At 50.0% G+C, this 71222-nt stretch overlaps 1 protein-coding gene across 4 annotated transcripts; it reads left to right on the top strand.

Annotated features, from left to right (window-relative positions):
- Positions 1–15057: 15057 nt before the first annotated feature.
- Positions 15058–43618, top strand: GDNF (glial cell derived neurotrophic factor). 4 transcript variants are annotated; one of them, XM_051853517.2, is made up of 3 exons: positions 15058–16158; positions 20674–20772; positions 40574–43618. In XM_051853517.2, exons 1-3 carry the CDS (start codon positions 16098–16100, stop codon positions 41056–41058), a joined length of 645 nt encoding a protein of 214 aa, XP_051709477.1. In that variant the 5' UTR covers positions 15058–16097; the 3' UTR covers positions 41059–43618. The 4 variants fall into 4 exon arrangements, with proteins under 4 accessions (XP_051709477.1, XP_051709475.1, XP_051709476.1 ...); XM_051853515.2 differs by having other exon boundaries at positions 15674–16158; positions 20674–20850; XM_051853516.2 differs by lacking the exon at positions 15058–16158 and having other exon boundaries at positions 20427–20772.
- Positions 43619–71222: the final 27604 nt, after the last annotated feature.

Below are 71222 nucleotides of genomic sequence, written 5' to 3'. Positions count from 1 at the left end.
GAGCCCAACATGGCAGAGGAAACTTGCCATGTCTACTGAAGTCTCACTCAGGATTGGCACAGTCACTTCTATCCTCTTTCTACTGGCCAAGGCAAAGACCTATGACAAAGCATTTACTGAGCATTTACCATAGGCCTCTTTTCATGCATTTAAATCTTCATGAAAATGCAGTGGGCTGAATACAATTTTTAGCCTCTCTTATGAAAGATAAAAATTAAAGTAATTCTCCAAGACAATGAGACTGGTAAATAGCAAGGATATGAGTGCACAGATTCCAGCGCCTCTCATATCAAACCAGAAGACAGAAGATCCGAGATCCAGCTTTGACTTTGCTTGTACAACCATCACAACAGTCGTCTGTGGAGTGGATTGGGGCATACTGGTTTTTTTTTTTTAAGATTTTTTTATTCATTTGAAAGGCAGAGTTACAGAGGCAGAGGCAGAGAGAGGTTTTCCACCTGCTGGTTCACTCCCCAAATGGATATGGCTGGAGCTATGCCGATCGGAAGCCAGGAGCCAGGAGCTTCCTCCAGGTCTCCCATGCAGGTGCAGGTGCCCAAGGACTTGGGCCATCTACTGCTTTCCCGGGTCACAGCAGAGAGCTGGAAGGGAAGTGGAGCAGCCGTGACTCCAACCAGCTCCATATGGGATGCCGGCACTACAGGCGGCGGCTTTACCCGCTACACCAGAGTGCCGACCCCTCATCATTGCATCTTAACAGTGATACATGGCCGGGGCATGGGGGGGGGGGGGCAGAGGGACCGCAGGCCCTGGGGGCCATTGCACGTGTCCTCCCAACTCTGCCCTCAGGGACACCACGGGGTCATGTGAACTTACCCTCAAGCGGAGGATCTGCCCCACAGATCTTGGCAAAGCCTACAATCCGGGGTTCTACCCTCGGTGCCTGATTGAGAGGTCCCTGTGCCCCTCTGCCCCGGCCCCCAGCATACATTTTTAAGTGACTTCAAAAACATCTTACCTTGCTTTCCATTTCTTCTTATGTAAAATGAGGGGAGGGGTATTCTACGTTTATCTCCAAGCTTATTTCCAGGTATAAATTTAAGGTCAAAATTCTGTGAACTCAGTGGAACACTGACCATTAACCTGACAGCAGCTGCAGAAGATCTGCTGATCACTAAAAGCGAGCCCCCAAACTACCACTGATTTCAGTCTGAGCAACCATTCTTGGAGGTCACAATGATATGATGAAATCTCTCTGTGTAGAATAGACACCAATTTAGGGCCAGCGTTGTGGACAGCAGTTAAGCCACTGCCTGCACTGCCAGCATCCGCTATGGGTACCAGTTCCAGTTCCAGCTCCCTGTTAATGCACCTTGGAAAACAGCAGAGGATAGCCCAAGTCCTAGGGCCCCTGCACCCGTGTAGGAAACCCAGAAGGAGTTCCAGGCTCCTGGCTATGGCCTGGCCCAGCCCCAGCCATTGCAGCCATGTAGGGAGAGAACCAGCAGATGAAAGCTTGCTCACTCTCGCTCTCCCCCTCTTTCTATAACTCTGCCTTTCAATTAAATAACAAATAAATCTTTAAAAAATGAATAGATACCAGTTTAATTCTTATTTTTTAAAAATACTGAATTTTGCTTTTTTGGGTTCATCTTTAAAGTACTAGGAAAAAAACAATTCATTATAAACTTAAATAATTTCCTCAGTTCAGGCAAGATTTTTCAGTTTTTAACTGCAAATTCAATTCCCAGGGGAGCACTGGCCTGCTGCTGGCACATGTGTCTTCTCTCTGTACACTGTGCCTCCCCTGCTGGGCCAAAGCCCCTCTGGGTGTTTGCACGGCCAGCTCCCATCTCCATGAGAGCAAGAGCAAGTGTCAAAACACCCTCTTGTCTATTAGGACCTAAAATAACCTCCTAACATTTTCTGAAGATTTTGTTTACAAACAGAATTTTCTAAGGCTATGGACTCATGGCCTTAGAAAAGGCCAACAATTTCCATTTATGTGCATCTCCGTGATCACCTGGTAGCATACTGCTTTGCAAAACTGGATAGAGGAAAGGAGAGACAGGTGGACGGATGGACGGACGGATGAGCAGGCTGCACACCCACTGCACCTCCGTCAGGAACACTCTCTTCATCCCACTCTGCACCTTTCCCCTGCTTAACTCCTGGTCACACTTCAGTTCTCACCTCAAATACTGCTACCTCAACATTTTCCCTGATCCCAGTCAAGGCCAGTCTCCTTCATTCTGGCTTTTCATAGTGTTCCTTTCTTCAGGGCACAAATCTGGGGGCAGTGATATATCACACAAATGTTTACTATTCACCTCCTCATCTAGGTAATACATTCCAAGAGAGCATGGGCCAAGTATGAGATTTTTCTAAATGAATGTACACAAAGTGAGCATTTAGTCTAGTGGTTAAAATGCTTCTGTCTCACATTGGAATACCCAGGTTCAATTCCCAGCTCTGGCTCCTGAGTCCCTGCCCCTGCTGACCCAGACAATGGGCGGCAACAGTAATGTCAAGTAATTGAGTTCCTGCCACTCACATCGGACACCTGGATGGCATTCCCAGGTCTGGCTTCAAGTTTGGCCCAGCCCCAGCTGTTGCAAGAAGTTGACAAGAAAAAAAGCAGGCTAGAGTGTTTTCTCTCTCTCTCTCTCTCTCTCTCTCTTTCTCTCTCTTTCCTGTGTCTTTCTGTCTCAAATTTTAAATAAACAAATTAATGGATAAATGAGTATATGAACAGTGGGCTGTGAACGTGGAACTTGGTTATAAAGATGATTCTACTATAATCACAGGATTGCAGTATTTAAGAAAAGAAAGGGAATGTCAAGTTCAAACAGAACTCAGTAGAATAAAAGAATCTTGAGAGACCTTTGATTCAACCTCCTACACAATGGAGGAATATCTGCACTGTATGATATTAACCTATATGAACAGGGTGTGGTTTTTTTTGGAGGGGGGAATAGAAGTTGCTTTTTGGAATAGGAATTTAATTCCTTGGGGAAAATCATTTGCTATGCAACCTTAAAACCCTAAAATGTTTAGTTTAGCTTACAATAGTGCACATTATATTCAAAATTATTACTTTACATGTGATTTTTCAATTAATCAATTTCTAGCTCTAACTGGCTCAATGCACTATAATAGATGCATTGCACAAAACACAATATAAACTAAAATAAGGTATATGGAAACATTTCATCAATGAAATTATTTAAAGTGTACTAACATATTTCACTTTTTAAAGGAATTTTAAGATAAATTTTCCTATAAAATGAATAATCTTTTAAAATTCACACTCTCCTCCAATTTGTGGTTTGTGAATTTAGATTTTGAATCCAACTGAGCTTTCTGAAAACAAGACACACCTATATGGGTGCCTTCAGTATTGGATTTCACAATGAAGAAACTAATCAGAAAAGGGAACATTTTACCGTTATACATAATATTTGAAGATCAAATTGGTCCTTTCTAGTTATGTTCAAAAGTGATATGGAGGGGCCAGTGCTGTGGCGCAGCAGGTTAACGCCCTGGCCTGAAATGCCGGCAACCCATATGGGCACTGGTTTGACACCCGGCTGCTCCACTTCCAATCCAGCGCTCTGCTATGACCTGGGATAGCAGTAGAAGATGGCCCAAGTCCTTGGGCCCCTGCACCCACGTGGGAGACCCAGAGGAGGCTCCTGGCTCCTGGCTTCAGATTGATCCAGCTCTGACTGTTGCATCCATCTGGGGAGTGAACCAGCAGATGGAAGACTTTCTCTCTCTCTCTCTCTCTCTCTCTCTCTCTCTCTCTGCCTCTCCTTCTCTTTCTGTGTAACTCTTTCAAATAAAATAAAATAAATCTTAAAAAAAAAGTCCTATGGAGACGACCCTCAGATTTCGCCCTTCTGCATCCTTCTCAGATTAGTGATGGTGGATGTGGAGATTCTGTCCTGGCGCAGTCTCGGTTCACAGCCTGGTGCTGTCAGCGAGCCACGGTGGCCTTCATCTGTATGTACCTGTGAGGACAGCATATATGGTGCCTGGAGCATTCCTAGGGGTTTAGCTTATCAGCTGTCTCCCAACCCGACACCAAACACAGCTTGTAACAGGGAAGAAAAAAGAACAGGACACAGCATTCATTGCTCCCCCATCCTCCTTGCTGGCAGAACCCTGACAATCCATGTGACTTTGTGCCCAATTCCAGAAGCTGAGTCATGGAGTGATCTATAAGCCAGACACACGCATCCTCTTCTCCGTTGCCGGTGAACGGTCTAGGATGAGCAGGTGAACCAGTGTTGACCAATGACATGTGAAGAGAAGTCTACTTGGGGTTGCTAGGAAAGACTTTTCTCCTGTATCAAAGCAAAGAAGGCTGTAAAGAGATCTCTGTTTCACTCCATTCCCCACTTTCTTCTTATTTAGTATATTGTCATGTAAGGACACAACTTGGAATTATGACATCCACCCCACACGCTGAAAAGAAGAGGCATCACCAACAACTGGAATATTAGCAGAATGTGAGGAGCAAACATCAGGTATCCGATGTCATCATCCAGCTAAATACTATAAATGTCTTTATAGTTTAAGTCACTATTAATCTAGTTCCTGGCTACCTGTAACCAAATGCATTCCTAATATAAATTTATATAGCCAATATCTTATATAATAGTACTACATGTTCTTCAAAATAGTTTTACATCCATAACTTCACTGAATCCTTTCAACAGTCCTGGATAGAAATGATACAACTACTATATCCTTCATTTTCACAAATACAGAAGTGAATATTTAGGAAAAATTAGTCTTGTCTGAAAAAGAAATCAAGAAGCTTGAGACTGCTTTAGTCCAGGAGTTGGCAAACTGTGTGGTCCACAAGCCAAAGCATAAAGCATGGCCAGTAAACCAAGAGTTTTTAAGTGGATGGAAAAAGTCAGTTAAAAAAAAAATACTCCTATTTCATGACATGTGAAAATTACGTGAAACTGAAGTTCTAGTGTCCATAAACAAGACTTATTGGAATACAGCCATGCTGGGTCATTTACATATTGTCTACAACCGGTTTAGAGCAGCGATTGCAAAGTCCAGTGGTCATGACCAGCTGTATGGCTCACAGCGTCTAAAATATATACTGCCCGGCCCTTTCCAGAAAAAGGTCCCTGACCCCACCTTTTGTTCTATCATGCTCACTTAAAAAGCAATCACGCTTCAATAAAAACTGTGTAGAGTGACTAGGACATCCTATTTTACACCCTAGCATGGTGAGCTGAGGTTTGGTTTGCTGTTTGTCATTTTTTCATCCTCTGACTACAACCTACTGACAGGTTCATAATCCCCAGACTACCCAGATGGGAGCAGAGAAAAGTCTGGACTAACTGTTAATTAATCAGTCTGGCTTGAGTTCTCCCCTCAGTAAACACCAGAGCACATCTGTTTGAAACAATGTTTTGATAAACAGTCCCTCAATCAAAAAGAAAAAAACACTAGCCCATGTATTCTATGCTGCAGTAGTGTTTCTTGTCTGAGATTTGCCATCATATGAACATAAATGAATTATGCCAAACCTGATATAAAATCTACAAGACTTTTCAAGCCATGTGGACAACCATATTATGCAAACCATACAAAGTGGATTTAAAAAACAAATCACTTTGTTTCTTAATTGCTTTTCTATTTTGATCTTTGCAACAAGATTTGATGAACAATGTATTTCACTGCAGGAGAAAATATATGCAAACATTTAATACAGTACCTAGTACATACTTTGTACTGGCTTAAAATTAATTGAACCTAAAATGTATGAACCATGAGGAATAATATTTATAAATGACTTAATTATTCAAATGGAAAGGGAAAATGTATGCATCTATAACACGTAAATACTAGGAGTCGACCGTCTACTCAAATTCATCAGAAAATAAATTTTTTTCATATTTTTGTGGCTTTGGTTTAAGCCTTCAGAGATACAATGCCAACTTTACTCCAGAGCAAGCCAACGTGGTTTTTGCCACAGTTTACAAATCTTTGCATTGTTGTAAAACAGAAACAACATGCTGGTCTGTAGAGATTCCTTTAAGTGTTTTAAATTAAAAAGAGTACTCATCCCACTATCACTATCAAACACAAGGGCATGGGTCTGCCGTGATAAAAGGTTCTTCTGAGGGCTTCAGAACTCCTGGCTCCCTGTCAGCCAGAGAACTCAATGTTTTGAGTTTATCTGCTCCCTCTGCTGCCTGGTTCCATGGTAATTACCAGGCTCCTAGAGCCGCCCTGACATCTCATGTGATGGAAGTACACAGGCAAAGAAATAAACACAAACAGCTGCGTTAATTCCAGCAGCTTTCAAACCTCAAACAAGCTGCGGAAAAACTGCTGAATCAAAAGGGAACTAAGTCAGGAGGAGCGACTCTCAAAACATTCAAGCAAAAAGCACAAGGGCCACAGCCAATGGACCGCACCATCCCAAAGAAAATGAACCAAAAAGGTGCAGGCTTTTAAAAATGGTTGAAAATATTCTTTCCTTCCTAGACAAAAACTTTCATAATTGCACATCTTCTGGAAGAATCGATAAGAAACTGCCAGTTGTGTTACTAGGCTTGTAAATGCCTCAGGAGAAGAAATTACTTATTACTGGCAATACCATGGCACCTTTGAAAGATGACGTGGTGTTGGTTGATTGCATTAATTTTTAATTAAGTTTTTCGAGGTAACATATTACACACCAACATTCAACTATGTTTAGATCAATGTTACTAAAAACACCCAACGTCAGGCACGACTTCTAATAAGACTTTATTCTTTCATTCTAACTCCAAAATATATGCTAGATACTAAGAAGGCAAAAATAAAAGATTTGGTTCCTGCCTTCAAAGAACGTTTGCTCTAACAGAGCCATTGCATACAACTAGTACAAAGTGCAAGAGGAAATGTATGTTACAGTTTCCCAGCAGTCACCCGGAGATACCATTCACCTGTTAAAGGAACGTTGCAGTTGTTCAGCATTGGGAGTTTCTCTTGTGGAATCAGTCAACAAGCCATTACCTTTTGCCATTACCATACTGCCCAAGATCCACGAAATCTCAGTGGCATACAACAAATACAGACAGTCCCCAATTTACAATGGCTTGATTTAATGATTTTTTCAACTGTATCATGGTGCAAAGGCGATACACACTTGGTGGAAATCATACTTCGAATTTTGATCTTTTCCTGGGCTGGTGATTTTCTATCGCTGTGCTGGGCAATGGCAGCAAGCCATGGCCTCCAGTCAGCCACACAATCACAGGGTTACCACACACAACATAAAACAGACTTTATGTTAGATGATTTTCTTTTTTTGCCCAACTATAGGCCAGTGTAAGTGTCCTGGGCATGCTTAAGGGAAGTGAGGCTAAGCTATGATGTTCAGTACATTAGGTGTACTGAATACATTTCTTGACTTAAGATATTTTAACTTACAATGATTTGATCGAGATGTAACCTCATCATAAATCGAGGAGCAGCTCTATTCATAGAACAAATCCAGAGTGGTCAGCAAGGCAGCACATCTGAACTTCACCAGGCTCACTTACATGTCGGTGGCAAGGGTACACGGGTCAGCTGGATCTCAGCTGATTTAAACTGACCTTGGCTGGGACAAACAGGACACTGCTGCTCTACTCTATACTTCTCTTGTCCTTCAGCAGGCTGGCTCGGGTACATTCTGGTGGTCATGACAGAGGTGTGTAAAAAAAGAGGAAAACTGTTAACCTCATGGGTCTTGACTCAAAACTGGCATACCCTTAGTCCCACTGCATTCTACTGGCCAAACAAGGCACAGTGCCAGTTCAGATTCATGAGATGGGGAAACAGACGCCATCACTTAGTAAGAGGAACTGTGAAGTCACCGAGCAGAGAGCATGAATGAAGAGGACTGGAAGAAAACAATCTCGGCTCTCACTGCAATTTACCACCAAGCCCTACCAGAAGAACCGTCTCTAAATTATGTTCTTCTGCTTCTAACCCACCTCTTTCACTAGGAATGATTTCAGATGGTTCAGGTTTTGCCTAAAATTAAACCCATCCTCAAAATTCCAGTAACTGCCACTCTAGAACATCGAGATCCCATCTCTTGCTTTTTTGTCCCTTAACAACGGCCAGTACAGGGCTGCATGGGGACGCCTAAATGTTACTTGTTGATGGATGAACAACTATGTCCACAGTTATAAAAGTGTTTTGAGTAATAGTTGCATAATGCAACATACAGTCTCCTCAGATGGTTGCCTTGAAAGATACCACATTCTAAAATGTGAGTGCTCCTGAGTTTGCATTTTAAAAAATAATCTGTTATATTTAGGTCCCATTCCTACCATTCAAGATGGTAAGGCAGGTACAGATTACATGGACCTTACTTTCAGGCTTTGTTTTTGACTCAGATTTCTAAAACGTACCTACTTACTTCCCAGTCTTTTACCCATTATTTCCGAACGATGAGGACATTCGACAAACATGTTATTACCGAACCTCAGACTGGACTGATTCTTCATTGGCTAGAGGACTCTGGAAAGGATACCATGACCTACCTCACAGGATCGTTCTGGAAAGTGACACGACTGATTCCTTGAAGAATGCCCGGCAAACGCTCCTTGTGTAATATTAATTCTTTACATTTCTAGAGCCCACTTCTTTGACTTCTTTCAAAGAACTCTGAGCAGTTCACATATGGCCGGCCAGATCCTCCCAGAGTGTGAATTATGCCCCAGGAGTGAGTTAATTGCTTGAAAGGAGGCATTAACTCTTTCAGGTCAGTAGGGTCCCACTTACAGCACTGCAGGAGGGCTGTAATTTACCAAATAGCACCCCAGAGGCTGGAAAGAACATGTGCAATATAAATTATTCCCAGGGAGTAACTTAAGAACTCAGAAAATCTGGTTTATCATCTCTTCTGTTCACACAGTACCCCAGCAAGGAAGAGAAGGAGCAAGAAGAGAAAAATTAGTAAAAAACTAGGTGAGACTGGGGAGGCTAAGCCTCCCAAACTCCCAGAGCATGTCAGGGGCAGAACGCCAGTGCAAGCTGCCTGATCACCCAGCATGAGTGCTGCAGGATTCAAGGCTCTCAAGTTGAAGTCTGCAAATCAGGCCTGCGACCAGGATGAGGTGAGTTGCCCAGGAGGCAAAATTAGGGCCTTGCTGATAATTCAGTGAGGGATGTATTAGCTTGAGACATTCAAGGGGCCACAACATCCACACTTAGGTCGATGACTTGCTTCTATTAAACCCGTAAATATTGAGGAAAAGGGGAGGAAGCAATGGGGGGGGTGGCTGGCAGCAGAGGAGAGAGGTTGTCATACTGCTCTGTTGCTGTGGTTAGAAATGGTCAAAGGCTTGCGCCGTGGCTCACTAGGCTAATCCTCCGCCTAGCGGCGCCGGCACACAGGGTTCTAGTCCCGGTCAGGGTGCGGGATTCTGTCCCGGTTGCCCCTCTTCCCAGGCCAGCTCTCTGCTGTGGCCAGGGAGTGCAGTGGAGGATGGCCCAAGTACTTGGGCCCTGCACCCGCATGGGAGACCAGGAGAAGCACCTGGCTCCTGCCATCGGATCAACTCGGTGCGCCGGCCACAGCGCGCCGGCCATGGAGGCCATTGGAGGGTGAACCAACGGCAAAAGGAAGACTTTTCTCTCTGTCTCTCTCTCTCTCTCACTGTCCACTCCGCCTGGAAAAAAAAAAAAAAGAAATGGTCAAATAGTTCACCTATTTTAGGTTACAGGAGAAGCGTCTAGATTGAAGTCTGTTTGTTATGTAATTAATACATATTTTGGCTTGAAGGTCCAAATACTGAGTCCTTGTCCCTGGCTCAATTAAGCACTATAGCAATCATCTTTAACTATGGCCTGTGAGTTCCTGTTCTTTAGGAAGCTTCCCAAAGCTCTACAAAGGGTACCAGGTGGTCTGCAAAACACCTTAGGAACATAGAGATTTTGATTCTTCACTCAGCACTCGCTCGCTCTCTCTCTCTCACACACACTCTTTCTCTCTCCCCTCTGTGCCTGTCCAAAATCCAAATGCAGAACTATAATGTTCTTTTAAGGAGGACAAAAAATCTAATGCTTGCAATGCCTGGGAGCTGTACTATGCCAGCTTCTTTTCAAAACCCTTCTTCCATTCACCTTATCAACCTCAGCCACCAATGAAGCCCCTAAATGGCTTCTCTGAATTTTCACTCATTTCTTGCCCCAATGAACTACACACTAAATCCCATGTGAAACAAAGTGGACATAACAGGCCCCTTGCATGCTCCCTCCCACACACACACAACGGCGAGTCAATTTGAGCTCACACTTACTTGGATGGCAGTGAGTGGTATTCACTTTGGATAAATCACTTAGCCACTCCCGGCTTCTGCTTTCTCAGAGATTAGAAGTCTCAGGTTCCTTCCAGTTCTGGAATTCCATAATTCTTTTTTTAGATATTTTTTAAAGATTTATTTATTTATTTGCAAGTCAGAATTACACAGAGAGAGGGGAGGCAGAGAGAGAGAGATCTTCCATCCAATGGTTCACTCCCCAATTGGCTGCAACGGCCGAAGCTGCGCCAATCCGAAGCCAGGAGCCAAGAGCTTCCTCCATGATACCCACGCAGGCGCAGGGGCCCAAGGACTTGGGCCATCCTCTACTGTTTTCCCAGGCCATAGCAGAGAGCTGGATTGGAAGTGGAGCAGCCGGGTCTCGAACCGGTGCCCATATGGGTTGCCGGCATTTCAGGCCAGGGCGTTAACCTGCTGCGCCACAGCGCCGGCCCCTGGAATTCCATAATTCTAGAGTTGATACATCTCCTGGAAGTCACAACCTTCAGCTAAACTGCAGTCAGCAAATGGCAACTCTGAGGCCAAATCCCACCCCCTCCCCCTGTAGCTTTTGTATAGTTACTGAGCGATAAAGATGGTTTTTAAACTTTAAATGGTTGGGAGAAAAAAAGATAAAAAGAATAGTATTCACAACATGCGAAACAACTACATAAAACTCAAATTTTGGTGTCCATAAATAAAGTTTTATTGGCGCACAGCCAGGCCCATGCATACACATATTACCATGGCTGCTTTCGCAACACGAGAGAACTGAGTGCTTGCAGCAGAGACTGCAAAGGCTGCAAACCCCAAATATTCACTAACTTCACAGACAATGCTCTCCCTTTACACAGTCTGCCCAGCCCACACTAAGCCATTAGACTTCGCACGGTAAAAAGTCTGCTGCAAAACCCCTACCCACTTGAAGATTTATTTCTGGAAAAGAGCAGCCTCAAGGTAATCTCAGGACCCAAAAACAACATGAATGGATAATCGGATGAGCTGATCCTTCTAGAAGAAACTGCAGGAAATCACTGATAAATCTACTTTGCTAATTTCAGGATTGACTTTTTATGACAAACTACTGCCTGCAAAACAAAATTGTCTCTTATCACTTTGCAATAAAAGGCCATTACAGTCCCTTTTCTCTTTTCCTTTGTTTTTTCTTTCTCTTTTGTAAAGTGGTCTGAAGGTAAATGTACCTTTTCTTCACGAGCGAAAGTTCTGTGGGCGACAGCAGCTGTTAAAGAGCAAGCCGGCATGGAAGAAATCCCTGCCCAATAAGGCAGTGACTTTGAAAAGGAAATTGCCCTGCTTAAGTGCTGGATTCTGTTTCAGCCCTCACAACCCAAGTTATGAGGGAGTCCAGGGACCCAGGTCCTGGCCCTTACAGGCAAAACAGCTGCAAAGCCCCTCGGGGAGCGAGCTGAGGACTCTCTGCAAATGGCCAAGGGCTGACCCACCTGCCCGGTCGGTTCCACAGGCTGCAGCCCCCCAGGGCCCCGGGCTGAGCAGGAACACAGAGTTAGCACTTGGCACTGAGTATCCCACTGAGGCCCCTTCTACCCCCCTCAAATCCCCTCCTCTCTGCCTCCTCAGCCCAATCAAAGCCTACTCTAAATTCCGCAGCCTCGGGCAACCCTGTATTACTTTTGACCATTTTCTGTTTGTGTTTTCTCTTGCCAAGGTCTGTAAGATCCTGCAGCAGCCAGAACACTGACCACTTAGGGCTCTCAGTGGGAGACCCACACGCCTTCTCCATGAAGACAGTGCCACTGGGGAGAGGGGACATTAGTAGGGCTTCTGACCTTTTTCCTCAAAGAGAAACGGGGACTCTCTGGCTGCCAGGCAGGTTTTCTAGATGAGGAGCCGAGATCAGAGGACGGTGTGCTGGTTCCTAGAGTTCCCTATTTCTGTTACTACTTCATCAGAGGAAGCTCTTCCTATTGCAAGCAAAAGCCATGTTGCAAACTGTTCTGTGCTGCACTTTGCCGACACAGCTGCAGATCTCGCATACGGCTCGGCTTCCCTGAGAGCAGAGAAGAGGGAGCATTGGAGCTGTGGGCTTCCTGCTCTCAGCTTTGTGGGGTGTTGAGATTGTGGCATCAGGCCATGCCTTTCTGCCCAAAACACCAAATTCTTGCTTTGCTTCCTGCGGTATTTCTATTGCACGCGGTCTCTTCACCTGGAACCTTTGTCTTCCTTCATATGCAGGTGGTAATCATGTAAATAAAGGTTCTTTCAAAATTAAAACCAGTCGCTTGGATTCTAAATGCAACTTTCCATTTTTGTCTTTATATTCTTGTTTTAAGATGATCAGCGGGAATTATCCAAAGGAACATAATGATCTGGAAGGGTCTTAGTTCTTGTGCCTATTAAAATACAGCACATGTCCTGGCTTTGCTGAACCACTGAAAAAATAAAGCTAGCTGATAAACTTGTGGTGCATTAAAAAAAAATACCAATTCCTGGGCTCCACCCCTCAAGAGACTCTGCTTTAATTGCCCTGGGTAGGGCCTGGATCTGGGTATTTTTTGCTTTGCTTTGTAATCTCTCCAGGGTTCCACAGTCACATGAGGCCCAGACTCCAGCACATGGCACCTCAGGTAGACTTCAGATGGGGAGTACTTCCCTCTTCACCCCATGATTCCATGGCACATGTCTGCCTGTCCTTATAGCCCATAAGCTTAGGAAGGGTCTGGGATTGTTCCTTATTTGTCTGGAAGACTTGCAGTAGCCAGTGAGATGCTGCAACCCCAGGCGCTCATGAGAACACGGCTCCTCCTAAGGAGACAGAGCCAGGAGGAACTCTGGGAAATCTCTTAATCAAAGGCGGCTAGCCTCTATACCTGTGACATCAATGACCTGAATTCCTGTGACTGTCCCAGACCCAGGCCCCTGAGCCAGGGTATGCAGCACCCTCCATCTCCAACACCTGGTGTATACCAAGCAGGGCCAACTTGATGCTTTTGCTAACGGAGTTCAAATGGGAGATCAACAGAAAGCTGGGCAGTCGGCAGCAGGAGCGGAAGCCAAAAGACTCCGGGAGACACCCAGCCAGTGGAGAGCTGAATCACCTTGGCTGCAGAGCCCTTGAGTAGGGATAGCAGATGCCGGCCGCAGAGGGGGCCACGGAGCCGTATCCTGAATGACCTTCCAGTTCCTGAACTCCAATCCAGTTTTCGTGAGGCCTGGCTGGGTGGCCCTTCCGGAAGGCTTTTCAGAGCCACGTGGCTGAATGGTGGAGATTCCGGTCAGCCTTCCTTCCCCAGTAAAATCCCCGCTACTTAGGGTCAACCAAGTGGTATCCGTCCCTGGTAACCCCAAAAGCCCAATCAGCACAATTCCCAGGGTCTAGCGTTTTGGGTGGCATGCGGCAAGTACCAAATAATTGCAGGTGCATGGATGGCCTGATCATCCCCTGCCTCCCCGCAAAAAGCCTGCAGAAAGTGAAGAAATCATTCCGGGTGAAACTACTGATTGGGGTCACCTATCAACTCTCACAGCAAGGCTAAACTGGGACACATATACAAAGCTTACTCCATCCTCGCACTTCCCAATCCACCTACCTTCTACCACAAACCTATCCCACAGGGAACTGTCACACAGCACAGAACTGCAAGGGAGCATCCTAACCTCAGCTAAGATGTGTTTGCCTGACTTGGTTTTCATTTCACTTCATCTTAAATCACGGTAACATTAGTAAGAACAATTTGCCGCCCACTCCAGCTTCACCGACAAACCTCCAAAGTAGCTGATCTGTGACTTTTAAGTTTAATAATACACGATTCTCCCTCCTCCTCCCCCTCCCCAACCCTCCCCCCCCCCCCGCCGCGTTGCCACACACATTCCCCCTGTCTATTGTCTGTCTGAGCTACTTGAAGAACACACACTCCCCACCAACCGGATGAGTCATAAAATGAGGTACATAGATGTAAACTGAGCCTGTTTACACTGTCCCTGGCCCCAGCTAATAAAATAAAAGAGATCCCACAGAATTCAGGTCCACTGGTTTCCAGAAAGCGAGTTTCTGCTTAGCAAAGAAAGACATAGCTTACGGAGTCCATGCTTTGAAAGGCAGCGCTAGTTCCACGCTCTACACACACACACACCACACCACCACCACCACCACCACCACCACCACCATGAATGCTGCGTGTTTCTGAGTACAGCCAGGTACCGGGTGTGCAAGGATTTGCCCTCCTCATCCGCCCTCTACAAAGGCAAGCTGGGGTGGGGGTTGGGGGGCTTCTGGGGGTGAGCTACCCAACACAAGGTCTCACCTTTCCCGTTCACAAAGCTCCGCACTGGGGGCCCCCCGCTGGGTCCCTTCAGCAGGTGCTTGCTAAGGTTTTGCATTTTCAAAAATCTGGGAAGGGAAAGAAAAAAAAAAAAAAAAACCACAGCAGGTTTAGCCCAACCTCCCCTGACCTGTTCCTGATAAAGTGACCTGGCGCCTCGGGAACTGGGATTTTGAATGTATGTGTGTGTGTGTGTCTAGCCTGTGGCTGCTATTGGATTACAACAGCATGAAAATGGAACCTAGGGCTGAGGAGCCCGCCAGCCTCAGAAGCCTTCTTCATTGCCTGCCGTGTAATAGATGATATGCAAAGCCTCTGACTTCAGCCAGTAGATATTTGGAGACCGTGTTGGCCCTAGCATGGGGACTAAACTAGCGTGTGTTTAGGTCAGAAAGCGAATCAGAAAAGCCACTGGAGGGCACGTCACGGAATGAGCGCCCTATAAATTCATTCCCACTCGCAGCCTCCCCTGGCAAACACTCGGCTTCCCTCCCTGGGCCGCTCCACGTCTCTCCCCGCCGTGGGGCTAGGAGGACTCGGGCCGCAGCTCCCCCTTCTCGCCGCCGCCTTCTGCCCTGCAGAAAAAAGCGAGAGGGCGAGACTCCGAGGACGCCGCCAGCCCTCGACAGGCGCGAGGGAAGCCCAGGGTAGCCCTGCACCCGGCAGAGCGCCCTCCCTCGGAGCGCGCGGCGCCCAGGCCAAGCCCCGCGCGGGCGCAGCGGTCAACTTCGGATTGCCCCCTTCGGTCGGTCTGAGCGGAGCTCCGCACTCTTCCTCCGGATCTACCCGGCCAGGGCCGGCGCTAGCCCGGCGGCATCTGCACGCGCTCAGCGCTCTCCCTGCACCCCGGGGAGGGGGCCGCCTCGCGTCACCCACTCGCACCCCGCGCCCCCGCCTCAGGAGCCCGGCGCCTCCTCGCCGCCCTCCCCCCCACCCCAGCCACAACCGCCGGCCTCGCCGCCGCCTCCCGACCCCTCCCCTCTCGGGGCCCCGCGCCTCCCCTCCCCCACCCGGCCCCCTGGCCCGGGCTCTCGACGACCAGCCTGCGCTCCTGGCGCCCTCATGTCTTCACGGGACTCCCCGCGCCGGTTGACGTGGTGTCTCGTTCGGATCTCCAGGCAAGACCTCGGCTCCCGCCGCAGCATCAGACAGGCCCGTCTCGCGCTCCCAGGCTCTGCGCCCCGAGGAGGCGCAGAGTGCGGCGGCCGCCGCTGAGCCGCCCGCGGCGCCCCGGGCCCGCGCAGCCCCGGCCAAGAGCGCGGTGCGCGCGGCCGCGTCACCCCCCTCCCAGGGCAGGGGCAGCGGCTGCTTGGACTTGGGCTCCTGGGGGTCCGGGGGTCCGGCGGGGGAGGTGTCGGCAGCCCTCTCCTTTTTTGCCGCGGCGGCGGCTGGAACCTTGGCCACCGCCTCCTGCGCGCCCTCGCCGCCTCGCGCGACCCCAAGATTGCGAACTCGAACCCCTGACCTATTGGGCGGAGCTCCGCCGCGCTCCTGCCCTCGGCCCGGATGGGTCTCCTGGATGGGACTCGGGGCACCTGGAGTTAATGTCCAACTGGAGGTCTGCGGAGACCGGATCCGAGGTGAGTAGGGGAGCAGGCCGGGGTGGAGGGGGCGAGGGGCCGCCAGCGTCGCCTGCGGGAGCGGCGGGTTGCGGGGTGCGTGAGACAAGGGCGCGGCTGGACCCCGGGACAGGCGGACGGTGAGAGCGGGAAGAACAGAGGGATCCCTGGTTGGGCAGGGAGGGAGAAGTTGGACCAGAGAGAGCGAGCGCGCGCGAGGCTAGCAGTACGGAGGGGCAGGTTGCCTTTTCCACGTGGGCAGAGATCTGTGGGGGCCCTGATGCCCCTGAACCCCTCCATGCCGGAGAGGGGCGAGTTCCCTCCCCGACTCGGCTGGGCGCCCTTCTTTCAAGTCCCTGGACGGCGCGGGGCTCGGCTCATCTCGGAAGCCACCCGGAGCGTCCTCTCCGGCTGCCTAGAGATCCCGTGCGGCGAGTGTAACTTAACTGTTGAGCTAGTTTGGGTCGGTTCTGGAGGAGAGCGCAAGCCCGGGGAGCGACTGCGGCTAAGGCGCTGAGATCCTAAAAATAGAGGGCTCGCAGCCTCGGGCGAGGTCCTGCAAAGCCACAGCCTCTTCTCTCTTTCGCTCAGCCCCTGTAACCGCTCCCGTCTAGGCACGGACATGGGCTCCCCGCGCTGTCCCACACTCAAGTCTCCGTTTCCAACAGACTTGGGAACTCCTCGGGGTCTCCCCTGGGCCGTCCAGGAGGTTCTTGGAGTGACCTCTTTTCCCCCTTACTCTGCGCCCCCTCCCTCCCAGCCACTGCCTCGCACCACCTGGGGGCTGGTTCCGCCGTGGCTGGGCTTCCAACCCCACCCGGTGTAAAGGAAACCCCCGTCCGCGCCGGGAGTGGACACTGTCTGTCCCCGCAAACCTCCCAAAGCCTCGCCGCTGTGCGATCCCTGGAGAGCGGGCGGGGGGCTGCCCCCGCTGTGAGCTCCCTGCGTTTTTGCTCGGTGCCAGGGCCACACACAACCCTTCCGCCCACCCCACCCCCCGGCCCCGCGGCCCCGCGGCCCCGGGTGTGCTGGAGCGCGCTCGACTCCAGCTCGGTGGTTTGAACTTGCACTTCGAGTGTTTCGAGGAAGAGATGCTGCTTCCCACCTCACGCACACACCCCGTCCCGCAAGGCCAGCAAAGTGGGAGCCACGGGGCTTCCGCCTGCGTCTCCCCACCCCGCCCTCCACCAAGCACTGGCTGTTTCGCCGCGCCTTCGCCAAGGCGTGGGAGGTGTCGCCTTTTCAACAAGTGACAAGTGTCGGGTGTCCGGGAAGCGCGCCGCGTCCCTAGCCCACCCCCGCCGCAGGAGGTGCGGTGGCCTCCGGCCCCCTCCGCAGCCTGCCCGCGAGCGGCGCCCCGCATTCTTTCTCCAGGCCTCATCGTGGGCACCGCCGTCGCGGGGAGTTAAGGGGAGAGTGAGCCCTGCATCAGGCAAGGGCACTGGGCGCAGTTCAGAAAGGCAACAGAGCTGTCCGTAATTTCTGTCCCTGCCGCAGGAGGAAACCCCCAAGTTTATAGCAAACCCCGCTCCCTGCCCCACGCTTGCTTTTTCTCTGCCTAAGACCTGGATCTAAGGCAAAGCCCAAACCAACCTCCCAGTCAGCCAGGTACGGGGTGAGGTGGAGGAGGGGAGGGGGAGGCAGGGCGGCGGGAGCGCCCACCCGCTGCGAAGCCTCCGGGGAGCGCTGGGGGGATGGGAGGGGAGGGGTCGCAGGGGAGATGGGGGGGAGGTGTCCAGAAGAAGCAGGTTGCCCAGGCAGCACCCAGCGCATCGGGAGAGGGAAAAGCGGGAGAGAAAGGCGAGGTGGGAGCCTGCGCCGCAGGCACGCGGGTAAGGACATCAAAGGGCCATGGGCGATTGTCAATTTAGGGAGGATTGTGGGGCGAGTGGTGGTTCTCCCGTTTTTTACTTAAAATGACAACGCAGCCTCCTGGCCGCGTGGGCACTGCCGGACTCGGGCGGTTTCTGGTGCCCCCTGGTGCCGGGAACTCAGAAGTGCCCCCACGGCCGGCGGGCGGGCGGGCGAGCTGCGGCTTCGGCAGACTCCGCGGGCTTTCCGGGGCGTGCTTTTCGCCCCCCACGCTGCCGGGGGACCCACCCGGTGCCCTGCTGGGGAGCGTTGGGCCCGACCTCACGGGAGGATCAGCCTTGCCAGGGCGCAAGAAAGGGTGCGGGGTTCAGTTGGCCGGGAGGACTTGAACTGGGTTTCCGCACGTGGCAGCGCGTGAAGCGATTTGCACGGGTAGCAAAGGCGGTGGTTGCGAGGGAAACGCAGCGAACGGCTGCAGACAAGTGCGGGGCAAGGATTCAGACACAAACTGGGACGCCGCGGGGGGAGGCCCAGAGGGGCCCAGAGAAAAATGTCCTAGGGAGACCGCTGTGTGCGCCGTCCCAGACCTCCCCGCCCCCCCGCGCGCGCCCTGCAAATACCGGGAACTGAAGAGCCGCTGGGACTGGAGAGGGCCCCGGCGGCGGCGCGCAGAGTGAGGAATGCGCCCTCCCCGGCTCGGCGGGGGAGCTGTTTGGGGGCGCTGGCGGCACCCGGCCCCGGGCGGGAGCGGGAGCTGGGAGCCTCCTCTGGCGAGGCGGGGAGTTTTCCACTGTTTCCTCCTTTGCCAGCTTCGCCACACTTCTAATTGAGGACCTCCACGTCCAATTTAAAAAGCCCTCGGTTGGCCAAGCGAGGAAAAAAAAAAAAAAAGGAAAAACTCTCTTAATGCGGAAGGGAAGTCTGGTGCCTCGGTCGCTTCCTGCCGCCGGGCACCGCGATTTGGGATGGCGCATTAGCCGTGCGCCTAGCTGTGGGTCCCCACCGCCAGCCATTTCGCACGCACCCGGGACTCGGCACCGAGGGGGCGGGAGGCGCAGCCTGGCACGGTGTTCCTGGGCCTGCCCGCCGCGACCCAGAGACGTCGCTTTTCCCAGGGTTTGCAAACCTGGCCGCACTGCATGTGGCGCGCCGGGCCGCGGGACCTGGGGGTTCCCAGTCCCTCCGCTCCGCGAACCCAACAGCTGCGGGGCGAAGAGTCCAAGGGATGGAAAATGCATTTGTCTCCGCAGTGGTGGGAGGTGGCGGCTGAATTTAACGCTTTCCCGGGTGGCCAGCACCCGGGCCTGGGACCTGGGGTTCCACGTGGAACTTAGAGGCGCGTGGGTGGGGAGTGGAGGGGTCTGGAAGGGAGGCGGAGGCGCCTGTTAACTAATGCAAGGGAAAGTTGTTGCATTTACCTGGAAATGATCTTCTCCCCACTTGCAGGTTTTCCTCTAAATCCACTTTACCTAGGGTGTGGGTTGTTGGTGGGGGTGGGGGGGTTAACTGCATGACTTTCAGTTTCCGCCTGAAAATTCTCACCATAGTCCCCTGGAGGGGGAAGAGACTGGTTCCTCGGCCCCTCCACACCCCCTCATTGCATGGGGCTTGGCGCAGCTTCAGGCGCGGCCCTGTTTCCTAGGGGTGTGCGGCCTGAGAATATAAACCGAGGCACGAGCTGCACCCCGACACCGTACCTTCTAGCCGCCCCCCCCCCCCAGGTGCTCACGCGCCTGGGGCTCTGGGAGCCAGCGACTCCTCTGGGAGGGGAAGAGATTAGCGTTAGAGTCTCTCAAACCTGAAGAAATAAAATGGAATCAAGAGGGGGGGGCGGGGGTTCGGGTCTACCGGGGACGATTAGAAATGTCAAGTCCTGCCTACCAGCAAAGGCAAAGGCTATGCAGAGCGCGGACCGTGTGCCCCGCTGGTCCCCTGCACGCGTCACTTAACGTCCATAACCTTAAGAGGTGGACCTAATACTTTAAGCCGACTCGATGCTTCGGGTAGTTGACTAACTCAACCCAGATATTCCTGCACAGCCTCAGAGTCCCCAAGTCTCACTAACTTCTTGTTCCTGTGGCAGTGTATTTAGGTGGGGGAATGAAGCGGGGGGGGGGGGGGCGGCCGGGGTGAGCGGTGCCCTCCAGCCTCCTCCAGCCTAGCTAGGAGTGGGGCCGGGGGCCCAGGGTCGCGCCTGATTTTTTTTTTTTTTTTAAGCCATAGAAAACGACTGGTCCCCAGGGACCTTCCGGAGCTACCCGGCTGGGAGGGTCTCTGGTTGGGCAGATGACGCAGGGTGATGTCTGCTGGGTTGACACCCCCCCCCCAGGAAATGGGGTACACGCCTGCGGAGAGGCCTGGCCAGGAATCTGGCCCAGGGGGAGAGGGCGTTTACCGGCCGAAGCGGTGCAGAGGGCAGCAGCCTTGCTTAAAAATCTGACCCTTGGGACCGGGTGGCAGAGGAGGCAGAGGTCAGCCGTGGCCTGGACGGGGAGTGAGCACTGCTCCTGGGGCTCCCCGGGAGACGCAGCGAGCAGGGCGCTCCGAAGGAGGGCGGGGGACGCCCGAGGAGCCGCAGGCCTGCAGCGGGCGCCGGAGAAGGGCGGGCGGGGATGAGTTCGGAGGGGGACGCGGGGACCCGCGGGGATGCCGCGCCGCGGGCACTTGAGCTTAACGCGCCTTCTGCGGTTCTCTCCTCCGCCGCCCGCCCGCTCGCCCGCGCAGGTGCCGCCGCCGGACGGGACTCTAAGATGAAGTTATGGGATGTCGTGGCTGTCTGCCTGGTGCTGCTCCACACCGCGTCCGCCTTCCCGCTGCCCGCCGGTAAGAGGCCTCCCGAGGCGCCCGCCGAAGACCGCTCCCTCGGCCGCCGCCGCGCACCCTTCGCGCTGAGCCGTGACTGTAAGAACCGTTCCCTCCCCGCGGTGGGGGGCGCGCTTGTGGCCCCCCTCGCCCCCCACGCGCCGCCTGCACGCACCCCGAACCGGCCCGGACGGCTGTGTGCCTCTTGGCCCCGCGGGCAAAGCCCGGCGGGTGCCGCAGCCTCCCTGGAGGTGCCCTGCTGCCGGCTGCCGCCCAAGGGCCCCGGACGCCTTGCCTGTGTATGCCAATGCTGGTTTGCCCAGCCCGGACAGTACGGAGCGTTCATGCTGTCCCTTTAGCTGCTCGGTGAACAGAGATTCTGAGCGCCACAGGAACACGCCCAGGTGGCCCCACTTCTCCCCATCCCGTAGACAGGCACCCATCTTTAAGTTTCTTTTTCCCAAAGCTCTGTATCAGTTGTGTTGTGCCCGGCCGTGCTGAATGCTGAAAACTATTGCACTTTTATCCTAAACTGCTTCTGCAAGCCGAGAGGCCAGGTTTTTCACAAAAGCCAGAGACAGAGAGAAGGCAGAAGGGCCTCTCTTTCCAGCAGGAACATCTGGGGAGTGTCAGGTCTGCTCGGAAAAGTTTGCTTCTAGGAAGAAGTCGCAGGGGTACGTAGTGCTGGCCGGGACTAGGGCAGAAAGCCGGGGCTCACAGATGACCACGCTGACTCTTGAGAAAAGCCCGGCTCCTTCTGAGTTTAGAAGCAAGCCAATCAGGACACGGCAGCTGCGGCCTGATACCGTTTGCTCTCTTCTGGTCAGCCCTTTGTTGCGTTAAAATGGGGTATTGCTGCATGACTTATAGTGGCTATCGGAGCCTTTTGGAGTGTGAAAAAGGTAGCAGTGGAAACGTTGGCAGAACCCCAGAGGAGGGCGAGAGGGAGCTGTAGATAACCAGGGTACCACACTGGCTACTCCTCCCCCAGCCCGGATTATCCCCCAAGGTGACTGCACCTGTACAAGCGCCGCAGTGGGCGCCTGGTCCAAGTCAGCTATCAGCCAAGAATCCCCGAAACTCAGGGGCAGCAAACAGTCCAAGAAATCTGATATTTTATGCTTAATCTTCTTCCAGAAGCCCCAGGACAAAAAGTGCTTTTTTTTTAATCGGTCAGATTAAGACTTCAAAAGTGATTTGGGGTTACAAAGAGGCCACGGTGGTCCCTTGAAATTAAAATCCCCGTTCCAAGGGCTTCTGTCAGTTCACCATACAGCCTTATCTGCAAAGGCTTTCCTCTCCAGCACAGGTTTAGTGTGCAGAAACACTTGGCCAATGGACATCTACATGGGAAGCCAGCGGCTTCAGAGCATAACGCATAAGCGTTCATAACTGTCCCTTCATTCATTGGAACGGGCGGGCCAGGGGAACAGAGGCAGTGGCAGGTGCTAGGTCTCCAGCCTGAAGGTTCAGGAGAGAAAACTGTGCCTGGTTGTGCAGCTGATCAATTCCTGGAGGTTTAAGTGCCATATTTGTAGCCCGCCTACCTAGGTTTATTTAGTGCTGGCTCCTGGTCCTGGCTCGGTGTTCAGCTAGTTCTGTGGCTATGAACAAGTTACTTACTTTAGAACTTGTTGAACCTTTATAGCTGTTCAATAAAAGGAGGCCTTTCTGATCTGAAACATCAGCAACTATGGGATTTGTCCCTTGGCCTATACATTCCTATCCCAGCCATTCTTTGGGGATCCCCTGGGGAACTATAAAGACTGGATCTCACCCCAGGCGATTCTGATTGACTTGGTGGGAGCCTCTGGAAATACATATATTCCCCCTAGTGAACCTAATGAACAGCCAGGGTTCTATCAGCATGGCTGGATAATATCCACAGAAGGAAAACCTGTGGCTCATCCCCAGTAACACTCGACAAAGCAAGTGAGTTAGCATTAATCCCCACACTAAAGGTGTGGGGAAGGCACGCTGTGTGGGGGAGGAGAGTAGCTTTCCTTTGCCAGAACTGACACAGAGTCATCAGTGGACAGGATTCTGATTACTCTGCCTACATTTGAACCAGCAGAACACGCCCAGTTCTGTTTTAGCTATGCAAAGACCCAATAGATCCTAGAGGAAACCTGAAAGAGAAACGTTCCCAAAGAGAAACAGCTGCATTCTAAGCCAAATTGACTTCTTTCCAGGTATGTTCAATTCGGTAGCAAGCTGTCAGCGCAGGGAAGGCAAAATAATGACAGTGTGCAGACTTTGGACACTCAACCAGTGTCAACACACCCCTGTCACAGCGCTGAAGTTTATATCCTGTGCTGGACACGGCATAACTGGTTAAGACTTATGGAGAAAAACATTAAGTCACTGAATTTCATTTGAAAATAGAAAGTACCATAAATTCTGATGCCTCCAGTTCCCTTCGAATACTTGGAGCTTAGTGATCACATAAAAGGGCTTGCATGCCACATTAATAATCCTGCACTTTTCAGAGGTGCTGGGACCCTACCTGTCTGCACACTCACCCTCGAGGTTATCTGTGTTCTGCTGGCTCCACTGTGAATGAAACATCCAGAATTTTATCCCTAGTGTGTTCACAGTATGAACAGGTGGCTCACTTGCCTGGAGGTTGGCTATGAAGTGGTCCATAGTCCAGGGCCACCTCCCCTACCACCTTCGAAGCTGTCTAGACTCACAGACTAGTGGGTTTTTTCCCCCTTTGGGACATCCAAGACTTTTCTCTTTTTAGCTGCCCTTGCTACATTTACTCTGCTTTTCACCAGTGTCTTCTTCAAAGGGTGTGAGGGATCTACAAGGTGAAACTCACAGATGTAGGAGCATTTGAGAGCTGAAAGGAGACGCTTTACCCCCTTTTACAAGGGGTAAAACCACTTGTCCTAAGTCCAGAGATTCATCCATGCTGAGAGTCTGCCAAAGCTGGCACCAAATTTCCCCAGCCCACTGAAATGTGCTTTATATGGGAGGGGAAGCACTTTAAATAGGGAGATTTTTAACTAATAACTAAAACCAGGTTGTATGGCATTGTCTGAGTTTATTAATTATACTCATAGTCACCATCGCAATTCTGAATGGATTTCACAAGTAAAAGCATAAAGGGCATGTGGTTAATGTTTGTGATCTAAATGAGTCATCTATTCATTCAGCAAATGGTTTGTGTACGCCGGCACTGTCTTAAGTGTTAGGAATACCTTGGTTCATCAAAGAGACGGAAGTCCATGCCCTTGAGGAAGCTACTTTCCAACACATGTGACAAACAAAGCATGAAGGGACCTTGGGCCACAAAGGTGCCCTTAATTTGCATGCAACTAAATGCCAACCAGAAGAGACGTTGAGCATTGTTCAGCTGAGATTGCAGCTAACTCCCAGTTTATTATATTACAGTGGGATTCTCTTCCACCAGTTTGGCCACAAGTCACAGTATTCCCTATAGTAACAATCTTTTAAACCAAGCTGTCAAGGTCTCAGGCTAGCCCACAAAAACCTATGTACAGCACGCTACAGCTGCAGTATAATTCCCAAGATGGCCACGTGAGCCTGTGCCCTGGGTGTAACATCCTGCCATGTGCAGGGGAGGGCACAGAGCGAGAAACCAGGGAGGTTCAACAAGCAGGGGCTTAAGTTAACCCATCCAGACCAGACCAGAGCTTGGGTCCCGGCCTTGCAGTTTGACCAGCTGTTATTCAGCGTTTCTTGACGATTCCCTCATCTATGAGATAAGGGTGCGTGGGGTTGGTATGAGAGTGAAATAAGACACTGCTCTGGAAAGCCTAGGCTCCCCAGATGCATACCCTAAGTGGTCCTCGGCCTCTCCTCCTTCCAGCCTCCCAGTGAACCCCCTTTCTGCCACATGTCTGTCAGGGCACTGCTCTAAAGGGGGGAATTTTGCATGACATGACCCAGTGCAGAGAGTGGAAGAAATGCAGGCCTGTGCGCAGGCTATTTTGGGCCTGCAGTGGGTTGGTCAGCACGTAGGCAGACCAGTGCTGCCGGGGATTCTGCCCCCGGGTCAGCTGCCCTGGCTCTTCCTCGGTTTCATAGCTCCATGCCTTCCCCAGTCTCTGAGCCCACATACTTCCCGTGGAATTGTTCCCACCAGAATCCCATGGTCGTATCAGGGAGGCCCTCTTCCTGGTGGGAAGAAGGCAGCCAGGGCAGGGTCAGATCCACCTGTGCTAGTGATAAGCAAGCTGTGGGTTGGAGTCTGCCCATATGAAGACGAAGCATTTCTGTTTTAGATAATCCAGCCGGACAGTTAATGTGAGATGTTTTATAATCCCAGTAGAAACTTTTTAGTACTTGTTCAGCCTGCCTTTATTCAGCTAAGAAATCATCTAGTGTAATCAGCTGATTAAATGTTAAGCTTTCAAACCTAATGTTATAAATACAGAATAAATACACTTGATCCACCATTGGTTCTTATTGCCTTTTTTTTTTTTTTTTTTTTTTTTTTTTTGGACAGGCAGAGTTAGACAGTGAGAGAGAGAGAGAGACAGAGAGAAAGGTATTCCTTTTTCCATTGGTTCACCCCCGAAGTGGCTGCTACGGCCGGCACGCCGCGCTGATCCGAAGCCAGGAGCCAGGTGCTTTCTCCTGGTCTCCCATGCGGGTACAGGGCTCAAGGATCTGGACCATCCTCCACTGCACTCCCAGGCCACAGCAGAGAGCTGGACTGGAAGAGGAGCAACCGGGACTAGAACCCGGGGTGCCGGCGCTGCAGGTGGAGGATTAGCCTAGTGAGCTGCGGCGCCGGCCGGTTCTTATTGCTTATGAACTGTATGAATGAACAGTACTGTAATAAAGTGTCTACCCAAGCTGGAAAATGGCTCCATCCCTTGGGAAGGGTCTCTTGGAATCAAGAAACTGCACGTCAGACTGCAGTTTACTTTTATGTTGGTTGAGAGGCAGAGAGAAAGAGCGTGCATGCCTATCTGCTGGTTCTCTCCCCAGATACCTGCTATGGCAAGGTTGGGTCAAAGCCAGGAGCTGGGAGTGCAGTGCAGGTCTCCCACGGGGGTGGCAGAAGCCTAGTTACTTGGGCCATGATTGCTGCCTGCGTCAGCAGGAAGCTGGAGTCAGGAGCCAGAGCCAGGCTGCAAACCATGGTCCTTCCGTGTGGGGCACAGGCATCGTCACTGCCAGGATGCAGGTGCACCCTAGCATCTCAGATGTTTCTAGAAGGCACGATGCCTTCCTTGACTTCCAGGACCAATATCTGACCCTGGCCCCACTCCAGAGACCTATTTCAAACTGTTGCTGTGGAGAGGAATCATTTTCTTTTTCTTTTCTGAAAGGCAGAAACAGAGGCAGACAGAGAGCTTGTGTCTGCTGGTTCACTCTCCCAATGGCTGCAACAGCTGGGGCTGAGCAAAACTGATACCAGTAGCCAGGCATTCAATCTGGCTCTCCCACGTGGCAGGGACCCAAGTATTTGACCCATCACCTGATGCTTCCCAGGGTGCCCATTAGCAGGAAGGTGGGATCAGACGCAGAGCTGGGAGTCAAAGCCAGAGAGTGTGGTAAGAGCTCCGGGGTCCGCAGGTGGCATCTTAACTGCTGTGTCCGATGCAGACCTGAGAAATCCATTTAAAGCTGACTTGGAACTGGCAGACTGACCCAACAGCCTGTGCAATATGCTCAAAAGATTCCACTTTAGCTAGCAAAAGGTATCCAGTATCTTCCTTCCCTAATTTTCCTTCGATTTTTGTGTATTTAGCACTCATGGTTCATGGCTTCTTCATTTGATTAAAATACTTATTCATTAATTAATTACTTGAACGCAGCCAATAAGGGATTCTTAGATGTCTTTCATGTGCTAGGTGCTGTACAGCCTTAAAAGGTCAACTATGACCTTAGATGGCCCATGATCTATTTGTAAACTGCAGATAGGCAGATGGGCAGATGGGCTGTGGACTGGGCGGATCCGTCAGACAGGTTGATGTGTCTGTCATGAGGGGTTTATGTTAGCTGCAGTCATGGTGAGAAGTACTAGCAATGAAGCCACTGGGCTTTGGAGTTCAGAGCAAGGAAGATTTCAGAGAAGCGGGAGGATTTGAGCTGGGACAAGCAGGATGATAGTGGGAAGGGATGGGCAAAGGAAAGGGAGTCATTGTAGTCCAGTGAGCAGCATCAGAAAATTGGTTTTCATGAACTAGAGGAGGGGTAGATGGTGGCTGCAAGGAGGACAGACGAGTCCCCCACCTCCTGGGAAGCGGTGCTGAGAAGTGATGGGCAGTTCAGAGGCCTGGGCAGGCAGCACCCGGGTTCTGAGATGCTATAAAATTGAGGAGAAGGTACTTGCTCTGTTGCCTATGGCAGTGGGTGGCTCTGGGGCAGACAGTGACAGCACGTGGGAATTGGCTTCAGAGCTGGTTTGTGGCAAATGTTCCCTAAGTCCTCAGACTGCGCCTGAGTAAGGTCCATAGCATACGTATTGCATTTTGAATATTGCTCTCCTGTTATAAAAAGCTTCTAGGCATAGGCCCAACCAATTAACCTGTTAGCTCTCAAGTAGGTGAAAAGCCACAAATGAATCTTACTATTAATGTTAGTGCCATGGCACCTCTTCCCTGCCCATAAAGGTACTTCCATTCTAAACAAACAGGTTAGACAGGTAGGTTCAAGCTCTCCTGAACCAGAGGAGATACCAGTATCCCCATTGGACAGGTGAAGGAATGAGTCGCAGAGAGCCCATCAAGGCCACAAATCTAATCGCTGGTGAAGCCAGAACCCAGCCAGTATATTCTGTGTAACACAGGCTTTGCTCCCAGTTTAGTAGATTAAGAAAACAAACATTTGGCTTGTTGGGAATACATTCGCCATCCCTAAAACACAGATTTCCAGGAAAACCAAAGAAGCAAACTAATAGAAAGAGACTCTTCTTCAACTCCCTGTGGGTCTCTGTCTTTGATTTCCATTTGGGCCACCGGGGCCTGGGCAGTATTAATAGCTACTTCAGAGCTCAGAGGAGGACTTCTTAAGGAGAGAAATGGGGGTTTCTCCAAGTGTCCTTATAAAACGAGTATGGATGCTTTACAAAAAGAGAGACAATTCCCCAAGGCTTTGCAACCACAAAGTCTCGTCTGGTGGCAAGGAGCATTTGGGAGGCCTTGTGGGAAATACTTGGTCTCAGAGCACTCCCATCTTGCCCAGGAAGAGGGGATGCTCACATGGAACTAAGCATGACTGCGCAAGTCCCAGGGCAATTGTCCTCTTGGGAACTGCAGTCTATTTGCAAAAGCAGGGAGCGGGTCATCACTGGGAAACTGCTCCCAGGGTGAGCTCAGGAGAGGCAGAACCCACTTTGGCGTGACTATAGTAAGAGAAGCCAGGTGGAAAGGCCTGGTTTGCAATGTCATGGTCTTCAAACATTTTCCCCTGCAAACTTGCCAACAACAAAGTTGGAAAAACTGTTGTGCTCTTTTAAGTGGACGTCTACAGTTTTCACCATGAGTTTAAATTGTTATATCAAACACCATTTCCTGCCCATTCAGAGACTGTTGCTATGCTTTAAATCTGTTGTTGGTAAAACCTTGGTCCTTCCAATTTAGCTTATTTAATTCACCAAAAACTATCCAATTAATCTGCCCAAATACATTGACTTTTGGTCAAAAAAGCCTGACTTCATTTTCAATTCAAATGTGCAGGCCGATATATACCCCATGGTATTCCATGGTGATTGTCACAGGTCTGGGACCCTAATTATAAGATGAATGAATACATGGATGGGCGGATGGACAGACAAGCAGATAAAGCACCCTATATCTGGGTTTGTTCACGTGGGATTCCCTCTCAGTCAGTGTTCAAGAACAATGAACACCCAAAACCTCCTTTTGGCATTTGCCTCATCTTTTTTTTCCTGAACCATTTGGGAGTTTGTTGTGAACCTCACAACATGAAGTGCATACCTTCTAAGAACAAAGATGAACCTTGCATAATCACAGTTCCGATCCCAGCCTCACGGTGTTTAGCATGAATACCCTACTCTTACCCGAGAGAGAATCCTGATTCAGATTTCTCCAGCTCTGACGGTAATGTTCCTTATGCTTCTTTGAATCCCGAATCATCAGTTGCATTTGATTGTCTGTTACCTTTAGTCTTCTTTCATCTGGACTGGTTCCCAAGCCTGGCTTTCCCCCAAGGCACTGAGATTTTTGTGAATTGGGGCTGTCTTGCCTACTGTACTCCAAACTGCCCTTCCTCTTGGATCCATCTGATTATTTCCAAACGATTCAATTTGGGTGAGCATCCCTGAACTACAGTGTTCGTGAGGCCCTCTGTTCACATCAGACAACAGCATCCAGTATCAGTTTGTCCCCAGGAGCCCTGATGCCTGAGTGTCTTTGGGTGGCACCTGAAGGTGTTCTCCCCGCACAGTGAAACGTGTGAGCCAGGTGAGAAGCAGCACACCTCTGTGAGAGAAGCACAGCGGGGAAGAGAAGAGGGGTGTGGGGAAGGAGGGCCCAGTGCAGGGCACGCGCAGGCACACGGACGTTAGGAATGCACCTGTGCAGTTGAGGAGGTAGACTCTGCGTCCCTCATGGCCACCCTGCAGAGGGACATGTGCCTCCATTCAAAGACACAGAGCCACTGAGCGTGGGCTGTGGACTCTTGACGTTGTGTGGTTAGTTGTCAGGTATTTCTAAGAACTTGGAAGAGGCAACACAGATTCCCCAGACAGACCTGAGCTTTCTGGCCCCCAGGCTTCCATGCCAGGGACCCCAAGCTATGCACAGAAGACACTGCTCCGTAGAATGTGCTAGACCGAAAAGCGGCCAATGCCTGGATCCCCTCAGAGGTGATCTTGCTTTGTCTAGAGACTACAGGGTTCGTCTTTGGGCTGGAACACGGCTGGAGAATTGTCAGATGTGATCACCACGTGGGCTTCTGAGGCACTGTGTGTTATGTGCTGTCTGTGGCCAGGCGCTGGGCTGATCTCTTCTACGTGACCATATCAATCTTGCCCTGGAGGTGGAAGTGTGGCTGTCCCCATTTTAAAGATGGGGAAGTTGGGGCTTACCAGGGTTGAGTGGCTCAACACGGTCTAGGCCCCAGAATGCCTGTTTCAGCGTGGGACACTCAGATGTAGCTCTCCTGACTGTGCCCACACATCAGCAAGGAGAGAAATCAGGCATTGGAGTTTTGCAAATGCAGTCGTTTTAGAATGATACCCATATCTGGTTACCTGGAAAGTCTTTGAGATTCCAGTACATTTGCTCACTGGGCAGCAGAAAGTCCCTCATATCCGACCACAGGAATCTATCAAACAAGTTCAATTGATAAATTTTTTCTTCACCCTTGTCATCTTGTCATCTTCCTGTCATCTCTTAGACCCTTCTTCTCCTCCCTAAGGAGCTCAGTGTTCCTTCTACCCACTATTCCACTGGTCCCCTGGGGAGGGTGGAGGGAAGCTGAGCACAGAATCCCAGTGGGAGCCGCGGGAAGGAGAAAGCATGACTTCCTACCGGATTTCTTTGGCATCCACCCCCCCCCCCCAACCACCTGCCCCTGATAACTCACTTCCCCTGGTGGGTTTCTGTGCCCTGCTGAGCAAAGGCAGTAGCAGAGTTCCTGATGTGTGCTTGTTAGCGCTGGGTGTTTATTGCCCATGGTGAAGTGCTTTTAGCACACACCAGGCATCCATGGATTAGCTAACAAATGGACACCCTGGTGGGTGTTTTCCTGCCTTAAGAGCAGAAGAAGGGCGGGGTGGGGGGAAGTGCTGTATTACTGTAAAATTATTAGCATAACTATAAAGAAGTATGGGCCACATAGGCAGAAATCAGAGCAGAACCACTGGAATCAGTAATGAAATGAATATGCCGTTCCCCAGTGGGATTTTCCTGGCTATTTGCATTCGTGGAGTAATTGCCAGTGCATTTGCTGTAAGTTTTCTCAGTTGAGTCCTAGGGTAACAGTTCCAGATATGGTACAACTAGGAAGTGCGTGTGATATTGGTCAGAGTGGGCAGGCATGGCAAGTAAAATAGCATTTTAGTGGGCGGAGTGGTTTTCACAAGTGCACCCAAGGCTCCTTTCTCTATATTCTGGAGTGGTTGGCATTCTTCTTGGTCTTTTTCTTTGGCCTTGAGAGAATCCAGAAATGCTTTTTTAAAACAACAAAACACTGGTGTTTTTACAATGCAAATACTTTTCAAATAAACTGATGTCATGCCTTCTTGTCAACAAACCACTGGCCATGGAGCAATCGCGCTGGAAGCTCTGGAAGTGCTCACAACGGCTTAGTAAAACGGCTCGGCCTCCGGTTGCTTCTAGAACAGGTGCCGTGGACCCCTCGTGAGGTTAGCCCACGAGGCAGTGACCGGGATGTTCTGTCTAACACTAGATGAATTCTGTGTCCAAAATAGGGAGGTAAGGATGCTCCTTCCATAATGTAAGATGCGTCGGGATTCAGTGCTTCATGCCCTATGGGCTTTAACAAAAAGTTCAAATAAGTGACAAAGTCATCACTTTGAACTCACAGCAGATGGCAGAACTTCGCAGAATTTCTCAGAGAACTAGAACATTCTCCTGGCTGACACTGCACATTTCAGAAGTCCCAGACCACACATAGGTCACCTTCCAGGACCAGCTAGGGAGAGGGAGGGTCTCACAGTCCATTTTGTACCAGTACGGGAAAGACCTTAACATACTTGAAACAGTAAAACAAACAGAATAATGAATGCACGTGAGATTTTAAGAAATTAAAAAAAAAAAAACTTAAAATGAAGATGTTAAGGGTAGAGTTGAAATTCCTCAAGACAATGGCAGGTTGAGTGTTTGACTTTTGGGTGTTAGAGATGCAGGAATTTCAAGCATGTTGGTGTGGGATGTCCTCTTAGTGCTCCTTGGTCCATTGCTACTTTTGCAGGGAGAAAGTGAGGTTTAAGAATGCCTCATGCTGGAATCTGGGTGTTTATAGACGCAAATACAGGGTCCTCTCTGCCCGTCTCTCCATCTCTCTTAAATAGGGCACAGGAAGATGACTGGGTGGTTTGAGAGAGGATTGGCAATGATTATTTCAAACATAGCAGAGATGTTGAGCCAAGAGGTAAACCAAAGAGACTGAGTCCTGCTAGATCCTAAAATATCTCCTGTCGGGTTTCACAGGGCCCGTGGTGGTGGCTGAGCCACATGCTGCAGGGCTGGCACCTGGAGGTGGTCTTCCTGGCGGAGGTAACCGACAATCAGTGTCCAGCAACACTGTCCCCCCACACACACACCCCAGGGCCCCAGAGTCTCCCGTTGACCTTGTATGTGTTAGGGACTAGTCCAAGGTCACACAGCAGGGCAGCAACTGAGCCGGGACTGGAATCTCGGGCTCTGTGCTCTCCAGCTTCGCAGCGAGACCTCCTCAGGCAGTGCCAGCGAGAGCTGGAGGAGCTTCCGGAGCCGGGGCCTCTCTGTCTGGATCTGCCACTGCCGCTGGCTGCTGGTTTTCCGGTTTTGCCTGGGGTGTTGCCAGACCTGCCTTAGAGCGCCGTGCTGGAGCCAGGGCACAGGAGAGATGCCACTGAGTGGCACAGCTCTTCCCTTCGCAGACAGCATTCGTTGTGTCCGGCAGCCCGCGGCAGCCCAGCTCAAGGTTCTACTAACGTCACCCAAGTTCGCACCAGATTTTTCCCCAGCACATGCACTGCTCACGTCCTGTGCTGCGTTTGGTAAATGTGTGCAGGTGAAAGCAACAAACCTCGCTCTGATTCCAGAGTGAATGACCCTGTGGTCCGGAACATGGAAAGTCGCACGGTAATGGAAGTTTTACTTAGAAACAAAAGGCAGCGAGCACATGTTCCAGCCATGGGGCCTAGAGCAAAGACCTGTGTTCTCTGAGCCCGAGCGTCCCAATCCAGGAAGGGCACCCAGCGTGCGTGGGCCCTGCTTTGGCCTCCCAGGGATGTGTCAGGTTCAAGTTCAACTCCTGTGAAAGCTGGCCCTCATGCCACCCCTCCCCCCATATTGATACTCTAAGTGCCTCAGGGAAGCTACTATTTAAGGGATAACCTGATGAAATGCTCTAAGGTAAGGAACTTTAAAGACTCAGTCATACAGTTCTTAGAATGAGATTTCAGTATTAGCGAAAGAAAACCATAGTTTTATCTTCTTGAAAGATAAAAGTAACTTGTTCTCCGACGTCGGCCTGCATGGGGATTCTCCTTGAGAAGCCGTGTCCATCCTCAGCTGATCTTGCCTTTTTATATACACATGCATGTGTGTGTGTGTGGACACAGGGATGTGTCTGTGTGGATCTGGACACAGAGAAAGAGAACCTGTGTTTCCCAGATGCTTGGCCTACAGAGCAGTTTGCACTTCACTTGCAACATAGGTAGGCATAGAATACTAGATTGGATGTCCCCCACCCCGAGGGGCTCCCCATCTTCCTCCTGTCTGTGAACAGCACTTCCTGGGAGGCTCTGCAAGTCAGGACAGGTTGCCCGGAGCCACGCAGCCCAACTACAGCATTCTGTGGCCTTGCGCCCAGCGTCAGCCCCAGAGTGAGGCATCTGGGCACTGGTTCCAGGTATACCACTCATCTGTGAGGCCCTGGTGTAGGTCACAGGATCTTAGCACCTGCTCTCCCAGGTCACCAAAACTGGCTGCTCTACAGTGGAGTAGAGAGGCGGATCCTCCCCAGAGCAAGAAACGCCCAGGGCCTGCTCCCTAGAGCCTGTGCATCCCTCAAGGCTGGCTCAGGCAGATTCAGGCCAGCCTGAAACACCTCTCTTCTTGGAAAGGAATCTGTGGATAGCAGGGCCACGCCCCCTCTTTCTTGGAACCCTCAGAGCCTTAGACACCTTCCCTCCCTGGGTAGTAAGTTAGGGCCCCAGCCCTTCACAGCCTCCGTCCTCGGGCCATAGGTTGCAGACTCAACACTGAAAGCCAGGACGAGAAGGGGGACAGCCCAGCTGCAAAGATCAGAGTGACCCTTTGACTAAAATGTAATTAACCTGGCCTGTTCATTGAGAGGAATCTGATATTGTAGGGGAATACAGTATCCACAGGTGCCGGCTTAGCCAAGGCAGTGTGTGCAGTTACGTAACTTTTGGTTTGGCTAATATAGGGAGTGCTCACAGCCCTCAGCACAGCACTGTCCCTGTAAAATCCCAGGCACCTTTACAAAACTGTCCCTGTGCCCATCCTTTGTTCCCGAGGCGATGTTACTATTTCTGCGCCCATAATCAAGGGAGGGAAAATCTTTGCTGTAAATGGTTTGTCCCCAGAGTCGTGCCCCAGTACAAGGTTTCATTTGTTTAAATAGCACTGTTTATACAAAGGACACATCAAGGTTAAAACAGTGTAAATAGAAGAATGCCAAAATATTTGGTCGCCATCTGAAGGATGACTTAAATGCATCTGAGCATCTTGCTTTTTCAAAAACTTCAGCTTTTAAATGGACATGTTTTCCAAGATACATCATTCCAAGTGGGCCTGGACAATGAGCAAGTGTTGACCTATTTTTCCTTCTGAAGGATGCTCCTCTTTTGAGGTGGACAAGTATTTTACTGTTTCAGTTAGGACCCATGAGGGCTGTTTATGTGTCCGACATCTGCCAGGCCTTTCCTAGGAGGAGGAAGGTGGTGATGTGCCATTAAGTCTCAGTTTTGGGAACCAACCCAAACCTGTCCCTCAGTTTAGTGCACTCCTGGAAGATGCAGGCTGCTCTGTGCTTCTCAGTTCATCTGGGGAGTTGGGGGCGGGGCTCCTGCCAGGGCTAAAATGAATGCTTCTGCAGATTTTTTTTTTTTTTACTTGAAAGGCAGAGTTACAGAGAGACAAAAGCAGAGGCAGAGAGAGGGAGAGGTCTTCCAGCCGCTGGTTCACTCCCTCGATGGCCACAACTCGAAGCCAGGAGTCAGGAGCTTCCTCCAGGTCTCCCAAGCAGGTACGGGGCCCAAGAATTTGGGCCATCTTCCACTGCTTTCCCAGGCCATAGCAGAGAGCTGGATCAGAAAAGGAGCAGCCAGGCCCATGTGGGACACCAGCACTACAGGCAGCGGCTTTACCCACCATGCCACAGCACCAACCCCACTTCTGCCGAATTTTTAAGGTCAGGCTCATTGAGGCCTGCCCTGTACCCCTCTCTGCAGAGGTATTTGACTCCTAATGACCCTCCAGATTGATAAATTGGGGCGCTCTTTATAACAAAACTCAATTGGCATCAAAAGGCTTGGGATTAGGAATTTGGTTGGGAGAGACAGAGCCTATTTGTTCTGTGGTTTAAACAATCCAGTGTTGTGGTGTAGTAGGCTAAGTCTCCACCTGTGACGCCAGCATCTCATACGGGCACTGGTTCTAGTCCCAGCTGCTCCCCTTCTAATCTGGCTCTCTGCTGTGGCCTGGGAAAGCAGTGGAAGATGGCCCAAGTGCTTGGGCACCTGCATTCATGTGGGAGGCCTGGAAGAAGCTCCTGGCTTTGGATTGGCCCAGCTCTGATGTGGCCATGGGGGGAGGGGTGAAGCAGCCAATGGAAGACCCTTCTCTGTCTCTCCCTCTCTCTGTAACTCTACCTCTCAAATAAATAAATAAAATCTTTAAAAAAGAAAAGAAGAAGAATGCAACATTGCCCTTTGCTGGTTTCCACAAGTAAAACATTGAATGTAAATATTTGTTTGTTCTATTTTTCAAAAAATGTGAAAGGAAAAATAAAACCTTCAGTTCAGTAAGCGTCGTATGTCTGCAGCCTGGGCATGGGCTTAAATCGTTTGTCCACCAGAGCAACAAGATACTAGAGAGATTTTCCCATCAAGCAGAGGAGTTCTCATTAGCTACAGCCTTCAGTTTAACATTAACTGTGTGTGCTTGCTGGATGCTTGCCAGGTGCCATGGTTGGAGCAGTTTTAGGTTCACAGCAAAATTAAGAGGAGGGTACAGAGATTTCCCGTGTTCCACCCACCCCCAGACATACAAAGCCCCCCCATCAATGAACTGCACTGACCAATCATCATCGTCCGAAGTCCATAGTTTATGTTGGGGTTCAGGCTTTCGTGTTGGACATGCTACGGGTTTAGACAAAGTCACTGACATATGTGTCTGCCCGTCCCCAAACACCTCTACACTCAGGGTTAGTACTGTTTACCGCATCATCCGACACCTGAAGTAGTCTGTGCATTCACGGAGCTGTTTGCTGTCACTCTGGAAAGCCCAAGTAGAATTCAAAATAAGGGGAAAGGACTGAGCCTTCTCATCGTGAGGCACTAAGTGTGTCCCAAATGTTGCAGTCTTTGTCCCTTGCAATATTCGGGACTACCTACATGTCAAAGGCGTTCGCTGTCTGAAATTCAAATATTACTGGACTTTTCTCTTGTATCTGAGAAACAAAGCCCATGGCAGCTATGGAATCAAAATGTCTGAGAAGGGGGGAAATGCTTTTTGAGAACTTGGAAAGTATTCTGGGGTACATAAGAACATCCAGTAGTGACTCAGTCATTATTACAACTGTAGCGATGTCAAATTTTGTAAGTCGCATGAACTGAGGAGTCTAAAGCAGTGCAAGGTGAACCCGTGTACCTCGAATGATCTCCCATTAGCTTGTGCTGATTTTACAGTGTCTCGTCCTTGTTTCTGATTGATCTTCAGTTGATTGTGAATTGTTCTGAACGTTCCTCTGTTCCTAGGTTAAGTCAGGAACTTTTGAATGGAGCAGGGAGGCCAGGTGTGTGAGTCCTGTTGTAACACAAAGAGTTGTTGTTGTGGTCGTTGGAACTCAAAGACTTTGTATCTTGATTGATCATCTCTACTATACCTCTTTTTGACATTCTCTTGTAGACATACTCTACAAGTACGGTTTTTTGAAACTAGGCACACCTGTATTTTTTTCCTCTTTCATCACTTGTTGAGAGAAATGGGTGATTTCTCATTTTTTTTTTTAGGAGAAATAGTTTTGTTTCTTTGGAACACATTATTTTAAAGGGTTTCTTTAGTTTTATTTTTTAAAAGAAAGCGTCCTAAAGCGAGTCACGTTAGAAAGCAGTGCACAGGCAATGACAGTTAACAGTGCCCTCCCGCTGGCCCAGCCCTGGCCCCCGCTGATGAAACCTCTTCCCCGGAGAACAAACAGGAGCCCTGGCCTCAATGCTGGGCGAGGCTGCACTGAGAGCTGAGGCTGCGAAGAAGGGGAGGAGGTTGGCTTTCAGCTCCCAGATGGGAGATAAGGGCGCCACTCAGGGCATCGCAAGCTTCCCCATGTGATGTGCGCAGTTCATTTGGTAGCCTTTCTCTGTCACGGTGCGATTCTCAGCTGATGTCCCCGTGTCACCTTGAAAACCTCAGAGCTCTTTCCCCCTCCTAAAATGACCTGATTCATTCAACAAACAGCTACCGGGGCTCCAGAGACCAGATCCTATTCTGAGCACTTGGAGTCCGTCAGTGAACCAGCTAGACCAAGTTCCTGCCTCTTGAACTTGGTATTCTGTCAGGACAGACAGACAACAAATAACCAACTCAGAAATCCGTTAGGCACTGTGTGAGGATATGGCAGGCCTTGTGGGGGTAGGCAGCAGGGCGGTGGATCTGGATTCAGAGTTGGAGGGTTGCGTTTTGAATGGGGAGGCCAGTGTGGGACTTGCCAGTGGCCACATTTGAGCAGAGACTGGAAGGAGACGTGGGAGTGGCACAGGCGCTCTGGGACTCAGAGGTGGAGGCATAGGGGGGAGGCGGCACAAAGCCCCACCCCCTGCCTGTGTTTGAGCTGTGGCTCTCAGTCCGGATGATTTCACCCCTACAGGACAGGCCGTGTGGCAATGCCTGGAGACACTTCGGCTTGTTGTGAGCGAGGTGGAGGTGCTCCTGGCGTGTTCTGGGCTGAGGCCAGCGATGCTACTAGGCATTCAGTAGTGCCGGGACAGCCGGAGGGGAGGAGGTGGGAAGTGAAGAGGGAGGTGAGGTCAGAGGTGACAAGGCTGAGGAGAAGGGGCTGGCCAGGTTAGGCAGGGCGGTATGGACTTCGGCTTTTACTCTAAGAGAAATAGGGAGCGTTGGAGGTTTTTGAGTGAGTGTGTTGGGGGCGGGGGTGGGCTATGGCCTGAGTTCAGAGTTTAAAGAGTGCTCCTCTGGCTGAAGGGAGGACAGTAGATCAAATCAGGGCAGGAGGTGAGGATGAAGGAGGGGGAAGGCATCAGGGACTATTGAGGTTACGCAGGCAAGAGATGCGGAGGCCCTGGCCAGGGCCGAAGTAGCTGTGTGACCTCCACGCCATGGAGACTTCAGTGCTAACTCTCCCATGCAAAGCGATGAGGCAGTCTAGGCATTGCAGCCCCAGCCTGTCCATGATATATCATCCACTCACATTATAGATAGGAGGGTACCTCAAGGGTGGTGGAAAAGTGGAATCAAACGAGAAATTCCCAGGAGCTGCTTGGGAGGCCGAGTGCCTGGGTTCAAGCCCCAGATCCCAGTTTCCTGCTAAGCGCACATCCTGGAGGCAGCAGGAACAGACCAAGAAGGTGGGCCCCTGCAGGGAGCCACGTGGGTCCACCCACAGGTAGCCCTGTATTGAGTTCCTGACTCCCAGCATTGGTCCCAGTCCAGCCTTGACCACTGCAGGCATTTGAGGAATGAACCCATGGATGGGAATTCTATGTCTGTCTCTCAAATAATTTTTTAAAAATCTTATTTAAAAGTATAAGCTTACTTTGGTACAAAAGTTTTTAAAATTCATGGTTTTTTCATAATATGCATTTCTATGAACTCTCTGAAGCACACTCTTATGTACATGTATGGGTCTGTGTACATGTATAAACCTGTATTACCTACACATCTATATGGTTAGGTTGCCTTAGCTAGCTTTTGTTTTACATAGTAGGATATCTGATACACTTTAGTAATTAGGTTAGGTTTGTGACAAATCAGCTTGACCTAGGGTAGACCTAATCTAATCTTTCTATGTTTTAACACACTCCTGGCCAAGCCATTCTGAGGTCTTGAGGTCTATATTTCTAAACCACACAGAACCTGAAACATAATAAATTACTTGGATGGGTAAGAGAACAATAGCAGGCTTAGTACCCAGCAGACAGAGGCGTCTGAATTATTATTTTTTGTTTTGTTTTGTTTTGAGAGGCAGAGTGGACAGTGAGAGAGAGAGAGACAGAGAGAAAGGTCTTCCTTTTGCCGTTGGTTCACCCTCCAATGGCCGCCACGGCCGGCGCACTGCGGCAGGTGCACCGTGCTGATCCAATGGCAGGAGCCAGGTACTTCTCCTGGTCTCCCATGGGGTGCAGGAGCCCAAGCACTTGGCCATCCTCCACTGCACTCCCTGGCCACAGCAGAGAACTGGCCTGGAAGAGGGGCAACCGGGACAGAATCCGGCGCCCCGACCGGGACTAGAACCCGGTGTGCCGGCGCCGCAGGCGGAGGATTAGCCTAGTGAGCCACAGTGCCAGCCCTGAATTGCTTTCTTCTTTTAGAAATGGAATAACTTGTTCCCAGGGTCAGTCTTCTCCCACTCCACCAAAGCAGATGGCTGAAACCCAGCAGGAAACAGCAAGAGATTGCTAATTTGTACTTGCACCCAGGGGTCTCAGACGTCCTCTGTGGTGCCTCCCTGGAGCGTACATCTCTTGTCTTGTTTGCAGCCAGAGAGTGGAAGCCATGCCACGCCCCCAGTGGGCCTGCCACTCCAGTCGAGGGCGTGTCCATCCACAAACAGCATCACCTGCTGCTGTGGTCCATTGAAATGCTGTGCGAGGGGCTGATGTTGTGGCGCTTAGAATACCCGTATCATATATCAAATGGAGCACCAGTTCCAGTCCCAGCTGCGCTACTTCCCATCCAGCCTCATGCTGATGCATCCTGGGAAGGCAGTGGATGACAGCTCAAGTGTTTGGGTCCCTCCCAGCCTCGTGAGAGACCCAGATGGAGTTCCTGGCTTCTAGCTTCTGCCTGGCCCAGCCCTGGCATGGCAGGCATTTGAGAAGTGAACCAGTAAGTGGAAGGTCTCTCTCACTGTCTCTTCCTTTCTGTGTGTCACTCTGTAAATCAATCAACCTTAAAAAAAATAATAAATGCTGTTGGAAGTTATCAGCATCCCTTTTTATTAATGTCATGCTGTTTAAATGAAATGGCACATTTGTCTCTTGGCGAGTACAATTATATCAGCTGTGTCCCCATTCCTTAAGTCTTTCGAGAAGTTAGGAAAGAGTGGGGTACGTGAGCTCTTTGTGTGTTCTGCAGGGTGGTTCTTGTCTCTCGTAATCATATAGTATCAGCGTCAGCTTCAGGCGACAACACTCGGGGTTCCAGATGAAAGTAGCAATGCTGGGAGACCTCAGCGTTTTCCATTTTTCTCAAAGCTTGGACCATGGACATCAGAATTGCTCAGGCGCTTGTTTAAAAACGCAGCCTCCCTGGTCCCTCCCCAGACCACTTGACTCGGGGTCTGTCCGGGCAGGGCCAGGGATCTGCACTGCAGGGTGCCTCCAGGGCGTTCTGCACACTCTAGTTTGAGGGCCGCCACTCTAGGCCACGAGACAAGGACCAAAACCCAGCCCTGGAGGATCGCTCTGCTCACAGCAGCCTCCCTCTTGACTTGTTGCCCATGGCGGCCTCATTGAAGTGCAAGTGTGCAGCTAGGGATTTGTTTTCCACAAGGCACTGTGTCACCCACCGCATCAGCCTGGAGGGTGCACTGTGGCCTCCATCGGGGCTGTGGGGCGCGAGGTTTACAGCAGGTGCTTAGCTTAACTGGCTGGTAGTTTTGCTGTGGGTCCCATGTTGGCTGACTTCCGGGGGGACGGGGGTGCACTTTGATCTAGATCCTGCCTGGCATGACCACTGCTGTCTCACGTAACATTTTCTGTTTTCTTGTTGCACAGCAAATATGCCAGAGCATTATCCTGATCAGTTTGACGATGTCATGGATTTTATTCAAGCCACCATTAAAAGACTGAAAAGGTCACCTGATAAACAGATGGCAGTGCTTCCTAGAAGAGAGCGGAATCGGCAGGCTGCAGCTGCCAACCCGGAAAATTCCAGAGGAAAAGGCCGGAGAGGCCAGAGGGGCAAAAATCGGGGGTGTGTCCTCACTGCGATACACTTAAATGTCACTGACTTGGGTTTGGGCTACGAAACCAAGGAGGAGCTGATATTTAGGTACTGCAGCGGCTCTTGCGACGCAGCTGAGACGATGTATGACAAAATATTGAAAAACTTGTCCAAGAGCAGAAGGCTGGTGAGTGACAAGGCGGGGCAGGCATGCTGCAGACCCATTGCCTTCGATGATGACCTGTCGTTCCTAGACGATAACCTGGTTTACCATATTCTAAGAAAGCATTCCGCTAAAAGGTGTGGCTGTATCTGACTCCGACTCCAGAGACTGCTGTGTATTGCATTCCTGCTACAGTGCAAAGAAAGGGACCAAGGTTCCCAGGAAATGTTTGCCCAGAATGGAAGATGAGGACCAAGAAGGAGGAGGAGGAGACGGAGGAAGAGGAAGAAGGCAGCCGTCGTGGGAGCCTGGTAGAGGGAGATCCAGCTACAGAAGACTGGACAGGAGAGAGAGCAAAGGGCCGTCTGGACCCTCCAGGATGGCCGCCGATGCCAGCAGAAGCTCGGGGCTGGGGTCCCTGGCTGGCTGTGACGTCATCCACCGCCAGCTATCGCAGGTACAGTTGCGGATGCACTCGAAGAACCACACCAGTGTATCTCCTGGGGTCTGTGCTCACCAGGGAACCCATCGTCCTGGTGTCACTCCTTGTCATTATGTTTTACTGCTGGAAGTCAGAGAGGCGCGTTTTTGCTGTCACTCAGTGGAGACCTGCCCTGGAAAGGAGAGGAGGCAAACAAACATACAAACAGAAACGTAAAGACGCAAGAGATGCCAACTTTTGGATTTGAACGCTGAGGCCTGAGGTCTGCTACAGCCAGCATTTTGGGGGAACGCTGGGTGGTGGACCTCGAACATGGTGTGAAGGGTGGGAAGAAGTTGTCTAGGAACCAAAAAGGCTCTCCTCGGGATTTCCAGCAAGCCTGAGAGCATTGCCTTTCTGTCCTTGGAAACAGGAAACGAGTTGCCGTTTCCAGGAGAGCGAGTGGGGAAGGCACCCGGCTGCCCCTGGGGCACGGGGCACGGAGCCGGGCCCTGGGCCTGTCGGTTTACAGAGAGACACACGTTACATACCCAGCTCCACTTATGCGTGGTCACCAGTGACCAGAGAAGCTAATCGATGCAATGCATCTGTATCAGATACAGAAATATAGAGAAGATATTTATTGAGATTTAAGTTATTGTTATTTATTACCATTCACTAATGAATTTCTCTTTTTTCCCCTTATTTATTAAAGTTTCTTTTCAAAGGTGCCAAAGTATATGTACTCGCAAAATGCAAAGAAAAAGGTGACAAAAGGAAATTTTAATTGGGGACGCGGGTCCAGGCTTTTCAAAGTATTAACAAGTTTCTCGCTAGGCAAAAATCACTTACTTTACCTTTTTAAGAAAATCCCATTAGCTTCCCTAGGTTTCAGGTTTTTTCCCTATTTTTCTTTCTCTCTTTCTCTCTTTTTTTTTATTTTAAATATGTCAGAAGGAGTGTCTCTGGCCAGCCCCTTCCCAGGAGAGGTGTGTGGAGGCCATGGGCCTCTGTGGCCCCACCACTGAACAGATCCACCTCGTGTCCACTCTCTGCTGATTTAAGCTCTTATTCCCTTCCACGTCTATCTAGCGATAATATGCATAGCCATATATATATATACGGTGAAATTCCTTTTCATACGTAGCCCTGGATTTAATGCTGACCCAAAAGTCAACAATGCTGTCCAGTAGCCACTGTTTGGCCCTGATGGTGGGGACTCTCCCTCTACCCTTGCCCACCCGCTGCCTCCCTGAGAAATACGCTGGCCACCCAGCTCAGCCAAGTGCCCATGAATGGGCTTCAGAGGTGCAGGGTGTCCACCTCACCTCCACAGGTGCTGCTCCTGTACATCCGAGCCCCGCCTGGACATCCCGGGGCTGAGAAGGGTAGATGGGGAGGTGTGTGGTACACACGCGGTGCAGATGCACAAAGCTTCACACAGGGCACACCCCCTTTCCCATGAAGGAGCAAGGTGGGGGCGAGGCACAAGATGGGCACCCCCACTCCTGGTTGTGGATTTGCCTAGCAGGCGACACACGCTCAGTGCGTATTCAAGCATGCATGAGAGTTGTTTACAACATTCGGACGGGCATTCTAACCAGGAAACAAGCTATCACTAAATTAGGGCTGTGAGCCATGGCACTAGGGCAGATTTAGCAGTGAAATGACCTATTGGCCTCCCACAAATAATCACGCTAATTTTACAAAGTAACCAAGGAACAGAAGCTACCAGACATCCCCTCTCTGTCACCCTGAGATGCAAGTTCTCCATCATTCTGCTCCCCCACACAACTGGGAAAAGGAGGAGGGGGCGCCCCTCTCACCCTGCCCTGGGCCTTGCTGAGAAGTGGCTGCTCACAGCAGTGACAGCCCCAGCCATCTGCTCACCCAGGACACAGCTTGCACGTGGCCCCAGGAGCTGTCCACCCCAGAGGACCCTGGCCGAGGTGCTGGGGGATCGTCCCAGGTGCCCACGAGGGTCTCTGCCCAGAGAGGCTGCTGGGTTCAGTGGGGGTTGGCCGCATGTTCCCAGCATCACCTACGCACCATAAAAGCAGGCTTTAAAGGAAGCAAATTGCTCCACCCAATCCACAAAAGGGTAAAGTTTGTGATTTTTCTTTATCATTGTGATCACCAACTGATACCGTAAGGAGTGCACTTCTTTGGAAGTTCTGACTTCTCTGATCTGTCTTGGTCGTTTGTGTTATACAACCAAAGTTCTCTACAGACTTTATTTTTGTACAATATCATTTTGTAACTTTTTACAAATAAAAACTCATTTCTATTGCTCTCTGTATTTCTGTGCTTCCTCACATAGCAGTGGGCCATTGCTGCCACCCAAGACGGTTATTAGGAACCACCCCCTTCACTGCCATGCGGCCCACTGGTTGGTTATTGAGCATGCCCATCTACTGCCAGCATCCAATCACCACCCAGTTGGGGGAAAAAACAGAGTTGTTCTTCACTTACTCATTCAACAAATCATGCCTACACTGCGCCAGACATTGAGGTCCCAGGGACACAGTAATGGCCAAAACAAACATCTCTGCCTTTGTGGAGTTGACATTTTATGCAGGGCGGGGTGGAGGGTAGGGTGGGGCTGACAGACAATATGGAAAAAAGCAAAGTATGTAGCAATCCAGATGAAGATAAAATCCACAGAATGCAAACAGGGTATTACAATAGCAAATAATAAATTAATAAATATTTGAAGCAGGGGGCCTGCTTTCATTAGAGGTGACATTGAGACTGCACTTAGGAAACAGATCGTGCCCACAAGCCAAGAGCTTCCGGGGGCAGAGGAAGCAGCTTATGCAAACCCCTGAGGCAAGCAAGAGCTTGGACGGAACCAGCACTTGGCACAACTCTGGGTGACTCTGTGTCACTTCTGCGTGGCAGTGACGCAGAATCCCGGAATGGTACAAATGGGAGCCATGTACTCGGTGTATTCTGGTGGCAAGAAAAACAGTGAAGAGAGCAGTGTGGCCACCAGGGTTGGGGAGGAGTGCGCTTCCCCAGGTACACACTTGGGTTATGTCACAGACTGCCATGTGACTGTGACAGGTGGCCCTGCCTGGTGCTCAGGTGGTCCTGCATGGCCACCAGCCCAGGCTTCCCAAAGGATGTGTTAGGTGCAGCCCTGGGCTCTGAGATGCCCTCCCCTTCCCTTGCATGCTGTCCCTTGCAGCAAGACGCAGGGGAGGCTGTGGTACTGACTGGCCTCAGGCACTCAGGGTCCTTCTGGCAGAGGCTGGAGAGCAGCACAGAGCCCAGCCTTGTTTTCTGTAAGCAGGAAGTCTGGTACGAAGTTAGCCTTCCCGAGAGGGGAGGCAGAGAGGACAGGACTTCGGCTTACCTCCACTTCCTTTTTAGAGCTGTTGTCCCCAAGGGTGTTCCCGAGATAACCTATGGGGTGACACTCAAAAACACACTCAAAAAATTAGGACAGGGAAGTGGCTCTCTAAGCAAGCAAGTGGCAAACACTGAGTTAAACAGTATCCACCCCCCCCCTTTTGTTGTATCACAGTTGTATCACAGTCTTTATTGGAATAGTGAAGGATTCAATAGTTTAGGAGTGGCGCAGTGTGCAGGGTTCTTCCAATGGATTTTGACCATGAAACCATCCATTGTTTTATTTTCTCCCTCATGAACACCTAGTGTGGGCCATGATGCCTGCTCCTGTGAGCTTTGGGGTTGAGCCTGGAGCTGCACTAGATTATCAGTAAAGAGGCAGAAATCCTGGGCAGCTCCCTCAGAAGACTACCAAGCCCCAAACACACACACACACAGAGACAGAGACAGAGAGAGAGAGAGAGAGAGAGACATAGGGAGAGGATTTGGACACTGGTTTCTCGCCCAGCATGAATAACAAAATGATTATCCAGTGGTCAATTTTGGAAATTTCATTCCACCCAGAAAGGAAGAATGTGTTGAAAGATGGGAAATCCTTAGCAATAAAAAATAGAACTTTCACTGTGGCTTTCCCAAAAATCCTTTCCAAGCTCTAGTTGCTTCAAACTACTTGTGCTTTGCTTGGCCTCAGTCATGAGGGCTTGCTTCCCTCCTCACAGCCAGCCAGGAGGCAAGTCTGCTCTCGCTGGGCAGAGCACGGGGGTAGGAGCCTGACCACCAGGCGTGTACACCTGCCAGCATCTCAGGGCAGCTGTCTCCAGGGTTTCAGAGGGACCTTGGAGGGTGGCAAGCACTGAGTGGTAAACTGACAAGAACTTAAAGAATCACTCTGCTACCAAGGTCGAGGTGAAACATCAGAACTGCCCAAGCCTGAGACTCACAAACACAAAGACACTCACCCGCCACCCTCTTTGCCCAAATGGTCCTACTTGGGCCATGGCCCATTTGCTCGTTGGGGAGGAGGGAGCTTGAGCATTCTCACCCCCCCACACACACACATTCACTCTCTGCCCTTGCACAGTGACAGGGAACAGACCCAGGTCTCAGCCAAGAGCCTCTGTCTTTTCCCAGTCAGGTAATGAAATATCAGAGCCCCCGGTGTCTTCTTGGGACACGTCTCTGTTAACAGAAGCGCTACGGAGATCCCACGCAATAGTTAACTCCTCTCTAGTCTCAGCCATGAGACAGCCTGAATGAAATGAAAACCAAATGCTGCCAAGTCATCCCTGGAAACAGACAGTTGGGGAAATAAAGGGAAAGCACGCATTTACTCCTAGGGGCAACACACGCACCGCCACATCCCCAGCCCGCGCAGGTGAGTGCAATGCTGAGGGGAGGGCAGACGGAAGAGGAGGAGGAGGTGGTGGGCTCCTGCTATGTGACAGACTGGTGACAAGGGCTACAGAAAGGGCTAGAATAGGCTAGCCAGAGCAGCAGGTGGGAAGAACTGGAGGGAAAATTAATCATAGACAGCTACAGAGTAGAGTTGCCAGATAAAATACAGGCACCCAGTAACATCTGAAGTTTTGATACACATGTGTAATTTTTTAGTATAGGCCCATTCCATGCAATATTTGGGACATGTGATGTGTGGGATATATCTGATACAAAAATATTTCTTATTTATCTGAAATTCAAGGTCAGTTGGGCATCCCATAGATGAATCTGCTGGATCTGGCATGAGAAAGAGATGTTTGAGCTGCATCTGAGTATGGTGGGAATCTGACCAGTCAATGGAGGCTGCAGGTGAGGGCACGGGTGGGGCTGGGTGTGCTGACATACATCCCAGCAAAAGGAACTGTGGGACCCCAGTGGGCAAGGTGAGTCATTAGCTCAGCAGACCCAGTGCCTCGGGGCTGCAAGACCTTCAGGGGCCAACAATTTTTTCATTGGAAAATATGTTTTTAATTAAAAATATGCATGTATAGAATGTTTATTTTATTTTCAATTGATAGAGAACAATGTACAGATTCATGGGGTATCATATAATATTTCGGTACGGGTACGCATTATGAGAACAAAACAAGGTAATTGGCATATCCACCATTTCAACGTTTGCTGTTCCCTTGGGTGAAACATTCAAAATCCTCACTTCTAGCTACTTTGAATGGCATTATATAGAACACAGTGCACTATTATTGACTGAAGTCGCCCTCCTGTGGGATACAGCTCCAGAACTATTCCTACTAACTATAACTTTGAACCTAGTTAATGCTTTTTAAACCAGAAGAAAATATAACAATAACTCATACATAATCATCACCTCAGCCTAGATTATATTAATCTTATAGCAACAATCATATAATTTAACAATTTTTTAAGATCTATTTATTTATGTGACAGAGGGAGGGAGGGAAGGAGAGAGAGAGAGAAATAGAGAGATGTTGCATCTGCTGGTTCACTCCTTGAATGACCACAAAAGGTGGGGCCAGGCCAGGCCAAAGCCAGGAGCCTGGGACTCCATCCCAATCTCCCACGTGGGTGCAGGGGTCTAAGCACTTGGGCCATCTGCTGCTGCTTTCCCAGGCACATTATCAGGATGCTGGATTGGAAATGGAGCAGCCAAGACTTGGACTGGCACTCTCATGGGATGCCAGCATCCCTGGTGGCAACTTAAACCTGCTACACCACAAGGCCAGCCCCTAATTTTTCAATTGTTTTAATGGAGAAGGGGCCTACAAAGGCAAAGCTCTGAGAACCCACAAAAGCCATGATGCAGCCCTGGCTGGGCCACGAACCACAAGCTTCCTGTGGCTGCTGCTCCCAGCTTCCCGCTGCTTTTCCCTTTCAGACTCATCATTAAAGCCCCCCTTGTCCTGAAAACCCCACTTCGGCCACCCTTGCAGGGAGCTTGGCTTCTTAAGATACTGTATTGCCTTCCCAGTGATGGAAGCAAAACCCTAAGTGCAGGCCATTAACATTCCAAGTCTCAACCATGAGTTTTGAGAAAAGACAACGTGAGTCAGCCATCTCCAAGAAGAGTGGCTGACAAGGGAATGGCAGCAGAGTGGGAACTGGGGCGCCTGGAAGGTGGACCAGATGGATGGGTGGTGGGGAAAGCAGGGAGAGGACACAGACTTCAGGACACCAGCAGGGATGGGTAATAACAATGAGATTTTCAGGCATGTGAATTAGATCCTTTTCATAGGAATTTCTTTTGTATTCGTAGGGGATGTTAACCCACTGTCTACTCTGTGTCTGGATCTCACACACTCAATTAATTATTTGAACATCTATGCCCTACAGGCAGAGGTGGGGGGTGTTCATATAATGACAAAGCCATTGGGGGCTCCCTGATTACAGGGACAAAATCAGGAGAGTTAAAAGAGGTGGAGGGCAGTGATCGGAGGCACTGGGCACATGTGCATGTGTGCACCTGTGTGTGTGCATGTATGTGTGTATGCATGTATATTCATGTGTGTATATGTGTGTGTGTGCACGTGTATGTGTGTGCATGTGTGAGTGTGTATGTAGGGGCTTCTTAGAGGGTCTCCTGAAGAATGAGTGGGCACTTCCCAGAGAGGCGTGGGGAGAGGAGAGGGCATTCCAGGCAGAGAGGACTGTGAGAGCTCAGCCTGAAGGACTTAACCAAAGCCACCTAGTTTGTTTGTTTGTTTGTTTGTTTGTTTGTTTTGACGGGCAGAGTGAACAGTGAGAGAGAGAGACAGAGAGAAAGGTCTTCCTTTGCTGTTGGTTCACCCTCCAGTGGCCGCCGCGGCCGGCGCGCTGCGGCCGGAACACCGCGCTGATCCGATGGCAGGAGCCAGGTGCTTCTCCTGGTCTCCCATGGGGTGCACGGCCCAAGGACTTGGGCCATCCTCCACTGCACTCCCTGGCCACAGCAGAGAGCTGGCCTGGAAGAGGGGCAACCGGGACAGAATCCGGCGCCCCAACCGGGACTAGAACCCGGTGTGCCGGCGCCGCAAGGCGGAGGATTAGCCTATTGAGCCGCGACGCTGGCCCCTAGTTTTTCTTACTTGCATCACTGGGTGGGCCCTGTGAGCAGCCAATTTCAACTAGGTTCCTGTTTCCCTCGAGTATGAACTGAAGTGACCAACCTTCCACCTGGGACTCCACCCCTCCCACCCTCTACCTCAAACCCCTGGCTGACCCTGCCATGGTTCATAATTGTGGTTCTCAGGAGCACTGCCCAACACACACAATCCCTTCCATTGCTAGGCACATGGTATAACTGCCTGTTTGGGGTTCTGTGTGGTTGATTGAGACCAGCAGCTGACCGAAGAGCAGGAGCCAAATAGCTGTGTGTCTCTTCTGTGTCCAGCATCCAGTTGCCATTAGGAGACCTTCCAGGGTCTCTTTCTTGCCCTCTGAGATACCAGCCAGCAACATTGCAGAAGGTGCCTTGTGTCAACATTGACTGGATGAAGAGAGCCCCTCTGCCAGCCCACACGGACATGGCACAGGGAATGGATATGAACTCTGCTCATTCCAAACCACTGCCGTTTGGAGGCTGCTCGTCATCGCAGCACAGCTTAGCCAATCCTGACAGATACAAGTTTTTAGTGTGATGAGGAAAGCCTGGACCAGGACAAGGAGGCCAGTTGACCCGAGGCTGGGAGAATAGGAGGTGTAAAAGACTGGGTTGGGGGGCCAGCGCTGTGGCGCGAGTTAACACCCTGGCCTGAAGCACCGGCATCCTATTCCTATATGGGCTCCCAGCTGCCCCTCTCCCCATACAGCTCTCTGCTATGGCCTGGGACTGCAGTAGAAGATGGCCCAAGTCCTTGGGTCCCTGCACTGGCATGGGAGACTGGAAATGGAAGCCAGCTGGCTCCTGGCTTCAGATCGTCACAGCTCTGGCCGTTGCAGCCATCTGGAGGGTGAACCAGCGGATGGAAGACCTCTATCTCTGTCTCTGTCTCTCTGTCTTTCAAATAAATAAAATAAATATTAAAAAAAAAAGACTGGGATGGAAGGGAACAAAATCAAAGAGGCAGCCAATGGTGGCATCACAAAGAGTCTTCTGGGGTGTGGTAGGATTTAGGGTTTCATTCTGCATCAGACAAGAAGTCATCAGGCTTTTAGAAGAGAGGAGACCAGATTTGGTATGTTATTTTGGGATTATTATAAGGGGCTGTATTGAGGATAGACCATAGAGAGGGTAAGATGTGGTCAGGACGGCATGAGTCTGACGCCAGGAAAGCAGTATCTGCAAGCAGGCCACGCTCTCCCTGTCCCTAATGGAGCAGGGAAGGAGCCTTGTCCTGGACCTTGTCTGCTGGAAGGTGGGAAGGTAACTGCCCCCTCCTGACGTCCTAACTCTGGGAAAGGCAGAAGCCAGAGCAGGGGCACGGATCTGAGGGAGTCTGCCAGGCCCCGAGGTCTGGAAGGCCGTTAAAACTGTGCATGCCAGGCCGGTTGGCTCACGCTCCGGGATGAATCTGCCACTGCTCCCTCTGACAATGTTTAGCATGAAATAAAAAGTATGGCTTTCAAATGATACCACGAGGAAGATTCTTGAGCAAATATGGCCAAAGCCTCTCTGCAGAATGTTCTCAGAGGCTGGGATGCCACCCACCTCCAGCCTTCTTTTTCCATCTGGTCCTCCGAGCCTTGCTCTACGGCTCATGAGGAGTGGTGGATCGCAGTGGTCTAGCAGGGCTCCCTGGTCTGGCTGCCAACCTGGACACTTAGGCTGCCAGTGAGAGCCCCTGCAATTTGTTTCTCTAGCATTGTTGATGGTGTGAGGGTTTTTGGTTTGTTTTGTTGCTGGTTTTGTCTCAGATCTCTCCTGTTCACCTACACGCTACCCTCGGTAACTATGGATATCCTATACAACCTCAAAACACACATTGAGCTTTCGTCACCTAGTCACTCTTGTACCCTTGCCCAAGCCGTTCCCCCTGTCCTCTGTCGGGAGCCATGTCCCTCACATCTCCAGTGCTTCAAGTACTCCCCAGCTAGTAATTCCCACTCGCTTCACTGTGATCCTGCCGCCGAAGTTCTTCATGTGTGGGCCGGGCTAACGCTGTGGCTCCTCTTGTACTTATTTCTTGTGGATGAGATCTCATCTCCGTGGGAACGTGGACCTCTGCTAAGTTGAGTGCGGAGGCCACACGTGGCTCATCTTTAAGTGCTGACGCGCTCTGATCACAAGCTTCATATGAGGCATCCCCTCTATTAGCATCCGTATTTGTCAGAATACTGGGTTACCAGACACAGAAACGCAAGTCAATGTGCCTTAAACAATGAAAAGGAATTAATGGGCTCACGCACCTGCAGAATCCTGAGATGGATCTGCCTTCAGAAAAAAGGTGGATCCGAGTGATCAGCTACGTGATGAGGAATATCCTCATTCTCACACTGTCTTTCCCACATGGCAGCAAAAATGTGTATCAGAAGCCACAGGCTTGGACCTCACTCTCTGAGCTACCCCACTGGACCTTCCAGCCACCAGAATTGTAAGCCAAATAAGCCTCTTTGATTAGAAAGTACCCAGCCTCAGGTATTGTGTTACAGCAACACAAACAGACTGATACAATTCTGCAACGGAAATTTGGGTTCTATGACCTACAGAAGGGATGAGGAATGTCAAACAAGCAAAAACAACAGACATCCATGACAGTCATTTTTCTGTGATGGAACATTCCAGAAGAACAAATAGGCACTTGCTTTTTTTCTTATTGATTTTGACAACCATCTGTTCAACGCAATTAATGTTTCTGCCTTGGCCAACCTATTTATCCATAACAACAAGTTCACATAAGTCAAACAGAGTAACAAGGAGTGGATTAGGGCATAATTGGAAGAAATATGGGTATCGACTCAATTTTTTAATTAAATAAAGGAGTAGTGGGTAGATGGATGGATGGATGGATGGATGGATGGAGAGATGACGACTGGAGTGTTTAGTTATTTGTGCAACTTATCAGGTTGAAATCCTGTTACAATAGACCTAATTACTAAGACCAGTCAAGGCTGGCACCACAGCTCACTAGGCTAATCCTCCGCCTGCGGTGCTGGCACACCAGGTTCTAGTCCCGGTTGGGGCACCGGATTCTGTCCCGGTTGCTCCTCTTCCAGTCCAGCTCTCTGCTGTGGCCCGGGTAGGCAGTGAAGGATGGCCCAAGTGCTTGGGCCCTGCACTTGCATGAGAGACCAGGAGGAAGCACCTGGCTCCTGACTTCGGATCAGCACAGCGGATATGCCATAGCAGACATTTGGGGGGTGAACCAACGGAAGGAAGACCTTTCTCTCTCTCTCTCTCTCTCTCTCTAATTCTGCCTGTCAAGAAAAAAAAAAAAGACCATTCAAAGCAACTTCAATTAATGGAATACCCTACCATAGCAGCTCATATAGGGCTTGACTTGTCTCACAGAATTGATCTTCCAGGACAAAAAATAACATGCCTTAGTCCATTTGGGCTGCTCTGACAAAATATTTTTTTGTGTGGGCAGCTCCACTAATGGGTGTTGAAATTAATGAGTAAACATTTGAGGAGAAAAGGATATTTACATAACCTCAAAGCACCCCACCCAGGATGTTAAATACAAAGTTAACAAAGATGTTAACTTTATAGTGGAGAAACCCAGCAGACGATACCATAACCAAGTGATCATAGCTAAGATCCCCAGTAATAAGATATACTGAGATTATGTCCCATAATATAACCATCCACTGAGAAAGCCACCTCACTCCTATGCTGGTTTTACCAAGAACTAAATAAAAACTGCAAAATCTCAATCTAGTCCTGAGAAAACATCAAACTCAAATTGAGAGACATCTATGAAATTCTGACTGGCAGTGAAATAAGTACAAGACAACATAAGCAGAATAAATGATTCCAGATTGGAGGAAACTCAGGAGACATGACAACAAAATCAACTCGGGATTTTGGGTCAGATCTTCCAGGACAAAAAATAGTATGCCCTAGTCCATTTGGGCTGCTCTGACAAAATACCACAGTGTGTGGCTGACAAACTACAGCAACACATTTCTCACGGCTCTGGAGGCTAGCAAGTCCAAGGTCAAGGCAAAGGCAGACTCGCTGTCTGTTGAGGGAGTGGCACCTTCTCACTGTACCCTCACAAGGCAAAGGGGCAAGGAATTGCTCAGAGCCCTCTTCTGTAAGGCACTAGTCCATCATTATGATCTAATCACCCCCAAAGGCCCGAAGTCTAAGACTATCATCCTTGGGGTTAGGATTTCTACATATGAATTTGGAAAGATACAAACATTCAGATCACCACAAATATTCATGGGAAAACAGGAAATCTCATTAGGTTTGCAGTTTAGTTAACAGCAGTGTACAAAAGCTAATCTCTGGTTTCCATCATTGTGCCATTACCATGGAAGATGTTATCACTGGAGGAAGATGGAGGATGGACACATGGGAAATCTCACTGTTTTTATAGTTTTTGTTAGCCTAAGATTATTTCAAAATTTAAAGTTAAAAAATAAAACCATTATGTGGTTCCTTAGTAAACAGTTGCCACCACAATATAGAAATCCATAAGACACAGTGCCTGGCTCATAGGTACAGAACACATGTTTAAGTTTAGAAGGAGGGAAAGGGCCGGTGCTGTGGCATAGCAGGTAAAGCCACTGCCTGCATTGCCAGCATCCCATATGGGCGCTGGTTCACTGTGGGGAGCAACTGGGAGCAACTCGGACTAGACTAAGTTACTGGAATTAAGACTTATTCGATGCATCTGCTCTCCCACAATATGGCGCTGGGAGAGGAGGAAACAGCTTCTACACAGCTGCCTCCAGTTCAACCAATAAGCAGCAGGACCTGCTCCTGATTGCAGGAGAGCAGTGTACTCAGCGTGTGGGTAGCAGAGTTGGGATTGGCGGAAGAGGACTATAAAGGAGGAGAGAGACAACATGCACCAGGAACATCTGAAGGAACACCTGTGCAGCCCCCGAGAGAGCCGGCCGGGGTGTGCCGCTCCCCCGCGGAAGTGGGGAAAGTGGCAGGGGGAACCACCCTTCCACGGAGGTGGAAGGACCAGCAGCCAACCCGGGAAGAACAAGCAGCAAACCCGGGGAGGGCCGAGCAGACAAAAGAACAGCGCAGGGTCCTGTGTCGTTCTTCCACGAAGAGGGGGAGCGACACTTGCCCCTAACTGGTTCCTGGAACAGCGTAGGTATCCAGTAAACATTAAGTGAAGAAGATAGATGGGAGATGTACAAGAGAAAGCTGGAGAGATGTCCAGCCTCCACACCGAGAAGAGATGCACCTGCCAGGTAAAGACTTTGGACCTTGCCTTGTAGGTAACAGGAACCTTTAAGGTGGCAATCTCATAATCACGTTTGTGCCGAACATTACTGCAGCAGCAGTGTGGAGTGTGGCCTGGAGTAGATGCAGCTAGAGGCAGGGGGCGGGCAAGGTAGCAGGTAATTGCAGTAGCCTTGGAGAAAGAAGCCAAGTGAGGTCGAAATCAAGGCGAAAACAGATGAGGTACAGAGGCTGAGCATCTCTTATCTGAGATGTTTGGGACCAAGAGTATTTCAGCTTTTTTATTTTTTTCAGATTTTGGAATATTTGCATATATATAATAAGATATCGTAGGGATGGGACCCAAGGATAGACCTCAAAATCATCTATATTGTATATAAACCTTGTACATATAAGCTGAATTTTTTAAAAATAAAATTTATACATAAAATCTGAATTTTTAAAAATAGTTTTGTGCATGGAACAAAGTTTCAAAGCCTGAAATTTTCCATTTGTGACATGTTGGTGCTGCTTTCAAAACTTCTTTAGGATTGTGGATTTCAGACTTCCAGGTTAGATATGCTCAACCTGTACAACAAATTGAAAAAGAAATAAGCTACTGGACTTGGTAACAGGTTAGACTTGCGAGAGGAGGGACAAGGCGGCGCTGTGACTCATCCTCAGGCTTATGTTTGGATGACAGGCTCAATGGCAGGGCCAGCCCCCAGTGGGCACAGCAGGTGCCACTGCCTGCTGATGTGTGTTCCATGCTGGCCATGGCACATTTAGATGCTCCACATGTCGTAGTAACACCATCATTTGTTTTTGCTATGCTTTGGATGTGTGTCCCCCTAAAGTCCATGTCTTTGGGAGGTAGTTAGGATTAGATGAGGACCTGAGAGTAGGGTCCCCCTTATGGCATTAGTGGATACACAGGAGAAGGCAGAGCCCAGAGCTGGCTCTGTGTCACCATGTCACATCCTCTGCTGTGCTGTGAAGCAGCAGGAAGTCCTAACAGATGCCAGCCAGACGCTGGTACCATGCTCTTGGGCTTCCCCGTCTCTGGAACCGTGAGCTAAGTAGACCTTATTCTCTGTTTAAATTAACTGATTAATTGTGGGAGGCAGAGAATTGAGAGAGAGGGAGAAGGCAATTTTCCCATTTGCACATTTGCTCCCTAAATGCCTTTTGTGGCTAGGGGGATGAGGCACTGGTATCCTAACTGGTGTCTTAACTGCTAGGCCAAACACCTGCCCCAGAAGCCTCCATTCTTTGTAAATGACCCAGCCTCAGGTATTTTGTTACAGCAAAGGGAAGCAGACTAAGACAACTTTCTTTTCCTTTGCATACAGACGATATTTCAAGGAATATGCAAATGCCTCAATTTCCTTGCCACCCTCAATATGTCATTCATTACCTTGAATTCATTATTTTAATCCTTGGGGAATTCGTGCCTGCACAATTTTGTGCGAAGCAAAAGCTTTGTCTTCACAGAGAAAAGGCCATGCCCCTCCTACCAGGGTTGGATGGGAACAGGAGGAGGTGAGCCCTGGTGGACGCCGGCATGGGCAGTGGCCTCCCGAGGAATTGCAGCCTTGACTTGGGAGCTTTCTGCCCTGGGGCCCTGGTGGCAGGGCTGACTCAGATGCTCTCCCACCCCCCACCCCCCACCCCCCAGCACACACTCCAGTCCTCTGACTCCCCCGTCCTCCACGTCAGCTCAGCGCTCCGAGGGAAGGAGCGCTCTGTGCCAGTGTGAGATTCCAGGCCTTGTCACGGCGATTTCTCGCTGGAAATGAACTAATCCAGCTTCTGCTTTCATCTCAGTCTTGGGAGCTTGGGGAGGCTGGGACTGCCCCTGGACTTGCCCTTGATCTGCAGACAAAGCGCAGTGACAGAGCCTGCAGGCTGGGGCCCAGCCCTTGGACTTGGTGCGTCCCTCAGGGCATGACTTCTGCCTGCCTAAGAGGCCACTGGGGCTCCTGTTCCTGTGAAATGCCCCCAGGAATGCCTTGTGCCCTTCTTTTTCTTTTTAAACTAGTTCTCTTAACTTTGATCACCTGCCACCTCTTCTCTCAACCCCTCCTCCTTTCTCCTGAGTCTGCCGTGAAATGGTCATTTAAATGTCAGTAAGGAAAGAGCATTGGAAATTAATCATTTCTAGCTTAACATCTAGGGATGATGCTTCCAGGTTGGGGAAAATGTACCAATAAAATGACAGGGTTGGGGCCAGCATTGTGGCACAACGGCTTAAGCTGGCCCCCATGATGCCTGCATCCTCCATGAGCTCTGGTTTGAGTCCTGGGTGCTTCACTTCCAACCTAGCTCCTTGCTAAGGCACCTGGCAAGGCACTAGAAGACGAACCAAGTACTTGGGCCCCTGCCGCCCACATGGGAGACCCAGATGGTGTTCCTGGCTCCTGGCTTCAGTCTGGCCCAACCCCAACCCCAGCCATTGCAGGCATTTGGGGAGTGAATGAGCAGATGGAAAATCTCTCTCTTTCTGCCTTTCAAATAAATAAATAATTTTTTTAAAAAAAAATGACAGTGTTCACAGCTCAATTGCATAAGTTGCTAGATGTACCATTTCCAGATAAATTTCACTGAGTCATAGCTTAGAAAAATATCAGCTCCCAAATAACTTCAAGAGTGAAACCCTTTTCACATCGGCAGTCATTTTCACTTATAAATGTTTGATCACATTTTTAACCTCTTCCATCCAAGTGCAAATACGGGAAACACAATTGGTGTGTGGGGAAATGTGCTGATGCTCTAGGGGCCCGGGAGCTGCTGGGACACTGCCTGGCCTCTGCTCCCACCAACCTCGTACATACACACATGGACCTGACATGTGGGCTCACAAACAAGAAATCAGGAGGTAATCCCTGAGACCTACGGCTAAAGTACCGCCCACATCAGCCTGCAAACCTGCTCCCCCAGGCTCCATTTTACCCATGGAGGACCCTCCGTCCTTTCCAGCCAATGGATCACCCTTTCTGACATTTATCTTCTTAGGCTGCTTTTGAGTGCTAGCGTGGAGAGCTTGCAAGACGACACCGAGTGTTCTTACCCCAAAGAAATGATAAATGTATGAGGTGATGGATACACTAAATGCCTCTGTCTGATTATTACCTAAGGTACATAATTTATTCTCTGTATCCATAGGTTCCACATTTGCAGATTCGACCAACTATGGGTCACAAATAGTCATGAAAGAAAATTCCAGAAAGTTCTAAAATGGAAAACTTTAATTCCCCAGGCACTGAGCCCTAGGCTGAATCCATGCCAATGAAGTGATGTGCAGTCACGCCTTTCTGTGGGCTCCCACCATCGCTCAGATCCTTCGGCTCTCTCGGGCACTGGTTGTTAGAGCATTGCTCCCCTCCCTTCATCCATGGATATTGTGTAGTGAGGCCTACACCTACAGAACTTTTTATTTCTTGTCATTATTCCTTAAATGATACAGCAGAACTATTTGCATAGCACTGATGTTCCACTGGGCATTGTGAGTAATCTGGAGATCATTTAAAGCTTATAGAAAGATGTTCAGATGGAGGAATTTGGAAAACATCATGCTGAGTGAAATAAGCCAGTCCCAAAGGGACAAATATCATATGTTCTCCCTGATTGTCGACAACTAACAGAGCACCAAAGGGGAAACTTGTTGAAGTGAAATGGACACTATGAGAAACAGTGACTTGATCAGCTCTTGTCCTGACGGTTGATGTACAATACTTTATCCATTTTAGTATTTTTTTTTGTTCTAGTACCATTGGTTGAACTCTGTAATTAACACACAATTATTCTTAGGTGTTTAAATTTTAACTGAAAAGTGATCCCTGTTAGGAATTTGGAAAACATTATGTTGAGTGAAATAAGCCAATCCCAAAGGGACAAATACCACTTGTTCTCCTTGATAGGTGACAACTAACTGAGCACCTAAAAGGAAACCTGTTAAAGTGAAATGAACACTATGAGAAACGGTGACGTGATCAGCCCTCACCCTGACTGTTGATGAGCAGCTTAATATGTTATCCCTCTTAGTATTTTTTTTGTTCTACTTAATACTTTTGGTTGAATACTGTAATCAATACACAATTCTTCTTAAGTGCTGAAACTTAACTGAAAAGTGTTTGCTGTTAAATATAAGAGTGGGAATAAGAGAGGGAAGAGATGTGCAATTCGGGACATGCTCAAGCTGACTTACCTCAAACAGTAGAGTTAGAAACATACCAGGGGATTCGAATTCAATCCCATCGAGGTGGCATGTACCAATGCCATCTCACTAGTCCCAGTGATCAGTTTCTGTTCACAATTGATCGTAATGATAGGACTAAGAACCAAAGGGATCACATAAACAAGAATAGTGTCTGCAAATACTAGCTGATAGAATCAAAAAGGGAGAGAATGGTCCAACATGGGAAGTGAGATACACAGCAGACCCATAGAATGGCAGATGTCCTAGCAGCACTCTGGCCTCATAATCAGCCCTTGAGGCATGCGGATCCGGCTGAAATGCCCATGAGAGTATTTCAGGCATGGAAAGCCAAGACACTCTGGGGGGAAAAGAAAAAAACCTAAATGAAAGATCTCCATGAGTGAGATCCCGGTGGAAAGAATGGGTCATCAAAGAAGGAGGTACCTTTCTCTGAAGGGAGGAGAGAACTTCCACTTTGACCATGGCCTTGTCTAAAAATGATCAGAGTCGGTGAACTTTGGGGGCTTCCATGGCCTTGGCAGCTCATGACAAGAGCCTAGGGTGATTACTGATGCCATAAACAAGAGTGTCAATTTGTTGAGTCAACAACGGGAGTCGCTGTGCACTTGCTCCTCATGTGGGATCTTTGTCCTTGGTGTGCTGTACATTGAGATTTAATGCTATAACTAGTACTCAGACAGTATTTTTCACTTTGTGTTTCTGTGTGGGAGCAAACTGTTGAAATCTTTACTTAGTGTATGCTGAACTGATCTTCTGTATATGGGGAGAATCGAAAATGAATCTTGATGTGAATGGAAGGGGAGAAAGAGTGGGAAAGGGGAGGGTTGTGGGTTGGAGGGACGTTATGGGGGGGAAGCCATTGTAATCAATATTCTGTACTTTGGAAATTTATATTCATTAAATAAAAGTTAAAAAAAAAGAAGGATGTTCGTGGGTTACATGCAAATGTTACCCCATTTTACATAAGGAACTTGAGCATCTGTGAGCTCTGGTATCCATGTAAGGTCCTGGAACTAATCCCCCACAGATATCAAGGGACTACTGTATACATGTCAAAATATCACACCGCATGTCATAAATATGTACAATTACTATGTACCAGTTATAAAACAAACTGAGAGGCTGGTGGTGTGGCACAGTGGGTTAAGCCACCACTTGGGATGCCTGCCTCCCATATCAGAGTGCCTAGTTGGAATCCCAGCCATTCTGCTTCTTTTTTATTGTTACAGATTTATTGATTTGAAAGTCAGAGTCACACAGAGAGAGGAGAAGCAGAGAGAGAGAGAGAGGTCTTCCATCCGATGGTTCACTCCCCAATGGGCCGCAACGGCTGGAGCTGTGCCTATCCGAAGCCAGGAGCCAGGAGCTTCTTCCCGGTGTCCCACGTGGGCCATCTTCCACTGCTTTCCCAGGCTATAGCAGAGAGCTGGATTGGAAGTGGAGCAGCCGGGACTAGAACCGGCGCCCATATGGGATACCGGCGCTTCAGGCCAGGGTGTTAACCCGCTGCGCCACAGGGCTGGGCCCACTATTCTGCTTCTGATTCAGCTTCCTCCTAATGTGCCTCACAGGGCAGCAGATGCTACCTCAAATACCTGAGTCCCTGCCACACACACGGGAGATGTGGGTGGAGTTTCTGGCTCCTGGCTGATGTGGACATTTGGGGAGTGAATCAGAGGACAGATCTCCTTCTCTGCCTCCCTCTCCCCCATCACCCTGCCCTTCAAATAAATAATTCTTTTTTTAGAACATTTGAGAAGCAGTGTGCATGCGGTGCCTCCTGCTTTCACCTAAACATTACCTCACCTGATCCTGAGCGAACCTAGGGGAAGGCAGTTAGCACCACATCTTACAAGGCGGAAAGCCGAGGCTCAGAGACGTTCCTATGGCTCTGGACACTCGGCTGTACGTCACAGAGCTGCGATCTAGCCCCAGATAGGTCTGACTCTGGAGCACCCATGTCCTCCTCCCATCACACCCCTGTGACAGGCAGCAGTTTCCCTGAACAGATGGCAGCACGGCTCACAGAAGTCCCAGGCACAGGAAGGGAAAGGGCCAGGCAGATCTTTGCTCTTAGCCATGACACCACTGTGGCTCCTCATCAATAGGTTTCTGGCCAGAAGTGGAGTTGGCCCAGTGTTTGTAAGAAATGCAGAGGGGCATGATGGGAAGAGCAGCCACCAGGAGCCAGAAGCCCAGAGACTAGGTTAGGCCTTGGCATTTGTAGGTTGGGGCGACTTAAGTCACCACATTCCCTCTCTTACAGCTGACGATCGGTGAGGCAATAGAAATGAAACTTGGAATTTTCCATAAATCACATTACGTATATACATATTTTTTGTATGGATGTAAATACACCTGTTAAAGGGACATTGAATTCATTCCTTAGCTTTGCTTTTTGACCAAATGTTCAACTTCTCCTGGTCTCAGGTCCCCCGTCTGTGAAACGTGGCCTTGGTGGCCAGTGACTCAGGCTAAGCCCCTTTCTAGCCTTGACATTCATCAAATCAATGACTCTTCCCAACTTGCAGGCCTTGGTGGCTAAGAAACCCGGGAATGGGGGCCCCTCACACAAGGCATTTCTTCCCCACCAAGAGGAGTCTGGGGACCAAACAGGGAGATAGGATGCCCTGAAGAATGCTCCAGTGTAAAGAAACAAAGAGGAGCATGGGACAGCAGAGGGCTTCATCCACCGCCAGTGTTTACTGATGAACTCCACGCGCCATTTGGTGGACTGGACACGAGACCAGTTCAAGAGTGGAGATGGAGTTTAACCAAATATTACGAACATTTACCTGGGTAATTATTTCCCTGGAGTTTGTGACGTGCTCTGTGAAGGAACAGGACTATGTAGCAAGAGACTACATCACAGGAGAGGGGGGGCTGGCTAGGCAGGAAGACAGGAGCCTCTGTGTGCGTGTGTATGTGCGTGCGTGTGTGTGTGTGTGTGTGTGTAAAACCAGAAGTTGATGCCGTCAAATGATGTTAGACACCCAGACACCTTGAGATGCCTTGAAAGAGATGCAACATTTGCACAACACAAGTCTCCACCTGACAGCACCCCAAGGGATCTTTCATACCGGTAACACTGCCGGGAACCTCATGCCTAGGGCAGGCTTCCACCCAGCAACATCTCCAGAAGAAGGGGGGAGAAGGAAGCGGTGGTGGAAAGTTTGCCCCGTACCCACAAAGACCCCAGCCTAAACAGAGTGGGCACTGGGCGTCCTGCCGAGCTGCCCCCTGGCCTGTCAGGTGCACTCCTTCTTTAAGACGTCCCTTGCTAGCTTGCTTATCGCCAATCTCTGTATCTTGTCTGAATTCTTTGCTTACAAGAAGACAAAGACCTCAGATCCTGCCACAGCAGTAACCATCTCAGGGGAATTTCTCAAGGATGTGGCACTCAAGCTAGCTCTCAAAGGGGATCTGGAACAGCAGGGGCTGGGCAGGTGGGTGGAGAAGGCTCTGGGCAGAAGAAAGATCCAGTGCAGGGGTCTTTTAAAGAGGAAAGATCCTTGATGTGTTTGAGTTGCTGCAAAGCCACTGATTTGGCTGCAATGCTGATGGGAGGGGAAGAGGGGCATGGCACGAGATTTGGGATAAAGATGGCGACAGATCTTGCAAGGTCTTAATTGAGCTAGAAGACCACAGAGATGCCACTGAACGGTTTTAAGCTAGAAAGTATGTCCAAGATGACCATCCAGAAAAATCACCATGACGAAGTAGCAGGTCTACCAGAGGGCTGCAGGAGTGGGCACAGTGAAACCACTCAAAGGGCTCATGCAGAGTCCAAAGCTGAGGCTGGGGGGTGGCCACGGAGATGGAGAAACATGGAGAGAGTTGAGAGATGCCTAAGAGCTGGCATGCTCAGGCAGTGACACCGGCTGGGTGGGGAAGGGAAGAAGAGGGACCCATAGGCTGCACCTGTGCGTTAGAACCGCAGCATTTGGCTTATGTTCCTCAGCTCATGTGTTGGAGACCTGATCCCCAGAGCAAGAGCACTGACAGATTGAACTTTTAAGGGCTGATTAGGTCATGAGCGCCCTGCCCTTGTGAATGGACTAATGTGGGCAACCAGGTGTAGGTCAGCTGTTGTGGGTAAGGGCTCCTTATTAAAGGATAAGTCCAGGGTCGGTGCTGTGGCATAGCAGGTAAAGCCACCGCCTGCACTGTCGACATCCTATATGGGCACCAGTTCAAGACCCAGCTGCTCCACTCCTCGTCCAGCTCTCTGCTATGGCCTAGGAAAGCAGCAGAAGATGGCCCACGTCCTTGGGCCCCTGCACCCGTGTGGGAGACCTGGAAGATGCTCCTGGCCCCTGGCTTCAGATCAGTGCAGCTCCAGCCATTGTGGCCAATCGGAGAGTGAACCAACGGATGGAATACCGACCTCTCTCCCTCTCTCTCTGCCTCTCGTCTCTCCATGTAACTCTTTCAAATAAATAAATAAATCTTGAAAAAAAAAAAAAAAAAAAAGAAGGACAAGCGCAGCCCCCTTCCCCTCTCGTACCTCCTCCACTTCCACCCGGGATGAGGCAGCAAGAAGGCCTCCACCACACTCCAACACCTTGACCTTGGACTTCCCAGCATCTGGAATGGGGAGAAACAAATTTTGTACAATTAAATTTCCCAGCCTGGGCTACTCTGTCTTAACAACAGAAATGAACAAAGACAGTGGGGATGATGCTGGTACCCCTGAACGCCATTTCCAGAGAAACAACAAGGTCTTGGGACTACAGAGTGATCTTTCCAGGTTGAACAGCTGACAGTGGGATTCCCAGAACTTCTGACACTTGGGCCATAATGATTTCAGGTATGTCCCTAGTGACTCATCCTAAGAGCTATCATTACTTCGTGGAAAACTCAATGAAGGTCTGACTTCACGTGTATCGAATTCCATCCACACCACAGGAAAGGCCATCCAATAAGAGGGGACCAGCGGGAGCGAGTGACATCATGAGCCAAATAGAGTCCCTATTCAAGACTGCACCGTGGAGTCCTTACACAATCGCCTAATTATAGTCCCCAAGGAAGCGCCGTACAATCAGTGTACGGAAGCCAGTGAGTCATTGTCAGTGGGCCACACTGGCCCTTTAATCTGAGTCACTATTGAAGATAATGCCTAACGGCTCAGTGAGGTTTTTGTGGTGGGGCTTTGGGCTGAACAGGTCATAAATCTTTTACAGCCAAGAGAAAGTTCCGTCCCATTGGCTCACGGTGCAGGGCTCTTCCAGCTCTGGAGGAAGCACCATCCGATGTGTACGTGACCTTAAAGCTTTCTCTCCCCGAGTCCCAAAGAGGACAACGAGGTCACTAAGGTCACACAAATACATGCGGATGTGACACATCGCAAGACATCCTCACACCACTGCTCCCCCGAGAGCGCTGACGCGGCACGGTTTGGCCAGGACTGGCTCCTACCTCCTCCCAAATAGCCCGGTTTCCATGAGCGTGGTTAAGTAACTTCTCCAAAGTTCCACAACAAGACGTACAGTGTGCAAACTGAGTCTCTCCAAGCGCAGGCCAGGCTCTCCCGCGATGCTGTGCTACCTCCCAGCCAATCTCAGCCTCCAGTTCCTCCCCTGCCCAACAAGGAGCGGCGGCCTCCCAGCACCGCTGCACACGAGAGAGTCCTCCGTACAGCTCTGCCCTTGGCGCAAACTCAACACGTGGCCAAGGCAACGGAGTACAAGAGAAATCCAAGCTGCAGTTTGGAGACGCCAAGATGACGTCGACAGCATCTTCCCGTTTATCCGGAATGGCTGACGGTGACATGTGCAGGTCACACAGACATTGGAGCCATCACTTAACAGAAAGCAACAGCCAGTGTTCCCGCTTTAAAGAGCCCAGTGACTCCCAGGCGACTGGTTGCCTTTGCCTGCCTTGGCTCTCCCCGCATGACACACGCTGTGTTCGCCATTCCCCGGGGCTGTGCGAGGCCTGGCTTCTGCCTTGATTAGAAGACGCCGGCAGTGATGTCAGTGCCCTTACTGAGCCACCCTGCCTTTTTGCCTTCCTGTGGCTGATGAGTATTTATGGACCTCTCCTCTGTGAAAGATAGGCTGCCGACTGCTGCTCAAGCCTCCCCACCCCCACCACCAAAAACAAAGGAAGGCCAGCCATGGCCCTCACGACTCTACAGGTTTGGAGAATCTGCTTAGACCTGAACATGACCAGAGCTACCCAAGCAGGAAACTTGAGCTGGTGGGAAACGTGGAGGAAGCCACGGCCTTCGCTTTCCAAGGGAAGGGAATCCTAGAACCGCTTGCCTTTCCCTCGGCTCCACCACCTGGGGAAGACCCAGAGGGGCAAGCCGATACAGCTGGCCCCTGAGAAATGGGTTGGCCCAGGAGAGTATGAGGAGAGAGCGGCAGAGCCCCGGAAGGGGCACAGGGCGAATCCCACAGCGACGGACGCGGCCCCATGTAGCTCCATCTCAGAGTAGCACAGGGCCAGCCGGAGCCGGTCCCCTCCGGCTGAGCACAGCGGCCAGGCCCAGCCTCTCCTCCCCTCCCCTGACCCCGCTTGCTCTCCTCGGTGTATCACTTTCTTCCACCCTAGCCTTAGCTCCTGCCACCTAGAAATTTTTCTGCAGATGGGAGGACTGGCAACGAGTTCCCCTCCCTTGTGTAATCAAATATCTCACCCTGAAGATATGCTCAGGCTCGCTGGCCTCCGCTCAGCCCTCCCGGCTCCCAAGCGGAGCGCGGCTGGCCAGCCAGCCAGCCGGCCCTGCGCCCACCGGTTTCCAATTAAGATGGAGCAAGTGTTTCTGGAGACACGACGGGTGCGGGGGGAAGCGGCAGGTTGCCCTGCGATTGGCCGCCGCGGCTCACGTAGACAGGCCGTTTCTGGAGGAAAGGCAAACAGGCTGGTTTTTCCAAAGCGCAAATAGATTCCATCAGAATCAGCCCTCGTGATTACTACTATTGTTTTAGCTCCACCGCTATCTGATGCTGACTGCAAAGAACTTGAATATGGCTCTGGAATGGCATTCGGTAGAAGAAAAAAAAATTCACGTTATTTTAATGTGTTGGAGTTGCAAAAATAAAAAATAATTTCCTGTCTCCCTTAGGTTATGAAAATTTGCATAATCCTCTCCAGATTGATCATATTTAGCGCCATGCTATGGAAATGTAAACACTTCTGAAAAGAAAACAGCTTTTATAATTAAAGGTTGGGAAATGAAAAACCCACCCAAACCCCAAAGGCGTCTGGGAGGGAGCAGATCGCTGGCCCAAGAGGTCTGTCCTGCCGGAACCTGCTCCAGCCTGCGGGTCACACGCAGACTTCATCCTCTACAGGCAGGGACGACATTCAAAATATTTAACAACTGTTATGGCCCAGGGCAGGGACTAATCAGAAACTGGATGTTGGAGCGAGGCGCTGGAGGCCCTGAGGTTCCAGATGGGCCCTCTTTCATGGCCAGATCGCAGAGAAGCGAGCGGGGGAGGCGCGGCTGGGCGTGGCCGGAGCCTGGGAACACGGCGGGACCTCGGGAGCTGTTTCCCAGGGGAACAGAAATTTCACAGCTGGCACAGCGGTACCAGTGCACTGCTGCTGGAGACTGGTTCCGCCCAAAGGGTCCAGGCAAGAACGGAGCAAGGAGAACAGGCTTGCTGAAGGGTGGCTGGCTAAGGCGGCAGCCATAACCTGGTTCCAGCCCACTGCTGGCTTTTCAGGAGATACAAAAAGTCCGTATTTCATCCTGACAAGCCATGCACATGAACGATAAACTCCCGTAGGAGCCAAACCAATGAGGTCTGCAGTTGACCATCCTACGAACCTTTGCTACGAAAGAATTGGAGCCACCTGGACCCATGGCTGCCACAGACATGCAAACCCACAGGTTGTTTCAAAAGTCCAATTTCTCCCCACCCCCACAGCCCATGCCCTGGTTAGGTCACCTCTTAGCTCACCTGCTCATCTCCATAGAATCCAAAGCGTGGCCACTCCCACAGCTTCGCCTGCCAAACCTACCACCACCCATTGCAGGGACTAGTCCGCCTTGCCCTGAGGCTAGGTCATGTTGCTGCGCCCACAGGACCTAGCATGGAGCTTGACACCAGTAGGTACCAAGAGAACAAAGAAAGAGCAAGGATTTGTTCTGTCCCTTTCAAATCCTTTACTATTTTTTTTTTTTTTGACAGGCAGAGTGGACAGTGAGAGAGACAGAGAGAAAGGTCTTCTTTTTGCCGTTGGTTCACCCTCCAATGGCCACCGCGGCCGGCGCACTGCGGCCAGTGCAGCGCGCTGATCCAAAGGCAGGAGCCAGGTACTTATCCTGGTCTCCCATGGGGTGCAGGGCCCAAGCACTTGGGCCATCCTCCACTGCACTCCCGGGCCACAGCAGAGAGCTGGACTGGAAGAGGGGCAACCGGGACAGAATCCGGCGCCCCGACTGGGACTAGAACCAAGTGTGCCAGCACCGCAGGTGGAGGATTAGCCTAGTGAGCCAAGGCGCTGGCAAATCCTTTACTATTATGTCAGACAGTGGCACCTAATGTTGATATGTGGTACTGCAACCTAGCTTTATTACACTAAGAACCAAAGAGGAAATGAGTAAGAATGTGATATCTGGAGATTTCATATTCTAAGAGCAAACTCAAAACTGAAAGATGCAGTAAAATCACCGAAATAGTCATGACCACCATGTTGCTGCTTTCTTTTCAACTTAAACTGTTGGTTATTTCATAATTTAAAAAAAAGATTTTGGTACCAGTGCTGTGGCGTAGGGAGTAAAGCCACCATCTGCAGTGCTGGCATCCCACATGGGTGCTGGTTCAAGTCCTGGCTGCTCCACTTCCCATCCAGTTCTCTGCTATGGCCTGGGAAAGCAGTGGAAGATGGCCCAAGTCCTTGGGCCCCTGCACCCACGTGGGAGACCCAGAGGAAGCTCCTGGCTCCTGGCTTCAGATCAGCACAGCTCTGGGCATTGCAGCCATCTGAGGAGTGAACCAGCTGATGGAGGACCTCTCTCTCTCTCTCTCTCTCTTTTTGCCTCTCCTTCTCTCTATATATAACTCTGACTTTCAAATAAATAAATAAATCCTTAAAAAAGATTTTATCTTTTGGAAAGTACATCTATAGCGATTTCACCTACAAACATTTAATTTCTAAAAAAAAACTTGTATATTTTTCAGGCCTCTGGAGAAGCTATTTATTTATTTATTTATTTGAAAGGCAGAGAGAGAGACAGAGGTCTTCCATTTTCTGGTTCACTCCTCAAATGGCCACAACAGCCTTGGGCAGATCCTAAGCCAGAAGCCAGGAGTTTTCTCCAGGTTTACCACATGGATGCAGGGGCCCAAGTACTTGGGCCATTTTCCACTGTTTTCCCATGCACATTAGCAGGGAGCTGGATCAGAGTGGAGCAGCCCATGTCAAGAGCCTCGGGTGATCACTGACATCATACATAAGAGTGTTAATTGTTAAATTAACAACAGGATTCACTGTGCACTAACTTTCCATGCAGGACTTCTGTCCTCAATGAGTTGTATTATGAGAATTAACTGTAAAACTTGTTCTCAGTTTGCATGTGTGTGTGTGTGTGTGCAAATGATTGAAATCTTTATTTAGTACAGAGTTGATCTCCTGTGTATGAAGTTAATTGCAAATGAATCTTGAGGCCAACACTGTGGTGAAGTGGGTTAACGCCCTGGCCTGAGGCGCTGGCATCCCATATGGGCACCGGCTCAAGTCCCCGCTGCTCCACTTCCTATCCAGCTCTTTGCTATGGCCTGGGATAGCAGCAGAAGATAGCCCAGGTCCTTGGGCCCCTGCACCCGCATGGGAGATGCAGGGGAGGCTCCTGGCTCCTGGCTTCGGATCAGCACAGCTCCGGTAGTTGCAGCCAATTGGGGAGTGAACCAGCAGATAGAAGACCTCTCTCTCTCTCTCTCTCTCTCTCTCTCTCTCTCTCTCTGCCTCTCTCTGTGTAACTCTGACTTTCAAATAAAAAAATAAATCTTTTTAAAAAAAGAAAATTAATCTTGAGAATGAGACTGGGAATGGGAGAGGGAGGAGGAAGTGGAGTGGGAATGGGAGAGGGAGGAGGATGTGGAGTGGGAGTGGGGCTGGGAGGGTAGGTATGGTGGGAAGAATCACTATATTCCTAAAGTTGTACTTAGGAAATTTGTACTCATTAAATAAAAGATTTCTTTGGGATAACAAAAAAAAGGAAGTGGAGTAGCCAGGACTTGAATGGGTACCCTTAAGGGATGTTGGAATTGCAAATGGCAGTTTAACCTACTGTACCACAATGCTGGCCCCTGTCTCAAACAACTTTGAGAACTTTACCTGCTATGCCACAGTTCCAGCCCCTCTAGAGAGGCTCTTAAAAAAAATTCATTGTTTCCCAATAACGTGAATATACTTACTGCTTCCAAACATACACACTTACAAATGGTTAGGATGGAAAATTCTAGTCTTTACCAGAATTGAAAAATGTTATTAAAAAATAAAAACAAATTATCCTCAGCCCCCCTCCTTGTGATGGAGAAAGTTGGCACCAACACAAGATAAAAAAGGATAAAGAGAAATTGAGATAGGGCCCATGTTCTTGGTCCTGGCATTCCATGGTCCAATCTTGGGAACAGTGTACCCAGGGGTAAATTATTTGTTTCTCTTTAGTTTTTATGTCCCATTCTGCAAGGATGTTCACTCATTAGGTAGGCAATTGTTGAATACCTACTACGGAGTACTAAGGATACCATTAAAGCAAAATTTCTGCCCTGATCTTACTCGAAGTCCAAATTCCACCATAGTTGGCATTGGAGGTAGAGCAGATGGTTTCTAAGGCCAGGCCTCACTATGATTCATCAGTCCTTAGCAACATTCCCATGCCTGTCATGAGATCCCCTGGGCACGGGGAAGCCAGCCCCATCCTGCCTGTAGCTGGAGATGCCCACCAAATTGTTATGTACTTCCCAGGCATGAAAGCATCCCACGCTGCCTCATCAGCTTCTCCTTGCCATGCTGTGCTGGGCTTCCTTGAGCAGCAAAACAAAAGCTGAAGGTGACAGGTATGTGCATATGTCCAGAGGGCAAGGAAATACAAACATACCTCACTCCCTCATTTTTCCCCAGCCACGAGCCTCTGCTTCCTGTGCTTCTGGGAACTCACCAAGAAGGAATACCCTGGGGCTGGCACTGTGGTACAGTGGGCTCAAGCCCAGGCCTGCAGTGCCGGCATCCCCCATATGGGCACCACTTCGAATCCCAGCTGCTCCGCTTCTGACCCAGCTCCCTGCTAATGTGCCTGGGAAAGCAGCGGAGGATGGCCCAAGCCCTTGGACTCCTGCCACCCATGCTTGAGACCCAGAAGAAGCTCCTGGCTCCTGGCTTCCGACCAGCTCAGCTCCAGCCATTGCGGCCATTTGGGGAAGGAACCAGCAGATGGAAGACCTTTCTCTCTCTATCTCTCTATATAACTCTTTCAAATAAATAAAAATGAATCTTTTAAAAAAAAGAAAGTCAACAATAAAAAATAAGATATCACTTTATAAAAAAAAAAAGGTAATACCTTCTTATCCCCAGATAGCTCCTGGGGAAGGCACCCATTCATGTATCCCTAGCATTGCCAGTGGCTTGGTGGGTGTTACATTGATGGATATTAGACCCAGAAAACATAGAGTTTTATCATGTTCTGGGTGAGGAAACTCAGACGATAAGAGATTAGTAAATTTCTAATTGCTCAGGCTCAGCCCTGGTCCAGAACACAAGTATCGGACTCCTACCATACTCTATGCCCGTCGTGAACACCTGCTCAAAGAGAATGGAAACAGACCACTCAACTGTAGCTGGGCCAGTTTCAGGGAGAGTCTCGTCATTTTCCCAGTCATATTTGAATGGCTTTATGGTAACTCTTTAGATTAAAGGTAACATGGCTGGCGCCGCGTCTCACTAGGCTAATCTTCCGCCTAGCGGCGCCGGCACACTGGGTTCTAGTCCTGGTCGGGGCGCTGGATTCTGTCCGGTTGCCCCTCTTCCAGGCCAGCCCTCTGCTGTGGGTCAGGGAGTGCAGTGGAGGATGGCCCAGGTGCTTGGGCCCTGCACCCCATGGGAGACCGGGAGAAGCACCTGGCTCCTGGCTCCTGCCATCGGATCAGCGCGGTGCGCCGGCCGCAGTGCGCCGGCCACGGCGGCCATTGGAGGGTGAACCAACGGCAAAGGAAGACCTTTCTCTCTGTCTCTCTCTCTCTCACTGTCCACTCTGCCTGTCAAAAAATAAAAAAAAAAAAAAATTAACAGTGACAACTCCTATGTCCAATAATCAGTACCAATAGTTACATGGTACCCCACAGGTTTCATGCAGTAAGGCCCGAGAGCTGACCTGGAAGATGGCCGCACTGGTGAGGGAACGTGTCCCCATCCCAAGTCTGTTTCTATGAGAGCTTAGGCAGACAAGAGAGCAAAGAAGTGGGAAACATTGGGACCAGGTTCAAAAGGCCCCGCCCCCACAGCCAATGTACAGCCTTCAAGGACATAGGTTCCCCCACAGGCACCTGGAGGAGCAGGACGCCAATCCTCAGCTCAGCTTTCCAGGCAACAGGATGCCACTGCTGGCTCCAGAACACACCTCTGTGCCTCAGTTTCTTAACGAGTGAAATATTTTTTTTTTAATTCTAGTGAAGTTATTGTGGAAGTCAGAAGACAAAGTGAAAAATAATGAATAATAATGAAGAGGGAAGAAGACTCTTGTTGTCCCAGGCCATCAGCAGGGAGTTGGTGGGAAGCAGAGCAGCTGGGACGTGAACCGGCGCCCGTATGAGATGCTGGCTTCGCAGGCAGCGGTTCCATTTCTTAGGCAGAAAAACTGAGGATCAAGAGGTTACGGGGGGGGAAGCCAGGACAACAAGAGTCTTCTTCCCGCTTCTCGGAACTGACACCCATTCTCTGGACTCGCCATACTGCCACCAAGGTCTTGAGGACCCCCGAGGCACCAAGTTTCCCGGGATTACTTGAGTTCAGAATCACAAGGAACATCCATCGCCTCTGTTGTCTTGGGCAGTGCTTCACAGGGGCCTGGGACATTTGCTGTGAATGCAGATCCCTGGGCCCTTCCCCCAGGAACTCACGAAAGC

Source organism: Oryctolagus cuniculus, chromosome 14 (assembly GCF_964237555.1).
Source record: "Oryctolagus cuniculus chromosome 14, mOryCun1.1, whole genome shotgun sequence".
Classification (NCBI taxonomy): domain Eukaryota; kingdom Metazoa; phylum Chordata; class Mammalia; order Lagomorpha; family Leporidae; genus Oryctolagus; species Oryctolagus cuniculus.
Note: the sequence above shows the minus strand (reverse complement) of the source record. Positions and strands in the feature narration are given on the sequence as shown.

What these genes read in the sequence shown, in the direction of transcription:
- GDNF (XM_051853514.2), top strand. Translation starts at nt 20,562, where the DNA reads ATGAGTTCGGAGGGGGACGCGGGGACCCGCGGGGATGCCGCGCCGCGG. An exon ending in CTTCGCGCTGAGCCGTGACT is followed by an intron (nt 20,851 to 40,573) that starts GTAAGAACCGTT and finishes CTTGTTGCACAG; the next exon opens with CAAATATGCCAGAGCATTAT.